The sequence below is a fragment of the Populus euphratica genome, unplaced genomic scaffold (assembly GCF_000495115.2).
Source record: "Populus euphratica unplaced genomic scaffold, PopEup_1.0 scaffold169.1, whole genome shotgun sequence".
Lineage (NCBI taxonomy): Eukaryota > Viridiplantae > Streptophyta > Magnoliopsida > Malpighiales > Salicaceae > Populus > Populus euphratica.
In genome coordinates, this window is record NW_011500053.1 from 244,277 (window position 1) to 311,013 (window position 66,737).

Consider the following 66,737-nt stretch of genomic DNA (forward strand, 5'->3'; position numbering starts at 1 on the left):
TCCCACCACTAACACAAACACACACTAAGCGCAGATCCACTTGCGGGGTCTTTTCTGACCTGCACTGCAGTTTCTTCTAGAAGTTGGAAACCCGTGCGGCCAAGTTTGTACACCTTGAAAAGAAGAAAAATGAAAAATGAAAAATAAATATAATAATAATAATAATATAAATAATAATAATAATAAATATTATTATTATTATGTAACAATTTAAAAAAATATTAATATAAAAACTTTGGCTAAATAAATTTAATATTATTAAAAATATGATAAATATTATTATCTTTATTATAATTAAAAGTATTAATATTTAGAATATTACTGTTGTGATATAAATATTATGATTTTTATTATAATTAATATTATTAATATTAAAAACACCGTTATTTTTATTATAAATATTATAATTTATATTATTCCTATAATAATTAATAAATTTATAGAAAATATTAAAAATATTGAAAAACAAAAATAAATTTGATTTGTAGGTTAAAATTAAGAATTAATATTACTATTATTGTTGTTGTTGTTATTATCATCATTAGTAAAAAATTTTAAAAAAGTTATTATTGCCATCGAAGAAAAAATTTAAAAAAGTTATTATTGCCATCGAAGAAAAACCATATATTTTTTTTAAAGATTGAAAAATATAAGAACATGAATACAAACACCTGACGGTAGGGTTGCCAAGCTGTGGGCATTAGGCCAGACATGCACGCCTGGTCGTGACCTTGGGCTGCAAACACTCGGCGCGAGTCTGCATGTCCGCACCTTAAGGTCTGCAAACCCACGTGTAAGGGCTACATTTCAGGGCGGTGGGAGTAAACCAGCGCAAGTGGGCTGCAGAATCGCATGCCTGGGGTCTGCTGACCCACATGCTAGGTGCAAACCTGCCCGCGCGAGTCTCTTTTCACTCATGCCAAGGTTCATTAGCAAGTCTATGTATCCTCCTGGACTTCATCCCTAGCCAAGTCCAGTGCACCTAGCCTTAGTAGCCTGCCAAGTCCACGTATCCATTGTTCGAACCCATATATGATGGGTCCATCGTCTAGACCTAAATGTAATGGCTCTATCTTCCAGACCTAAATGTAATGAGTTTTGTGTCCGTACCCATTTCTCTTAGGTTGGATGGGTCTATCTACAAGGCCAGACTCAAGAAAGGTAGTTATAAACGCTAGACTTAGATATCTTTGGTGTTGCACCATAACCCAATTCTCTTGGGTTTGGCATCATGACCCAAAGCTAATGGGTCTGCAGTAAAACCCAATTCTTTTGGTTTTGAGGCTTGACCCATAAGCCTGCATGCTTGTGTTTTGTCGATCCAGGAGCTTGTGGTTTGCAGCTCTGTGCGCTTGGATCTCTTCTAACCCACCAAACCCAACAACACTTCAAAAGGGTTTGGGTCTGACTGCCTTGCAAAACCATCGATCTTGAATCTGGTTGAGTAGCTGGACCGAATATTATTGTATTGTAAATATTAAAAATATTATTATTTATATAAAAAATATTGTTATTGTTATTGTTATTGTTATTATTATTATAATTAATATTGTTAATATTAAAAATATTATTATTTGTGTTATTAATATTATTATTTTTACTCTAATTAATAATATTAATATAAAACGTATTATTATTATTATTTTTATTATAACTAATATTATTAATAAAAAAATTTATAAATTTGAAAAAAATTATTATCAATATGGGAAAAAAAACATAGAATTGATTAGAAGGGTAAAATGAATTATTATTATTAATAAATTTGAAAAAAATATTATTGCTTTTGAAGAAAAACTATAAATTTGATTTCAAGGGATTAAAAATTATAAGAACTTGGTAAGGTGAGTTTAATATTATTATTATTATTAGATTTTAAAAAACTATTATTCTTATTAAAAAAAGCATAATTTTTTTAAATATTAAAAAATATAAAAATTTGAATGCACGAGTTAAATATTATCCATGTTCCCTTAGATTTGATTACATGTCAAGTCCACATGTCCTATGGACTTGAGCACCTGCCAAGTCCAGGTATCATGTGGACTTGGCCCTCTACCAAGTCCTGGTCCTGTTAAGGTGGTCGCCAACCAAGTTAATGTGTTTCGTGGTTGCCAAGTCCATGTGTTCCTTGGATTTGTCTGGCTACAAATTTCACGTGTCTTGGATTAAGCTATCTGCTAAGTCCAGTTACGTTGAACTTGATTGTCGTCATGTCCAAGAGTAGTGGTTCTGACATATGTGTTGGATCGTCGCTACCTTGGACTTTGCCCACTAAAAAAAAACATAGATGTAATTTAAAGATTAAAATCAATTATTATTAATATTATTTTTATAATAATTAAAATTATTAATAAATTCGAAAGAAATATTATTGATGATTTCATTTGAAGGGTAATTATTACTACTATTACTATTTTTTTAAAAAAAACTATTATTACTATCAAATAAAAACCATAAATTTTTTTTAAAAAGATTAAAAAATATAAGAACTTGGACAGACAAATTAAATATTATTAATATGATAATAATAATAATTATTATTATATTATAATGTTACTATTTTTTTATATTGTTATTGTAATAATTAATAAATTTGAATGGGTTCTGCTGCAAGACCCATTAGTTTTGGATCTAGAAGTGGGACAAGCTGGACATGGATCCGAATCCATCAGAGTTGGGTTCTACAATGAACACATTTGCCATGGGTCTTGCAACATATCCCTTCGCCATGGATTCTAATGGGTCCAACGTAAGACCTAATTTTCTCGAATTTGGATGCCATACCCAATCTTTCTTTATCAGATCCAAAGCTAATGGGTTCATAACCAGGATCCAATTCTCTTGGGAGCTGCGCTAGGACCCATTCTTTTAAGTTTAGCGTAAGATCATAAGGCTAATGGGTTCTGATGTTTGGACCCAACATTGATTGATCCTGTACCTAGACCTAATTGTCTTGGATCTTAGATTTTGATGATATTTTTTATGAAAATAAAAGGTGAGCACGCGGTATAGCGCAGGCCACCTAACTAGTACAACCTATTTTCCATTAGATAAACTTATATAATATCATGTTGTCTCATCTTATTCATTTTTATATATTGAATATCTTTATACTCCTATTCATCAATTATCTATTAAAAATATTTATACATGATATATTTACAAGAGTAATAACCTATAACAGTCCAACCAATTAGAAGAGAATCAATGGATTTCTTTTTGGGAGCGATTCATCCTTTCCAAACACAGCATACAACCCTTCGGTGTATTGCACTCTTCAAGTGTGCTTGTTCCCCCTTCTTCCTTACCATGGCAAGTCTTTTTGAAATAACTCTGATGAGAAGACAAAAAAGACATTAAGAGACTCTCCATACCCATACAAAACTAACCTATAAAAAATATATATAACAACACAACTTAAATTGTAATTTAAACTAGGACTTCAAAGTCAATTCAGCTGGTAACATATCATTATGAGCCTTTTTTTATTTTCACTTTGATCCTTTGAAAATAATGTATCACCTATTAATGAATATAACTTAATGAATGACAATTTAAATCAATAAATATAAAAATTTTTGGAAGTTTTTGACATTTAGTCCAAATATCTTATTGACATGACGTTTAGATTGTGTAACATGTATGACAATTTAGGCCACAATTTCATATGAAGTAAGCTTTTCTTTTTTCAAATATCATGTGCTATTATAAAAACAAAAAATTTCGCAAACACATCTTTTACTTTAATATAACAAGTCATGATTCAATCTTTCATAAACATACTTTTAGCTATTAATTATAATTTGAAGTTTTTATTTAAACTTTAGTTTAGGATCTATGTATAAATTCTAGAAAATCAGCAAGCATTTAAGGAAAATCTTTATAGATAAAAACATCTAAAACAAAAAAAACTTATGTGTAGTTATTAGTATAATCACCCAGCTTAAACTTTAGCCCTTTTTCCTTTACCTTCTCTCTTTCTTTTTTAACCTCACAATTTATATTTGATTTTCCTTCTAACAATGCTATCAAATTTAAGTTCTAATACTCCATAATTTGTCCTTGGAATATATAGTTGGCTATTGTTAGTTTGTAGAATGGTGTTTAGCTCTCTTAGGTTTGAGAAAATAAAAATGATATGTTTACTATTGAAATAGGAGAGCACATCTCTCCCTTTCTCTTGTCGCATCACAAACATGACAATGCAAAACTTGTCATACTACATCCTCGGTCATTATCTTACTTCCTTTGATTTCAATAATATCCCTAATGCATGTCTTATGTTTTTTTGTTTGGATTTTACACATATTTATAGAATAAGTTGCTATGTAGTGGATCACGAGGTCAAAAGTCCATAAATAAAATGATTTAATTGCATAATTATGGTTTTTTTCCATATATTTATATTTTACTTGATTTGTTTGTTTTTAATAACTAATATATGAGCTAGTTAAATTTGCTTAGTTCATATTTAGATTATAAGTCTTTTTAGTTTTATCTTTATTTGTTTTCTTCTCCAATTTAGTCATCCTTTTAATAGCTAAATAGTTGCTTGATAAAATCTCATTTTCCATTAAAAAAATAAAAATAAAATCCCACTTCACTTACTTGATCATACAAATCTATCATACTTGATCTACTTAAGTTAGTAATTGCATTTTCAACCTTCTTTTCTTTAGTTCTTTGGCTTTTGTCCTTTAATTTTTTCTAATCTTACATTATGTTAAATTATTTTAAAGTAATCATCAATTATAGTAAATGCAAATTTTGAGATATTAAATTAGATCTATAAGATAATTTCTCTCCATCTAGATGAGACACAATCTTTTCACGTACCATAATAATCCCATGCTTCTTTCTCTTGTTTTTTTGTCTGAAAATTCCTCCCTCCATTTGCATTCCAATTTACCAAGAGGATATTGTAAAAAAATTAAAAAATATTCTCAAAGAGGAAAGATAATTAATTGTTTAAATATTTTTCTCATTTATTTAATGAAAATGATTAAAGCAACGAAGACACTTGATAGACAAAGACGAACAAGTACTGAGTTAAAAATTAAAATCTCAAACGGTAATTATGAAATTTACCATCTAGAGAGAAATTAATAGAGGCAGCGGTACTTATTACTCTCCCCATATAAAATTAGTTTGAGAAATAATTGTCAAATCCGGTATAAAACTTGGGTAGGATGTAAATCAAAGAATCAACTTTAAAAAAATGTTATTTTTTATGATTAAAATTAAATTGTTTTAAAAAAATTAAAAATCCAGAAGTTCACTAGTTTGTTTACCTAAGTTGAAGTAGGTTAATCAAATTAATCAAATTTAATCAAGTTATACAAACTTAATTGAATTAATTTTTAAATTAATTTAAAACAAAACCCAACTCAAACTATACTCCAAATCCATGTGTTTAATAATTTAGAGCAATGTGTTTTTTAAAATATTTTTTAATTAAAAATAAATTAAACTAATTTCTTTAACATCAAAACCATTAAAAAATATCAATTTAATATTTTCTAAATAAAAAAACACTTTAATAAAAAAACATTTCCTTAAACTCCATTTACCGTCGTTAAAGAAACCTCCCACGTTAGCTTTCTTTTTGGGTGTCCGTTTAAGACACGTCCCAAGTAATGAGCGCAGCTATGTCATACAGTAAGCGTGGGTCTCCCGGTTTGTCGTCTCCCTCCCCTTTTCTGTTTCCGCCTGTCTCCTTCCATTTCGAAGTTTGAAGAAATAACTTCTGGGTTTTAATTTTCGAGCATTTGTTTTAGCTTTCAAGAGTTTACATCATGAACACCGCTCTTAAGCTTGGGTCTCTACCAGTAATGGGAATCAATGTGACCAAGAACTATGGAAGTTTGAAGGCTAGTAAAGTTAAAGTTTTTGCTGTTGATGGAGCTGGTGATGCTGAGTTTCCTTCATTCCTTCCAAAAGAGGTAGAGAAAATCAAAGACCCATTTGCTAGATCTCTGTCTAAAAGAATGAAGAGGTTACCTGTGCAGGTTAGTCATCTTCATCAAAGTTTTCTTGTTCAATTTGCAGCAATATTTATCTGTGTGGCTATGCATACTGTTTATTTAAGATTTTTATTATGTTATTTAATTATTTTCATTTCTTCGTAATAGTTATTAACATTGTTATAATTAACCATATTCGACCATGGTTGCATTATAATTATAAAAAAAAAGAATCTTAACGGTGTGGCAAAAACATTGTAGCAAAGATCTGATTCAACGTGTATTAGAACACTAAATTCATGTCTTTTCCCTGACAAGAAAAGAAAAGAGGATGAACTGATAGTTGTTAAAGAGCACCTTTTTTTTTCACAGTAAAACTATTTAAATGTTTTTAAAAACAAAAATAAAACATTTATTTATGATTTAGAGGTATTTTTGAATTTTTACTTTCTCGAGCATAATATAATAACTGAATTACTCTTGGAATCAAAATTCTCAAGGCATGATTTCGAAAGCTTTTACATAATCTTATAAAGGTTTTTTTAGTAATTATGTGGTCTTCGAAGCAATATAATAACTTGATAAATAAAATAAATAAATAACAAATAAGCTGCTAACATCTACGTACGGGTTAATTATATTATTTTGCCACCTTCAAGCAATACGTGTGATTGACTCCTGCCGTGAAAAACTTCTTTCCATTATGTCCAGTTCTTTCTCTAGAGGTGGCATGTATTGATTGGTTTGCGACGGATTTCACAAGTTACATTTTTTGTTACTTTCTCATCTCTTGAAATTTATATTGGCCATTTAGAATTTTAGATTTTTCGTATTTAAGTGTTGATTTTTATTTTTTTATTTGTAATTTTTATTTTTGGTTTTTAATAAGTTTTTTTATTTTTTTATTTTATCTTTCAATCAAAATTTATTATTTATTATTTTTTTCACTTTTGGTCATGATATATTCTTTTTGTTTCTTAATTTTTTATTGTCCTTTTTGTAAACTTTTAATTATTTTTAATTTTATACTTTGCTTAAAAAAAATTTGATTTGTTATTATTTTAATTTAGTCCTTATTCTTTTGATGATTTTTTAAATTTTTTTATAAAATTAATTTTTCTTTTCAATTTAACCCTTCAATGCAAAATTACTCATCATCTCATTTATTTATGATTTTTATTTTTAATTTAACCCTTCAATTCAAAATTATCCATCCTCTCATTTATTTATTCAAATTTAATCCTTATTCTTTTAAATTTTATTTTTTGAATTATTTTGCATAATTAATTTTTTTTAATTTCATCATTTGACACTTGATTTTTTAAAAAAATTAGGCTTAATGGTTTTTTCAAGTTTTATGCTTTTGATCAAATAGCTCGAGTCACGAGTTTTATAAGTTAATCATTGTTTTATTTTCAAAAAAATTGAGTTTCATGATTTTCTTTCTTTTCCTTTCTATCAGATTATCTTGATCTCATAACCTGATCCGTGAATTAGACGAGTTGACTTGAGTGGGTTTGACCTTTTATTTTTTGCTTATAATTGTTTTTTTTATCCTTTTGTATAATTGATTTTTTTTTTCAATTTCATCTTTTAACATTTGATTAGTTGAAAATTGGATTTTAAGGTTTTTTTAGATTTGATGATTCTGACCATATGACTCAGGTCAAAGGCATAATAGATTAATATAGATTGTCATCATTTTGTTTGAGTTTATTTTTTCTTTTGATTTCATCATTCGATTTGGAATTTCTCACTTGACATTGATTTTTTTTTCCTTTTTTTTAAATGCATTTATGTTGATTGAACATTATTTTTTTTGTCAAGATTTTTTTTATTTGACCCATGACGAAGCGCACGTCACTCAACTAGTCATAACTAAGAGGCCTTTTGAAAACATTATACATTGTGAGAAGTAATATCATGAATTCCAATTAGTGTTTCCTCTTTTTTATTAGTCCACAAATAATTTTCTAATTTGATCATTTTTTTTCAATTTCATCATTAAATAGTGTGTTTATCAGGATTTGAAGCTAATGATTTTTTGGTTAACTTCTTTTGGGGTCTCAGGGTTTTTTTTAAAATCTAATGTTAGGTTGATGCTCGATTTGATAATATAATTCAATTTTATTGTTAAATAATAATTGAAATTTTGAGGATCAAAATGAACAATGAAACAAAACAACAATCTTATATTATTTTTTTACTACACATGAAGCATGGATTTTTAAAAATTAGTCCCTATAGTTTTTTATTTATTCATTTTGCTCCATTTAGTTTTATAATTTTTTTTATCTAAAACTTAATTTTGTTAATGTTTTAGTACCTGAGTTTGAAACGGTGGAGGAGAGAGAAAATAGCCAGTTAGCTCGATCCGAAAAAAAAAAATTTATTGTGATGAATCCTATTTGATGAAAGAAGTTTCATAAAGATGTTTTTGACCCTTCACCTTGTCATAAAAAGTAGATTGGAACTTGAAATTTGTTTCTAAATCCATGTGATTGTTTTAGTTTTTAATCGATTAAAGGTTGATTTGAGGTTAGATATTTGTTTATTGAGGTTTTTAAGGTGTTTCTTAGGCGTTTATAGGTGAGAAAAACGGTTAAAAACATATTTTTGGGTTAAAGGATCGAAGCTTGACTTTTCAACCATCTCAAGCTACCGATAATTATACTAGTATACGTTGTATCATCTTGTATCATCTGACACTCCAAATAATTTATTATGTAATTTGTGTTTTTTTGTCTCAGGAGGCAAAAAAAATTCATTCGCCATTTTTGGAAAAAGAAAAAGGATAGGTCAGCCATGCCGACTCATTTAGGCCTATTTTTTTAGGCCTTTTATGTCCTTTTTTTCCCTTGTATTTTAAATATATTTCATCAAAATTAAATGATAAAAAATTATATTAAGAATATTGATTTATTATATACCATTTTATTTTTACTTGGTTTTTGAATAAGGTTATGACATTGTTTTTATAAGGTTAGCAAACAATTTTTTTTGTACAATCTTTCATGATTTTTTTCTCTTAAATTTTATTCTACCTTTCTAAGCATGTTTATTTTTATTATTATATTATTCAATAAAAAATAACTTTTAAAAAACAAAGTTATTGAACTTGATCGTGTTTAGGACCCAAATCATAGTTTGACGAGTGATCTTGAATTGACTCAGGTCAATCTATAACATTTTATCTCTATATTAAAAATAAAAAAATCTCAAAATTTTGTTTAAGTCAATATTGAGTTATGACTAAGTCGTATTTAAGTTTGTCAGCTTGAGCAAGTCAAGTTAAGATAACTCCCACTTGATTTGATTTTAAACTTGAGCTCGATAAGGAGCTAAAAGGTCTCTGGGTTGATCCATTAGGCCTAGTTTAATAAGGCAGCTAAGAAAGTTTCTTATGATAATGCGCAAGTGGTGTATTTTTTAATTTATTATGATAAAATTATTAAAATATCATTTTTTTAAACTAAAACTTGGTTTTATAATTATGATAATATGTTGTCTAAAAAACAATATTTTAGAAAAAAAATTTGAAAAATAAAGCGCGTTAACAGGACAAAAAATTTAATTAGAGATATTTTTTATCCTTATTTCATATATATATATATATATTGTTATTACTTTTTATTTTTTTCAATAAAAAATGTAGAAGAAAAAAGTCATGTTTAAATGGGAAAAAATATTAATAAGAAAAGGAGGAATAGTATTTGTAAATTAGTTTACTTCAATGTAATTTAAATTATTATTCTTTTTCATAAAAAAATATTGCCATATGATTAAATAATAAAAATCAGAGAGTTTTCTGTAATATATATTTATTAAATAAAAAAAATTATTATTGTATTATTAAATAATAAATAAATATTTTTTTTATAATGCTATACAGTTCTGCACCAGGTAGTCCACCATTGGGCATCTAGTGTTAGCTATGCAAATTTAATGCTCTTCAGACAAACTAGTGTTTTTACATATTTTAATTATTATTAATTACATGACCCGAATGATGTCGTAGGTCAATTTGTTTTGCATAAAAAATATCAAAAAAATTAAGATTTAAAAGTATTAGATTTTTCTACAAAACTACACCCAAGAGTCTTGGGTTTGGATGCAATGTTTAACCTAAGAGTAACATTTATAATATTAATAATAACATAAACTTGTATGATCAAAGTTTAAGTGAGTTTGGCTGCAATACTAGACCCAATAGCATTAAATGTAGGTTTGGCTGCAAGGTCGTATCATTAAAGTATGATAATTAAATATATTAATTAAAAAAACCAACAAAAAGAAAAAAACTAATGAGAAAAAAGGAAAAAAATCAGAATCAATTAGTTTAGCTCGTCAAATCAGGTTAACCCGTCAAACTTAAGATTCGTGTCATGAAAGTGTGATAAATAAATAGAAAAAATTAATATTAATGAACTAAATTTTTTTTTTAAAAATTAATTAAAAAGGAAAAAGCAAAGAGAAAAATACCTACATGTAGAAAAAAACTAATGAAAAAAAATCTGAATTAACTGGGTTAAACCATCAAATCTGGGATCCGTGTCATGAAAGCCTGATAATTAAACAAAAAAAATTTAATATTAAAAAACTATAGATAAAAAAATAAACTAAAGGTATAAACTTTTTCACTGTGGATTGCACCGTTACTATTCACAGTAAAAAGCTTAAAAAAAAAACCAAAGGCATACGCTATGGGTTATTTTTTTTTCTTGCATAAAAAATATATAAAAAGCTAAGATCTAAGAGTGTTATATTTTTCTGTAAAGATATACCCAAAAGTCTTGGGTCTAGCTGCAATGCTTGATCCAAGAATACTATTTATAATATTAATAATAACATTAAACTTACATGACTTAAGTTTAAGTGAGCCTGACTACAACATCCGACCTTGGAGCATTAGATGTGGGTGTGACTATAAGGTTGTGTCATAAAAGTATGATAATTAAATAGATTAATTAAAAAAAACCAATATGAAGAAAAAAACTAAAGAAAAAAAAGAAAAAAAAATTGAATTAACTAGGTTAACCTTTTAAACCAGGTTAACTCGTCAAACGTGGGATTTGCATCATGAAAGTTTGATAACTAAATAAAATAAAATAACTAACGGGTTTACCCAAATTAATTGGGTTAACCTATCAAACTAAGTTAACCCATCAAGTCCGAGATACATGTCATGAAAGTCTGACAGTTAAATATAAAGAAATTTAACATTAATAAACTAAACTAAATAAAAAAATTAATTAAAAAATCTGGGTTAACTCATCAAATCAGGCTAATCCATCAAACTCGGGATTAAACAAAAAAATTCATTAAAAGAAAAAGTCCGAGATACATGTCATGAAAGTCTGACAGTTAAATATAAAGAAATTTAACATTAATAAACTAAACTAAATAAAAAAATTAATTAAAAAATCTGGGTTAACTCATCAAATCAGGCTAATCCATCAAACTCGGGATTAAACAAAAAAATTCATTAAAAGAAAAAACAAAAAAAATTAAAAAAAAACAATTTAACATTTCATTTAATTTTTAGTATATAATATAATATAATTATATTATATTTATAATATAATAATATAATATATTAAAGATGGGAAAGTGAAAGGCGTGAGTAGTTTTCCAACACATTGTAGAATATTCTATAATTATATTATAAATTTATAGGGTGACATTATAAAAATCACTTTTTTTGTACTAATTCACTACTTTGAAGTAAAGGTTCAAACTATATTGTTATTTTTTTAAATCACTTTTTTTTTTAATTAAGGAGTGCCGTGGATCTTTATTAAAAGTTATTAGCATTATATTTTTGTTTTTCTATATATAATAAAAAGTTAAAACGGAAGGCAAAAACGTTGTGACCATTCATACATTTTATTATTCACTTCACTTTTTTAATCATAATGAAGTTACTTAATTAAGCTTAAAAGCAATTTTTAAAATTTGTGTCTAGGCACGTTTTATTTTTTCATTATAGCTTTTTTTTGTTATATATATATTATCAAGTCAAATAGATAATTTATTCTTTTTATAAATATAAAATATTATTAAAATAAAAAAGTGATTGGCAAGTAGGATGTCCCCGTGGTTTTTTGACAGCATATACAATGCCTTTCAATGATAAAAAATCACATTAAGCTATATTGTTGGAATCATCTTGAGATTTTTTTAGTAGAGCAACACCTGGTAGCAACGGGTCAATTTATCATCAATAAAACTTCTTTCCTCCCCTCTTTTCTATCTCATTCCTTTAAAATTTATGTTGACTGGTAAAAATCTCATAGCTATCTTCTAGTAATTGATATTTCAATTTCAATCTTTATTCTTTTTATTTTTAATGTTGTTCTTGACTTTCTTGTAAAAATCATTCAATTTTAATTTATGATATATTATTTTTTTTCTAATTTGTTCCTTATTCTTTTAGTTTTTCTTTGTTGTTTTGTTAAATTAATTTTTCTTTTTTATTTTACTTTTCGATAAAAAAATTATAGTTGTCATCTAATTTATTTTTATTTCAATTTTGAACCTCATTGTTTGAATTGCTATTTTTATTTTGGATGGTAATTTTTTTTTAATTTCATTCTTTAACATTTGATTGGTTAGAAATTAGGCTTCATGATTTTTTCAGATATGATGTTTCTAATCTAATGACTCATGTCATTGATTTGAAAAGTTAATACGAGTTAATATTTTTTTTTACTTATTTTTCTTTTCTATTTCATCATTTATCATTGGTTTTTTTAATAGGTTTTGTGGTTTTTTTTTGTTTTGTTTTCTATTAGGTTATCTTGATTTCATGACCTTCATTGCAGATTTAACAGGTTAACCCAAGTTGATTTGTTTTTTTTTATCCAAGAAACATATTTATCATGCTAACTTAGTTTGACTTGGTTCGACTCAGTTCAGGTTTTTTTATCCTTTTTATCCAATTCCATCATTTCATATTTAATTGACTAAGAATTGAGCTATATTGTTTTTTTTTTGAAAAAAAGAGTTTTTTTCAAGTTATCGTTATCTTCTTCTTCTTCTTCTTTTAATTTGATCCATTTACTATTGTTGCCTTAAATGTTGATTTTTTTAAGAAAGATAAAATAAAAATTGAATAAAAAAATAACTTGTTATCATTTTTGTTTTGTTTTTTGCTAATTTGGCTATGCCCTCTATCACGATCCTTTGCATGGCCTAAGTTTTAAATCCAACTATGTTTGAGTTCGCTCAACATGACTTATTGACTAAGCAAGCCTAAACACAACTTGGTTACCCAATTCAAAATCTAATCTTGCTTCTTAAAACATTTTAAGTAGCTATCATTTTGACTTTTACCTAATTCGATCAGGCTTAAAAGTAAAATGAGAAACCTTTGAATAATAAAATTAAAAAAAAATTATGTAGCAAAATAAAAAGATAGTGACATATTAGATCAATTCTAGTTAACTCAGGTTAACTTACTACTTCACAACTCAGGTTATGAACACAATCATAATAAGCTAACTTAGTTTAGTCACTTGTCTCTTCTTTTCTCTTTCTTTTTTTTCTTTTTAGTTGGACTTTTAATGGATCGAGTGAGATAAAATTTAAGACTAAATTGAAAAATTATAAAAAAAATCAATGATTAAATTAAAAAATTAAAAAGATATAAAAAAATGAGGACTAAAAAAATATATAGTTGATGTGTGAGAAAATCCACTGTAGAGAGGCACATGCAACTTTCTCTAAGCGCCACTGATGATCTTCTTGGTGATATTAGAATTTTCTTACCAAAGGTTGTCTTCCAAGGCAGCATGTGGCGACACAAGTACCACATGGCTACAGTGACCTATTTTTCTTTCTTTCCTTTTCTCTTTATTTTTCAAGCATCTTTAATTATAGTGTTCCAAAAAAAAGAAAAAAATTAAAGTGGCCTCTCATTCTGACTTGTGAGGCTTGTTGTGTGTCGTAATTGCAGATAGGAAAGTCAGAAAGTTGTATCATGAGCAGTTGTGTTAAACCACTGAGACAAAGTAACAAAACCAGTCCAGTGGTTCTTCTTCATTGCTTTGACAGGTTTGATATTCATGCAAAGTTACCCTACATTAATGCTCACAATAATTACTGTATTTTTTTTCCCTGCTGTTATCTGTGTGTGCTCGTTCGTGCATGCGCGGGAAGCTGTAGTTATATTTATATTTTTTAACAATTAAGTTGGTTTGCTGTTTTGGATTACATAGTTCTTGTTTAGAATGGAGATGCACGTATCCCTTGCTTGAGGAGGCTGGTTTGGAAGCTTGGGCTGTTGATGTTCTTGGGTGGGGCTTTTCTGATTTAGGTTAGGTCTAAACAACCCAGCCCTCATGTAAAAAGTATTAAGTTCGGCACTTTTTGTTTCTTAATTTCTTTCAGCATGTTGTTAAATGTGATTACTGTTGCTATATGTAATAGAAACTCGGTCACCATGTGACGTAGCATCCAAGCGTCATCACCTTTATCAGGTTTGTTCTTGAATTCTCTGGCTCTCAAAACGTGGAAGAGTTGTTTCAATCACTTGGTTACATCGTATTCTGTGCTTTAAATGAATCTCATTTCCACTAATTCTACTTGTCTTGTGAATATGAGCTTAACATTGCAGTCTTTCCATGGCTGGAACAATTTGAGCCAATTTGTGCGATGATTGGATATTCATCTAATCTATATAATAGTTATATTACCTTATTGGCAATGTATCTAAAGTTATATTCTTTATTCATGTTAATTGATCATGCTTGCAACTAAAATCAAAAGCTGATATCAGTTGAAGAGTCTGGAAAAATACGATTTGTGGATCCAAGAAAATTTTGATGGGGAAGAATTCATTAGACATGTTTATATTGATACAAAAGGACTTAACAAGTCTTCCTATCATTTGAGATTGTAAAGAATCATTTCAACTTAATAACTTAAACTATTAGATGAGATCTGAGAATATAATTTATATTATTCTCTTAGAATATGATTTATATTATTCTTTAACATATTCTCACATCAACCTAATAGCTTAAGCTATTAAATGAGGTATCAGAATATAATTTATATTATTTTCTAACACACCCCTACAAATAAAAGCCCTTTAAACTTGAAACTTATATAGATCCACTTTACTTTATGCTTAATTTTTATCAAATAAATAGGAATAGTGAGATTCAAACTCATGACCGCTTGGTTATCAAGGCTCTGATACCATATATAAAAACCATCTTAATTCAATAGTTTAAGCTGTTAGGTGAAGTTTTATAATATAATTTATATTATTCTCCTGACATAGACCAATATGATTGATTCTGATCATTAAATCTAAAAGAAATCATTTCCTTAAGTTGCAGAGAGAAGATTATAGCGTCTGTAACTTGTGACGTGCATGATAGTGGTGTAGGTTAGCAGAAAAAGAAAAGCATTAGCAAGCAGCAGGTTACGAGATGCAAACTAACCTTTCCGAATCCAAGTAAAAAGATTCTCTGAAAATTTCAAGATAACTGATAGAAGGTCAAAATGCTCAGCCTTGTACCTTCTTGTTTATCCACATAAAAAAGAAAAGGTGTTGTCCTCATGCACAGCTGCCATCGCGGCATTCTTCAGCCTAGATATTGCATGGAAGCAATAATCCCTACCCTTACACTCTAGTGTAAGGGTAGATACTGCTTGGAAGCAAAAGCATCTTGCTTTTGCTCATATTCTAGTTTATGGATGGAAGTTACTTCAGGGACTTTCTTTTGGTTTATAATTGAGTGATCTCTATATATTTTACAGGTTGAAAAGCTGGTTTTGATCAACCCAAGTGTGTATGCTGAAGGCACGGGAGATCTTGCGAAGTTACCAGAATTGGTAGCCTATGCTGGGGTATGACTAACGATCTGCCCTTGTGTGTAATACACTGCCGACACTCATCTTACATGATCAGGATTATTGATAGGAGAATATTACATCTGGCTTTTGTGGTTTATACGAGTCTAACCTTCTGGCCTTTTTTTCTTTCTCGGATCAGGTTTCTTTCTTAAAGAGTCTCCCATTACGCTTTTATGCAAATATGGTGGCCTTCAATGGCATTCCATTCTTTACAATCTTGGACTGGACTAATGTAACTTCTTTTGTTTTTTCTCAGACAAAGACTTTCTCTTTCTTAATTTCTTCGTTCTTTCACATTAATTTTATTTTAGCCGAAGTTGTAGATCTTGCTCAAAGTTGTTTAAGATAAAATCTTGCTCTCCCGTAATGATGTAGGTTGGCCGGTTACATTGTTTGCTACCATGGTGGAGAGATGCAACTGTCAGTTTTATGTTGAGTGGGGGCTACAATGTTATTTCCCAGATAAAACTGGTACATATTGATTTAATGCTGAAATGATAACCATGAGAAGGGATAGCATCTATAGTTAATCAATTTTTTGTAGATATTTGAGTGAAGCTCCTTTGATTTGACCATGATTAAGTCAATCAATCCATCAGTAGGTGACGGATTAACTTTCATGAAAAACCATGTTAGTATGTTAGTGCAACTTTAGGCAGTTAAACGATATGGAGGATTAGATTCAGTAGTGATCAAAGTCTTTAAGACATGAAATTATTGGATTATGCATAATGTTAACACACCAGTTGCTGCATGTATTGTTGTTGTTAAACAGTTAAAGCACAAAACCCTTATCATATGTGGCCAGCACGATCAGATTGTGAGCTACCAGCATGTAGTGGTAAGTTCTTAGTCATATCTATTTTTCTACAAGAAATGGTCATCATTGTGTCTATCTACCTCGAAACGTCGTTGTTCTTATTAGTTTCATCATAGTACTTACCTCGGCTCTTAATCTGTCGAACTTACCAATCCTTGAAGCTGTTTAACTACTGTAATTGACCTGTAATGCTATCACCTTGTTAAACTATTATTATTTTTCTTCCTAACGTCTTTATGAACGTAATGCAGAAATTGCACTCTGAACTATCCAATGCAATTATTCGAGAAGTATCTGATTCTGGCCATCTTCCTCACGTGGATAATCCCAAAGGCGTTGCCAAATTGATTGTTGATTTTGCTTAAGGTGACGCTGATGTTAATGCCAAGAGCCAATTCCGTTTGGCTCAGTTAACGGCTTTACCTATACAGTAAGGCTCATGGCAGGGGCAGGTAATGAAATGATTACCCTCAGGTCAGCAGGGGGGTACTTGGTTAATAGAATTATATCCTTCCATGTTAATTTTCTGTACATATTATGAAATAAAAATGTTGTCGAACACTTTTTGATTTATGTACAGTTTATCCTAACGCAATATATTTGCTGAACTTTGCGCTTCCAGATCTTGTTTTATGCATAAAAATTACCTAGGCTGGGGTCTTCTACACGATGCCAGCAGCCTCTGAGTGCAAGTTTTTAATAGTAAATATGTCTCTACAGGCATATCCATTTTTTCCATGACTGCTAAGTTGTCTTCATCGCCTTTTGGAAAGCTACATAGCAGGGTTTAGCATGCCCTTGAAGGAATTCAGTGGATTCTGGGAAAAGGGAGTCGTCAAATTTTGCTATGATCAATATAGGCAGGGGCGGAGCCAAGTGTATTTTACAGGGAACGCCAAAATTAATATAATAATATATATTATTAAAAAACTTATTTATTTAAATTAAAAAATATTAAAAAATAAAAAATTTTAAAATGTTTTGCAGGGGCCGGGCCCCTGCTTGCCCTCCCCTGGTTCCGCCCCTATAGGTGGATGGAGTTACAAGATTCCTCCTCTTTTAGAAGTTGATCAAAAGGATTGGAGCTTGTTTGATTGTTTTCTCCCTAAGGAAATATGTCTAGGATTGCTACGATGCTATTTCAACTCTGGCGATGCTGGTATGGATCAAGTTAAATGGGACTTCATGTCGAACGACTAATTTGCTACGCAATCTGCCTGTGAACATGGCCTGGTAAAAGTAAGATATGGTCTTCGGTGTGGAGTTGGGAAGGTCCACAAAGAGTGAAGACCAGTCGGTTTTCATTGAAACTTGACCGACTCCCTCTGCTACGTGAACTGTCCTCATATGGGGGAAAGTATTTTGCCTGTTTTTCAAGATTGCTGGTAGGCTAATGGATACAATGACCATCTGACTGTCTATGTTGAAACAATCAATACTGGGACTCCATGAAGACTCATAACTTCATTCATATAAATCTTGGTGTTAATTGAATCTGTCATTTTTACCGGTAAAAAAAAAAAAAAAGGGACTGCGTTAATCAATCCACAATGATCTAGATTGCATCATTTCCTCATTTTTTTCTTGATAGTACTGATATAAAGTCCATTGTGATTATTTTTTACTTTTATTCAGGGATTGGTAATAACTGTAACAGCCCTCTTAATTTTCAATTTGCCACTTATACTTCTTGGCATCCACGATAGGATTGTTGGGACTGAATTATAAGAGTTTACAGTCAAAGCTGAGAATCACTTGAAAATGCCAGGAAGCTGTTTCGTCATCGAATAATCGTGGAGAATCAGAAGGGAATTTGCTAACAAGGAGAGATGGAAAGAGAGGTTCCCTTGCAACATAGTAAGAGTTTTAGTGAAATTGCATCAACAATTTCCACCAACTTCTCTACAATAAAGGCTGACTACTCGGCTGTAGGCATCGAAAAATGGTAAACTAGGGGCTCTAGTGACGGATCGGACAAGACAATGAGCTCTCAATTTATCCATTTGGATAAGTAATTATTAAAATCAGCCTAATGAAAAACGTAAAATGGACAATCTTCTATGAATGCCAATCCCCGGTGTCCTAAATAAAATAATTTTACAAAATCACAACCCAACAAGAAATCCAAATAAACTACGTTATAAGTACCATCCCAATTGCTAAAAGATACAGGTACACGAATGGGTAACACAGTCCAACGTGGACTGACATGTCAGAAAAATGTGGTGGCAATGGTTTCAAGTGCGAGAGTGTAATACCCATATTCTTATCCCATGGAATTCAAAGTTGAGTCCAAACTTAAATATTAAAGTATTTTTAGTGTGTTAGGTATTGCGGTAACTGTTGTAGTTGTGATTTGAGTAAAATTTATTCTATAAAAAGTATTTTTAGTTGAAGTTAATTTTAAAAAATAAATGTTTAGTTAAAACTATGGTTAAAATTGAGGTTGAAAAAAAAATAATTTATTGTATTTGGTTAAGAATACTTTTGAAATTGAGGTTATAAAATAATTTTAAAAAATATATATTAATATTGATAGTTTTTAATTTAAATACTGTGAATTTAACTATTGTTATTATATCATGAAATAAATCATGCTTTATATAACAAAAATTATTGCTCCATTAAATTATCTACAATTCCATTAAGTATAAAATTCATTCGATAAGAACTACAAAATTAGATAAAATGTTATCAGGAATAAAATTGAGATTACAGTACGAGTAAATTTAATTTACCTTAAACTAATTCTTTATAAAAACAAAAAAAAAAAATTGTTGTTCACGTACAGTGCGAGTGAAATCAATTAACTGCACTAACTTTTTTTTAAAAAATTGTTCATATGAACAGTGGAGTCATGCTCTACTGTTCATTGAACAGTAGCACGATTCAATATTTTGCCGCGCAGGAAGCAGCTCCTAGCTGCTTCCCTTTTTCTTACGTTTCAAACGTAGTAGACCGTAGGACATGAACAGTAATAAACGTTTGTTTAATTAATCAAACAGCTTGTAAAATGAAACCGTGGGAAACATGGACGCTACAACGTTACCAAACGAGTTCTTAAAGAAAAGGTTGCCAGAAATTTTTTTTCTTGTTCTTTTATCTCTATTGTAACTTTCTCCTATGTATACCGCAAATTTGGGTTTTAGCTTAAGTTTTGATTTAAGAAAAGTTGAAAAAATAAGTAAGTGATTCTCTCTTTTATTTTTTATTTTTATTAAGAGATTGATTATGAAAGAATTTAAGAAGTGTTTATGGTTTTTATATTGTTTTGGTGATTAAAGGATTTAATTAATGTATTAGGATGTTAGTTGGCTTAAAATAAACTAATTTGATGTCTAGAATTATGGGTTGTAGAAAAACAAATTGTTATGTTATGGAATCTGCATATTTAAAGATTGACAGATCATGATTATGGAAATTTTGATCAATCAATTAGTCTGTGTTGTTGGTTGACTGGTTGGTTTCTAATGGTGGTTGATCGGTTGACTCAGTAATAGAAGTTAATTGGATCTATTAGGTTTGATCAACTTGGGTTATCCTTGGGTTATCTTAAGGATCAATCGAGTGAATCAGTTTGACTTTATATTTATATTTTGATTTCTCAGCATAGAGTTTTAGATCTTTTATGTTACGTTGCTTTAATTTTTTTTTTAGTATTTTCCATATCCGTTATAGGTTTTGGTGACATTTCTTCTAACGATCTTTAGTAGTCTTCGGTTTTGCATCCATTTATCTTTTGCTTTTATATTACATGAATATAATATAAATAAATATACATGTTGATTATATGATGAGTACAACTAGTTAATTTTTTGAATATTTATATATGTTACTTTATTTTTTGAGTACTCATCAATTCTTGAATATGCACTTGCATTCTGTTGAACTAAATTATATTTGATATAATATACATTACTTTGATAATTATACGAGTATCTATTATGTCTTGATATCAATATACTTGTCAATAACTCCATGTTAACGGAGAGTAGTTAGTGTATATACACATATTATTCTGTATACCTAGTTAGTGAGAGAGACATCGACTTGTAGTGATTGATCCTCTCACAGTGGTCCTCTTCGGGATCTAATCTTTGACATGTACTTCACTATCTTATATTAACATGCTTAATATTTATATTTATATCAAGATATATCGACTAGCAAACTATTCATATCTAAGATGTATGTTAAATGGTATTTCTTCATCGAGTTGGTTGAACTCAGCCCTTCATTTTAATATTGTTTCAGGTTTTTAGTTTCTGTTAATAGGTGAACTTGTTGAGTGTTCTTGCTTTTTCAGTTTTGATTAGTATGCCTTGTATAGTCAACAAGGCTTTCATTTTAGTTTTGATTTGATATCTTAGATGCTTCATTATTACATTATTTTAATTAAGTTTGGATTTTGACAAATATAATAAGCATTGTGAATTATTTTTATTTATTTATTTAATGATGAGAATTTTTAAAGTGTTATTTAATTTTATTGATTTTGAAGAATAAAATATTTTGAAAGATTATGAAATATAATGAAATTTTTATATAACTTGTTTTATGATGTGTATGTTAAGAGGCTTAGTGAAGGAGCAGTGTTGATAGGGGGTCCCCACAACACCGCTCCTACATTGTCAATCGAACCTAAGATTCGGGTCATGACAGTGAAGAAGGATGAAACGAAAATATGAGAATACTATTTGCTTTAGAACCCTACTAAATGAGTGTTTAAAAGTGCGGTAATGATTGTTTTTCAAAGTGTTTTTTGCTTAAAAATGCAATAACATAATATTTGTGTAAAAAAAATATTTTTGACATCAATATATCAAAATAATATAAAAATATATAAAAAAATTAATTTAAAGAAATAAAATCAAGATTTAGCGAAATAGTGGTTGTTGAAACCTAAATAAGTGACTTGTGTCTTGCCGTGGGCAACATTTAAAGAATTTTTTAACATAAAAAAATCTCTAGATCACGAGGAATTTTTTTTAGTCAATAGTTCAATTTTAAAATCTTCTGACCCATCTCTTTACATATCCTATATTTCAAATCAAATTGTTTGGGACATGCCCAAATGTAAAATGTAAAACGATTGACTTGGATTCAAGAATAAGTTGGACAATCAATACAAATGTGGTCTGTTTTTAAATATAAATTTCAAGATAACATGATTTCAATAAAAAATATTGAGACAACAAATTTTTGCATTGATCTAGGTTTCGAAATTTAAAATGTTAAACTCGCAACCTGAGTCATGAACTTTATCGGGTTTAAAGTATTTTTTATACTATTTTTTTATTTAATCATATGATAATATAAATAGTCACTCATAAAATTAAGCTTTAACTCAATGCTGGGATGTTTGTTTGAAACTTCAATAATTCTATAGAAAATAAATCAAAATAAATTATAAAATCTGATTGCTAATCAGTTGTAGTTCACCAGCCAAATCCATGACTCGGGTCATGGACTCAATTGAGGTCAATAATTTTTATATGATTTTTTATTTAATTATATAATAACAAAAATAATTACTCATAAAATCATGAATCAACCAAATATATTGGTGTTTTTTATATCACAATAAACCTACAAATATCAAATTGAAATAAATTATGTTGTCCAATTAAAAATCAATAAAATATTAAAGGATAAAATTAAAAAAAATAAACTAGAAAAATAAATAAAAATCCAATTGATAATGATAAAATTAGAAAAAAATCAATTAAAAAAAAAAGAGTGGAAAAAGGCTTGTGCACATGAGTCTAGTTGGCCTAGTTTTCCAAATTCTAACCACCACTAGTAGTTGGAAAGGCGGGTAGCCAACTTTTATAGGTAAAAATCCTATTTTGACCCTTTTTTAGCATAAAAAACCTAAAAACAAAAACTACAGGACCTCCAAACACTCATTTCTAGTATTAAAATAGCTTTTAATTTGTCTAAAAATCCAAAATTAACTTGAATTTAAAAATATTTTTTTAAGCTTAAATACACCCTCTCAAATAATGAGAAAGCTAAATAAAATCTAGTGAAACTTGTCTCATCGAATAGAACTTATTGATAACAAAATCAATTATTTTTCATGGTCAAAATCAATATCAACAAGAAAGTTTGTCTTTTTACTATTAAAATTTGGCATCTCTCTCTTATCCCTCAAACTAGGGATTCAAATATAAGGAAAATGAAGTTTTGAACTAAAATTAAAATTTTAAAACTTAAAGAATTGAAAAGTTACCATTTAAAAAGTATGAGGATCGAAGTAAATATTACATGCCAACTTTGAAATTGTCATCAATTTTCTTTGCTTTTATCAGTTTGACATATATATATATATATATATATATATATATATATTTCAATTTGACACTTTTTTTTAACAAATCATGAGCAATTGACTACCAATTTGCTCATAAAAAAATCAATTTGAAGAGAAAAAAAGTTCAATGACCAAAAAAAAAGTTTGCTAAATAGAACGGCAACATGCATATTATTTAAAATTATTTTCATGATTCTTGATATGCATTTATGAGTAAAAACTAGGATAATTTTTTTATTATTACATATATTATTCAAACTACATTAAATTTCATCTATAAATTTTAGATAGTGACTGAAAAAATATGATTCTTATTGTTTCACTTAAAAATTTATTTTTATTTTTTTTTTACCAAAAACATTTAGAAAATGCCCTTGGAATATTGTTAAACCAATATACAAGCTCCAAGAATGCAAAAAACCACCCCAAAAATCATAATTAACCTGAAATAAAAAATCTTTCCAAGCTCATATATGTTTTTTTTGGGTATTTTCAAAGTTAAAAAAAAACACTTATTCGTAACTTCTCTTATCATATGGAATCAATATAAAAATCTAATGTTTTGATGGCCAAAATCGTTTGCAATATAAACATTTTCTTTTTATGTTAGAATTTGACAAAACTCTCTCTCCCCTCCATCAAAATAGACTATAAAAATTAAAAAAATAAAGTTTTGTACTAAAATTAAATTGTTGAAAATTAATGGGACCAGTTATCTAAGAGTTAAAAAATAGGGGACTAAAATAAAATTTTTAAACAAATTTCAAAACCATCACCTATCATTCAATTCAACATTCCTTCCCAAAAAATATACAATCAAGTGCTAATTTGAACTTAAAAGATTCAATTATACAAAATAAAAGTTTGAGAACTATATTAATTATTTTTTAAATCCACTTTTAAAATTCATAATGATGTATGAAAGGATTAAGAATTAAATAGCTACATCAAAACCTCTATCTGTTTTAGTTTATACTATAATTTCGTTTCTTTCTTTTGATATGTATTTTTTTTTAATTTTTAATTTTAGATAGTTATTCTTGAAATTTCAAGAATGTTATTTTATTATATAAACTTCTACCACTATAAATATTAAAATTTCTTAATTAAGGCATTATCTAGATTTGTTTTTCCAAAACTCCATAGATTTTACCAATTTATCATTATACATCCAATAAATATCAAACATTAGGTTATTTACCCTAACATAAGGACATCTCACTAAATTATCCAATATATTTAACCGTTAATATTGAAAAATTATAAAGTGTTCAAGGAATAATTAATAATATTTTATTAGTTATTTTCTAAGTTTCACTTAAAAAACAAACACAAAAAAATATATATATATAAAATTAATAACCACAAAAAATAATAAAAATATTTTCATTTGAGATTTCTATCTTATAGTTATATCTTTATATTTTTTTAAAATAAATCATAAAAAATAACTATTAAAATATCAGTTATTAATCACTCACTAAATACAAAAAAATCAATAACACTCATCTTATTTAGTTAAAACAAAAAACAAAAACAAATTTAAATTTAAATAAAGGAAAACTCCGGTTAAAGAGGGACAAAAGTTAGGTTAAATGAAAACGACAACGTGTTTACGCCCCCGCTAAAACCCATCATCGCTAAAACCCTAGCATTCACTTCACTTGGTTTCTCTCGTCTCTCTGCGTGTAATTGAAGTAGAAGAAGACATGGGCACGGCCATGGACATGGACGGTGATGTAGAAGAGAGGCGAGTTCAAGTACGATTTATAACAAAATTGAAGCCACCCTTTAAAGTCCCAAATACTTCAATCGCTATCCCTGCTAATCTCACCCGTCTTGGTCTCTCCACTATCGTCAATTCCCTCCTCAAAGCCGGTAATTTTAACATAATGTTTAATTAAAACGATTTTTTTTGTTTTTTTGTTAATTTTTCTTTAATTATGGGCAGCGGATGATGAATGGGAATCGCAACCGTTTGATTTTCTGATTGATGGGGAATTGGTTCGCTTGCCACTTGAACAGTTTCTGCTTGCCAAGGGCATTTCTGCGGTAATTTATGCAACTTTCTGCTTATTTGCTCTGAGGAATTTTATATATATATATTTTTTGTTCTGATAGCTTACAAGAAGTTATTGTGTTTAAATAAATTACAGGAGAAGGTATTGGAAATTGAATACACAAGGGCGGTAGTCCTGAAGAAAGAGGATGAGCCTTCTTTACATGATGACTGGGTCAGTGCTGTTGATGGTTCTTGTCCACGGTAAGATTTGTATTCTATTCCATGATAAGTAGGTCGTTTTTTTATTTTTTATTTTCAATATGAAAGGAATATGGTGCTGACTACATTACGAACTTTTCAAGTAACTTTGCTGGTCTTTAGAGTCGAGTTGATCTGCATTCAGCTTGGTTTTGGGCAATTTGCAGGCCAAAAGGCTGAATCTGGACTTATTAATGCAATCATGCAACACATTTGATGTAATTAGAGCTCGCAATGTATCATAATGGTCAACTTCGTATCACATCATGATGGCTTTTTTCCTCATAAATGTTAATGTAACTCTAGATGCATTGTTATAAGCTGCTCTAATTTATGGCTTTTTGCAGGTTCATTTTGACTGGCTGCTACGATAATCTTGGGAGGTGAGCATGAATGTAGTGCATTAATTTATTCTTTCTGCACCTACTAACATCTTTATGTCTTTTTGTTACATCGTTTGATTATCTATTCTTCAATATAATTGATAAGCAGTCTGATAATTGCAAATCTTTACCTGTATTTTTTAGGGTGTGGAAAGCTGCTGGAGAATGTACTCATATATTAGAGGGACATGGTGGTGCAATTACTTCTGTCAGTGTTGTTAACTCAGAAGGTAGAAATGAGGCACTATCTGCTCTTTCTGGTTGAATCTGCAGTTTGAAAATTGGAAGTTCTGGTTGAATCTGCTGTTTGAAATTCAGAAGTTGGAACACTACTTGTCAATGCATCATAGTTGTTTTTCTTTCTATAATTAATGTTTTGAGTGAATGTCTATCTCACATTATTCAATTTTAACTGATCATCTGTGATCTTGCTACTTGCATCATTTATTTCCATGTTTGAACAAATACATTCAGATAATCCATCTTTCTAATAATTAACTCTGTCTATAGGCAGTTATCTTTTATAGACAAAAAAATAAAAAAATAAAAAAAAATAATGTATGATCTTTTTTAAATGCAGTATACTCTCTAAGGCTGCTTCAGCCTAGAAGTATAATTTCAAGAAGTTTTACTGTATTTATGATCAATCTCTCGGGAATCATCCAGATATTCTTTATGTTTGAAGGATTTACACGTCTGTTCATAAAATAAATGTTGTCTTGTTTTCTAGAATGTTATTTGTTTTATATTCTCCTATGTCCTTTTGTGTCTGCTAATACATGCTCCTTTATTTCTTCATGTTTTTGTTGCTAATTCTGCAATCTGCCATTGATTAGCTATTCTGTGATAATATCCAGGTACTGATAGTGTCACTGTAGCCACTGCCTCAAAAGATGAAACTCTGAGGCTGTGGAAGGTAATTTGAACACATTTATGATTAATAAAATAAAATTTTAATTTTCCTGCCTAATTATGTTGCATTTTCCTAAAAGTTTGATACAGAGGAGCATTTAGATCAGCCTTCAAAGATCAGGGCCTTCAAAATTTTGCGTGGGCATAATGCATCTGTTCAAAGTGTTGCAGCAGAGGCTTCTGGAAGCATGGTAAACTATGTCCTTTTTCCTTGTTTTCTAGTATGGTTATGGAGTTCACTTCAAAAGCATAACCTAATGTTTTCCTTTGTTTTGTGATATTCTGTAATTTAGATTTGTTCTGGTTCCTGGGACTGTACAATCAATTTATGGCGGACAAACAAGTCTGATACTGAAGGTGATTTAGTATCAATTAAAAAGAGAAAGGTGAAGAACAAAGCTGAAGAGTCTCAGTTGGAGGTATTCCATGTTTTCTACTCATATTGATTTTGATGTCCACATAACTATGGTTGTCTCACTTTGTTTTAAAAGCGTTTGAGAGCTTGGAAGTTTGCAGAGATCATTAAGAATTTTATTTGAGTAGCTGGAGTCTGAAAGAAGGCAACAGTAGTTTTATTTATTTTTGTTGTCTTTTTGTCTTGTCTTTTTTCTTCCCTGGATGTGCATGTGTTAAAAGTCACAAGGCAGGTTGTTCTGCTTCTTTGATATCCATGGAGATGGGAAGGTTCTTGTTTCTTGCTAGCTCAGTTCTATTTTCCCCTTACTGCTGGCTTGGAGGATGTCTTATTCTTGGTGTTGCTCTTCCACACTTTTTTTTTTACCATCTCTTGTGTAGACTTTCATATTCATTGATTGAATTTGTTTCTTAAAAAAAAAAATGGAAGAAAGAAAATGAAAGCATCAGGCTGAGTGTTACATTCACAACATGAGAGCACCACAAAACTCCCTTGCTTCATTCGCTGCTCATTAAATAAATGGTTTGACAAAGTTAGAAGAACCTATTCACTGGGAAAAGAGTGATCCTTTGTGATTATGTCTTTTTTCTTGTTATGCTGCCTAAGAATTGATGTTTTTTCTGACTACCTTTTCTTATGATCCATTATGTGTTAATCTCTATTGCATTCAGGGGGAGGCTTTGTCTACGCTTGTGGGCCATACTCAATGTGTATCCTCGGTCTATTGGCCAGAACGCAATACAATTTATTCTGCATCCTGGGATCATTCTGTTAGAAGATGGGATGTTGAGATGGGCAAGGATTTGTCGAACATTGTATGTGATAGTCTTACATTACCTCTGTCTCTCCTCTTCTCTCTCACCTGCTTGGTGAATGCATGTTAATGAGATACATTGAAGTTTAGTTGATTAATTGTTCTACTTTTGCAGTTCTGTGGGAAAGCCCTCCACTGCTTGCATGTTGGAGGTGAAGGTTCTGCCCTTATTGCTGCTGGTGGCTCTGACCCTATCCTTAGGGTATGGGATCCACGAAAACCAGGTATGTTAACTGAGATAAGTGCTCTTCCCCACATCCTAAACCCCGTGTCTGTGATATTTACATTTTACTATTCTTGTAGGAACTTCTGCTCCTATTTATCAGTTCTCTTCACATAATTCTTGGATTTCGGCATGCAAGTGGCATTCTGAATCATTGTTTCATCTGCTTTCTGCATCTTATGATGGGAAACTCATGTTGTGGGATCTAAGAACTGTGGTATTGTATTCTGTTCACTTCTAAAATTTATGATCAACCTTTTTCTGAACCTGAAAACTATATAAAAGAATGATTCATGTATACTGATCAGCATCATCTTTTAATCATCATGACTTGAAAACATAAATCTGTCAGCTATATGAAGTGTTGAATAGTGTATTTTTCTGATGCAGTGGCCTCTGGCTATTATTGATTCACATGAGGACAAGGTATGCACCATCGATTCCATCCATTGAAACACATTCAGAAAATTTCATTTATATGTGGTGATGTGCTGCGTTTCAGGTGTTATGTGCTGACTGGTGGAAAGGTGATAGTGTGATCAGTGGTGGGGTGGACTCGAAGCTCCGCATATCCTCTGGAGTTTCTGTGCTATGAGGCAGGAGTTATAATTATTGTTTAATCATTTATCATTTTATTATGAACTCCAGTCTAAATTTCTACTCCCACCCAACCCACCTTTAGAATCTGATGCTGTCTCCCCTCTCTCTGCATTCTCTGCTATCGGTGTGTGACAGTTAGTTCATTTCTTTGTGTTGTCCTCAATTTCTCTGTGACCGTTTGTTTATTTGGGTGACTACATGTTGTTGTGCCACTACAAGCTTGAGAATATTTCTTTTCTTAGAGGATAGAGCTACTGTATTTTCAATTCTTTCATTTTTTCTTTTTTGTTATGCTAGCAAGAAATCAATCTGAATCTTTCACACAAAGGTTACCGAGTCTTTGGCTTAATGGCATGACGCATGTCCCCTTTCCTCATAAGAGGTTTTGAGTTTGAACCTCTCCTTTTTAACCCATCTAATTGCAGGTTTGATCCCGACCAATCAGGTTCTATGTTTTACTTATCCTTCCACCATTCAGTCCATGTTAGTTTATCTGTTATCTGTTGCACATAAATAACCAGTAGTTAGCTTCACTTGTTGAATTCTGGGGGTATGTGTATTTATGTCTTTTGAAACTTCTGTATGCAGCATTGGATGACCAAAAAATCATCATCATTTATAGGAATGGATCATACTCTGTCTGTTTAATCACTAGTCATGTATCTTTTTTCAGTGGAATAGAGTTCAAATTGGTGTCATCACGAAGATGGAAGTCATAAGAGGATGGATTATTCAATGAGAAACATTCTCATCTCAGTGCTCGGTTACCAATTCTTTAGGTGGCAGTGTGATAGGGCATATTCGGATTTGTTCTCAAGTGAGGGAGCAGATTGAAGGTTATCTTTCTGCTTAATGTCAATTTCATTCAATCCCCAGTAAGAGCGTGCATAAGAGAGTCATATGTCCTCTACAATGGGATTATGTTGTAATGGGATTTTTGTAAGATTTTGTTCATTGGATACTTCAGCAGGATTAAATTTTGATTCTTCGAAGAAATTTTGTAGCCCTTGCACAGAAAATTTTTGAGTTCAAGTTCAAAATGGGCATATATTTGATGGTGGTATGGAATTGATGCTGCCTGACTTTCAGGAGTTGCTCCTGCTTTATAATCTTCATGGCCGATGATGGATTTAGAGGAACTACCTTTATTCTAACATCTCTCTGGGATTTTCTTACATCATCATCAAACCAATCATATTGTCTAGATCCATTGCCCGTGCCAATTATTATTAGGTTAGGGGACGGCCATCTGCTAACTCACAGATGACTTAGACTCATATTCTAAAATTTTCATGTGCCAGAAATCTGCAGATTCAACCCTTGGATCTTAAAATCTCCCTTGATTATTTATCTGGGTTATGTTCACCACAGATTCTCAGGGAAAGAGGGTGTGTTGTGAATGAGCTCCACTTAGGGTTTTTCTTTGTAGCCATGAATGAAGAGCCGTAGAGGAAGTATTTTAGTGATCGAATGAGGCCAAGCAAACTTTTATTTTTTTTATTTATTTTAAATTAATATGTTTTTAATATTTTTAAATTATTTTGATATGTTAATATTTAAAATTATTTTTTAAAATAAAAAAATATTATTAATATACATTTTAACATAAAAAATTATTCAACGAATAAACATAATCAGGGAGAAAAAGAAACGACAAAATGCTGCAACGTTTCCCCTCAGCTTTACAAGAGCTGCCAGCTTTCTTTTTGGCAGCGAAGAGTGTGATTTGATTTCTAAAGTTGCTTCGCTTTAACCTGTAGACCAACGTGAGATCCCGTGTCTCCGACCTATAAATTTTTTAACCATAGTTACATATTTACCCTCGATTATTTTCCTCCAAGGCAAGCTCAACCTGGGTTCCAAAGAAGTGGGAGAAAAAAAGGAGAAAGGAAAGGGTTTGTATATATCATTTTAATTAGCTTAACAAAAATCTCATAATTACTCTGATTATCTTTGGCTATTTACAAATTTCAAATATATCCTTTTTATTCTTATCGAGAATTAAAAAAAAAAAGGATGGATCTTCTTACAGCGAGAATGGAACCATTGCATTTTCAAAATATTATTGCAACTTATAATTATAAAATGATTAAGTTACTTGCTTTTTAAAAGTTTTATTTACTTAAAAATATATTAAAATAATTTTTTTTATTTTTAGAAAATAGTATAAAATAAGAATAAGGTAGACTGTTGTGTCGGGGAAAAAAGGAAAAATAGCAGGGACACGTATATCTTGAAAATAATAGAAAAAGGTGGGTCAACGTCTAAAAAACCTTTTCCCATTAGAGTGATGACAGCAAATCCCAAAGCTTTCTTTCTCTCCCTCTCATTGGAAAGCTAAAAAGAGCAAATGCCTCACCTTACTTCTCGTAAAACTTTTCTGTACTTTGCGTCTCTCAGACTCGCTGTACCATTATCATTATGAAGAAAGTCTCAATCTTTTCCACTTAGCTTATGTATGCTTCATTGAGGTCAGCAAGCAACATTTTCCCTCTTATTTCCCAACTTAGCTTCAAATCATCTACTATTTATTATTTCCTGTCTCATCCCATGAATCAAATTTATTTTAGTAGTCCCAGTTTTTATTGATTTTGAATCCATTCTTGTTTCTGTGAATAAACGACAACCAACCATAACCATTATAGTACTCCATCTTGTTTACGTTTTTACAGGAAGGAGGGAAGAAGGAAACAGAGAAGAGGGTATTTATATTTTTTATAAATGGGAACCATTTTGATGCCCGGGGCCACATTGGGGATCCTACAACAGAAAAACGTTAATTTTGTTTCAAGTTTGTGTCTTGTTCACCACCATTCTCTCATCTTTCCTCCTGCGCGAACAAGGAAAAGGTTTTATTTATTTATTCTTGTTTGATGTTCTCTTTGTCTTCTAATTGTTTAAGTTTGAGGTTGTCCATCTCAAGTCTTGATGGTTTTTAATTTGGGTTTCTTGCAGGAGACTGTTGAGTAATGGCAACTGGAATCGGAAGTCGAGAACCGTTGTTTTTTCAACTGCGGTAAGCATGCATGCATCCATCGATTGGTTTTATAAGTTTTTGCTGTTTTGATGTGTGCACAAGATTAGTATTTCTTTTATGTGGAGAGTGTTTTGTAAATACATGATGGGTCTGTGTATTTGGTTTAGAGAATTTAAGTGGGACATTGGAATTGTTATGAAATGCGTTTGGAGTTGATGGGCTCATTTGCTGAAGAAAATTGACAAAATTGGCTTGTGCAAGTATTAAATTGTTTTTTTAGTATGAAGTCGTTGCTATTATTATATTATTGAATGATTTGATGTGAAAGTGGAGAGGGTATGTTCTGAGGGATAGAAAAGAGACTCATAGTGGTTGGTTGCTATATGTCTGTGGCAGGATGATTTCAATGACAGCTCTGCTAATATGGTTAATGATGATGATGGTTTTATGTTACGAGGAACTGAGGACTTGGTGATAGAAGAAAACGAATTAGTTGCAACTAAGAAAGCTCTTTCTGAGGCTCGGGCCAGACAGGAAGCCATTGAAAAAGAAAGGGATCAGTTGCTTGAAGAGTTGGCTCAGTCCCAGGCTAAACAAAAAGAGCATGTTGCGACCATATTGCGTGACAAGGAAGTTGCTATTACAGAACTTGAGGCTGCCAAATCTCTGTTCCACAATAAGCTTCAGGAGTCAGTGGAAGAGAAGTTCACCCTAGAATCTAAACTGGTTTTAGCAAAACAAGATGCTGTTGAACTCGCTGTACAAGTTGAAAAGCTGGCGGAGATTGCTTTCCAGCAGGCAACATCTCATATACTTGAAGATGCCCAACGGAGAGTGTCAGCTGCTGAAACTTCTGCTGCTGAAGCTGCCTTTCATATTGAAGAACAAGTTAGAAATGCAACTGAAGGGACCATATTGTCAATTGTCGAACAGTCAAAAGATGCTATAGATAAGGCCTTGGATGTGGCAGAAAAAGCTGGTGACTATGCTACAAGAGCTGTGGCAGTCTTTACTGATGGCATTAATCCTGTTGATGAGATTGCATCAGTTCAATCTGAAAATATTAAGTTACAAGGAATTGTAAATGATCTGGAATCTCAATTATTGATCACAAGAAATGATATAGTTAAGTTGAAGGTGGAGTTAGAACAGGTCAATGCACAAGCAATAGCATCCAAACTCCGTGCTGAAGATGCTGAGAAAGGTCTGCTTGAATTTCAGGAATCAAACAGGGAAATGACTATCCAGCGGGAAGAGGAAATCAACTCTTTGCTGGAGAAAATGAAGAAAGATGCTGCTGAAAAAAAGGAGGCTGCATCCAAGGCATTTAAGGCTGAGTTGGAAAGCATCAAGGCTGCTATCAAAGCTGCCAAAGAAACAGCACATTCGAGAAATGAGGCATACGTGAGAAGATGTGAAGCATTGCAGAGATCATTGAGGGCCTCTGAAGCTGCTTCAAAGATGTGGAAACACAGAGCAGAAATTGCAGAGTCACTATTAATAAAGGAGGAAGAGGATGAAGATGCCATCTATATAGTCAATGGTGGGCGTATAGACCTCTTGACAGATGATGATTCACAGAAATGGAAACTGTTGAGTGATGGTCCTCGTAGAGAGACACCTCAGTGGATGGCAAGGAGGATAAGAAGCATCCGTCCCAAGTTTCCGCCAAGAAAGATTGATGTATCTGAAGCATTGACATCAAATTTTAGACCACTGGACTTGCCCAAACCTGATGAAGTGTGGTCAATTGCTCAAGAAAAGCTTAAGGAAAGGGATACACTTATTGAACACGTAATTGAGAAAGAAACAATAGAGAAGAAGCGAAAGGCTCTAGAACGTGCTCTTCAACGGAAGACCATACAATGGCAGAAGACCCCTGAGGAAACAAAATTAGGTAAGTTCAATTTTTCCATCAGTGCCTCATTTGATATTATTTAAATAACATAATTCAACAACAAGGTCTGCATCTGACTTATTGAAAGCAATGCCTTAATGCAGAGCCAGGAACTGGAACAGGACGTGAGATTGTGGTTAGTACCGTCTGCAGATTAGATTTGAAAACTGATGAATGCATTAATTCTCTCGTCCTCCCTTCATGAATGCATTAATTCTCTCGTCCTCCCCTCAGCTCGTAGTGTTTTATATATGTAGCGTTTTTCTAAGGGGAAATGGACTCCAAACTTGAACCATTTTAGTTAAGCTAGGCTTGCCATGAGACCACTCACATGAATGGGGTGGGACCGACCAAATTGAGATTGTGGGGACTACATCACTTGGTGAATGTGGACTATTGGTGAGCCAGGCTCGCCTAATAATTCCTTGGTCAGGCATTAGGTGGAGGTGCCTTGTCCACCTCTGTCTACATGGCCACTTCTTGAAAGATTAGAGCTCTACAACCTTCTTGACATTTTGCAATTCGTACTAGTAGTTCAAGCTTCACTGTTCTAAATACACAAGTTTTTTCCATCTTAAAAGACAGTAATGAACTTAAAGCATCCAGTGCCCACTTAATGGCTGAAACTTACGGTTCTTAAATCATTTGAGGACGTTGTCATCCCCACTTAAATCTTGTTGCTGATATTGTCATAAGCCTTGATTTTCCATTTTCAATTACTTTGGCTTCTGGACTGTCAGGATTTCTTCCATCCTCATATTCTGCATCTATATAGATTTTCCTTTTAAATACAATCAATTATACTACATTATGCTTACCACAGAGCATTCACTTTAACTTGATATGTATGAATTGATAATTTGTGAAGAATAGATGAATTTATTGACGAGTGGATGAAAAGAATTGTGTGCTGGAATGTAGAAGTAAAAGTGATGAGGGGAACAATATTCAATCGATCATTTGTTTTCTTCTTTCTTTGTTTCTAGCAAGAGGCTGGTAATGTTCCCCTTTTCAGCATATTTTAGTGTTCATTGGTTATGCCTACACGAGCCATAAATATGGTGGCAAACTGACTTGATCTGCTCCAAGAAGTGTTTTTTTCCAGGAAAATGATCTTGCTTGTCTTGGAGAGGGTCACTCGCTGAAGTGATCAAGTTAGGGATTTTGAGGGCATGTTTGTCTTGGCTCTTAAATAAACCTAGTTCTAGGTTTTTGTCTGGAGTTCATTTGAAATTTTTGAATTTAAGGATTGTTTAGTTTATTTTCCAGCTGCTTCCTCTATGCCTGTTGCATCCAGGTTTTGTAAACACATTTGTCTTGATGATTCTTAATTTACCACTTTTGAAGTTTCAAGGTTTCAATTGGGAAAGCTGGAGAAAGCAGTGGTACCTGGATTTAGCTCCTAAAGCTGCTGATTTATCTCGATGTGGAGTAACAGCAGTTTGGCTCCCTCCACCAACAGAATCTGTTGCTCCTCAAGGTTTAGCTCTTTGTTTTTCTTTCCTTTGTCTGTGTCATTGCCTTCTTATCAATGCACACACACTTTTCCTGAGAAAATGAGGTAGTCATGAACATATCTTTTCATATAAAATTACCATGCGTCATTTTCATCCTGTATATGTAACAATAAATGCTGTGTGCATTTGAGAAATGGGCATTTTTGTGCCTAGGAATAAGGATATAGTCTAGGAAGCAGTGCCAGCTTTGTGTTAAGATTTTTGTTCATTATGCTTTGATTTATGGACTTGCGTTCTGTAATTGCTCACTAATATGCAGGTTATATGCCTTCTGATCTCTACAACTTGAACTCAGCATATGGTTCTGTGGAAGAACTGAAACACTGCATAGAGGAAATGCATTCTCAAGATCTTCTGGTATGTTTTGGTTGTCTTCTGGATAATAACTAGACCTTTCTAAGGAAAATTAGACCTTCACCTCGCATCTCAATTTTTGTTGTATTTTTCATGGTAATGATTTGTGAATTACATGGAATGACTTTTATATTACATTTTCCTGAATCAGAAACTTAATTTATTCTTAGAAAAAAAGTTGTCAGTTAGAAAAGGAACAAGTGCATGGTAATTCATTTGGTGGGACCAGCAGCGTGAAATTTATATGTTTCCTTTGACTTTGGAAAACATAATGCTTTTTGTCAAGGGGGAAAACCACTTAAATGGTTTCTATAAAAGTAAAATATATATATATATATGATTTATAAGTATCATTACTTGCTGCGAGATTTGTTTCTAAAAATGCTTATTAATTATTGTAGAAATCTTTATGTTGGTTTTTTTGCCAAAGATTAAGTGTTATTTGCATACTTTAAATAAGGCCATGTTTATTTGTTGTAAAGTAGTTTCCATGGAAAGTGAATTATTTTCTGATGTTTGATAGTGTCATGAAAAATGTGTTAGAAAATATTTTCTAATATTTGGTTATATCATGGTAAATAAGTTAAAAAATAACTTATTAATATTTTTTTCAAGTTTATTGAAAGAATGGAAACAAAATCTAACAAATAAAAAAGTTGAAGTAGGATAAAATTGAAAAAAAAATCTAATTTCATAAATTATTTCAAATAAAATAATTAACAATCAAAATAATAAAAACAAAATTTGATAGATAAAAAAGTTGAAAGATGATGAAATTAAAAAAATATAATTACATAAATTATTTCAAATAAAATAAATACAATAAAAAAATGGAAAAACAAACAAATCTGATAGATAAAAGATTTCAATTAAGAAAAGAAATAGATAAAATTAATATAAAAATCAAATTATAAGAGACAAAATTGAAAAAAAAAAGATTCAAAACAAAACATATAGCAATTAAAAGATTAAGGACCAAATTTGATATAAATAACAAATAACAATATATTTTTTAATTTTTCACAACTTCTAAAAAATGTTTTCTGCTCAAAATAAAAGGGAAATATTTTTTTGAAAACCAAACCAAATTTTTCATTGACTGAAAAGTATTTTTTGGTGACCAACTTTTATATATGTTGAAAAAATACAAGAAAGTTTGGAAAATATTTTCCAAGAAACAACTTTCCATGAAACAAATCATCTATATTGTCATGACAAGCCTTATGATATTAATTTCCTTGCTATGCTTTTTTCGGGTTGTTATTCATACTTGGCATATGGTGTTGATTGGATTGATATTATAGGCCCTGGGAGATGTTGTACTCAATCATCGATGTGCGCAGAAACAGGTAAACCTCTTTGTTATAGTATTATTGCTATTTTTTTTTTAATGTCCTTACTGTTCTTTTGATTTTCAAGCTTCATCTATATTGTCATGACCGTTCAACAACATTTTAAACATGTTCCCTCTTTTGGCACAACAAACCTCATTCAGATCATGTGTTTGGCCAAATGCTTAATTAGCCATCCAAACTTAAGTGGTTTTGTGTCTCTTTTGCTTTCACTGAGCTAATTAAAAGGCCTGGGGTAGGCAGCTAGAGTTCTTCTGTTTTCCTTAATTTTTGATAAAAGAAGAAAATCAAAGTAATTGAAGTACAAAAGGAATAAGCATCCTCTAATTGATTGCAAAAAAATATCTATGTAAAGGGCTGTTCATTCTCCTTGAATATTGGCTGAAGCAACTGTAATGAAACCTCTTAGAGCTGAACACCTTCAAGAAGCCATACAAGTCACCCTATCCCGAAGTACTTGATTATATAAGCTATGGTTATTGAGCATTAGGGTATTACTTTCCATCCATCCAAATATACCAAGAAATTGCAAGCATGAACATCTAAAAAGCGTTTTACCATCTTTCTTCATCTTGGAACCTGAAAACCATAAAACCTGCAAACTATTTGGCAAACCACAGCTCATCCGTTGTCCTTTTTACTATTGATTTTCTGCGACTTAAATTTTTGCAGGCCTTGTCAGGAAATGGGTTAGGTTTTCCATGTCTGGTTTACACCCATTATGCAAAAACTTAACTGTCTGGAAAAAATAATATCAGTATAATAATGTTTCAAGCATCGCATAATGCTGATACTCTTCCTTGTATATAAGACCCATCTACTCTTTGCAAACCTTGTTAAATACATGGAGTCTAGGGTTGAGAAACTTCTTTGAAGTTGCACTTCCTAATGAGTACATTGTGCCATCTCTTAATAAATTAATCTTCTCTGCGATTTCAGAGTCCAAATGGTGTTTGGAACATTTATGGTGGAAAGCTTGCATGGGGTCCTGAAGCAATTGTGTGTGATGATCCAAATTTCCAGGGTAAAGGAAATCCTTCAAGCGGTACGCAGACTTCAACATTCTTCTTTGATGAATGAAAAGTACATGGTAGAATGATATCCAGCTGACCAATTTAACACCTTAAAATCTACATTCTATGCCCTTTGAAGATCATCAAATTCTACCTGTTTTTGAGCTATACCTGTGCCGCAGTCCTTATCTTGATCAGGAGCAATATAGTCCCAATGCTGTCAATAGAAGCTAATCTTGAATTTTGGTAAATGATAAATATACTGAAGACCACAAACACAAAAAGGGCACAAAAGAAATAGCCATCAAATTGCATATAGTTATGCACCTATGCCATCGTGTGTGTTCATGAAAATTTCATTTTAAAAATTATGGTTGCATTGCTCATGAACTCTTACTGGCACCTGTGTGCATCTTGTTATCATCATCTGCTATTCCATGTAATTTTTGCTCATGAAATATTTTATCCCAAAGGTTAAATTTATAGGTGGTTTGGACCCAAGGTTTTCTATATATATACATGGAACGAAGTACTGGTGCTAGTGCTACCACCAGATGACATGACAATTTTACTATTTGTTGAGCTCGGTATAGGTGATGTCTTCCATGCTGCTCCAAACATTGACCATTCCCAGGACTTTGTGAGAAGAGATATAAAGGATTGGCTAAATTGGCTTCGAAATGATATTGGTTTTGATGGTTGGCGCCTTGACTTTGTAAGGTGAGTGCCTTGTTGACACCTTTTAATCCACCTGTAATTTCAAAAATTTTCTCTAGTAAATTATTGGGACACTGAAATTTGTTTTTGAGTTTGCAGGGGCTTCTCTGGCACATATGTTAAAGAATATATTGAAGCTTCAAAACCTGCGTTTGCTATTGGAGAATACTGGGATAGTTTAGCTTATGAACATGGTAGCTTGTGTTACAATCAAGGTAATCTTTGATAACTATAGATCTAATATGTACTTTAGGGGAAACATATGGATGAGTTCATGTACTTCCAGAAAGACAGAACTAAGAATTTCCATTTAATTATTTCAGTAGACTTCTAAGCTAACTTCTATACCTAAAAGTTTTTACTGCTGCTAATTTCCTTTGCATGTATGTAGTTTCATCTTAGCTTAGAAGTATCTTGTGTAATAATCCCAGCCTGCCTGTCTGCCTAGATGTTCATCGTCAGAGGATAGTCAATTGGATCAATGCCACAGGAGGTACTTCTTCAGCGTTTGATGTCACCACAAAGGTACTTTCTTAACAATGTTTGGAATATCTAGTCTTATGTATTCTATAACCTTCTGCATTGTATATCATGTTAACCAAAAATCATCAGCTTTTCCCATATACATTGAGGTACTATAGTGAAATGGCTTTAATAGAATGTGAAAGCAGAATGAATGTGACTCGAAGGCCTATTAGATAATCTGGCTACATTGGACAAGTTCAGTTGCTGCTTAGGATATGGGTAAATCAAGATGCCCTTTAAGCATTGCATACAATTTAATTATCTTATGATGCAATCATACGAGATAATATTGCTCTCCTTATTCAACAATAAACTCATGTATTTATTTCTTTTTTCTTTTTTTTTGATGTTTTGTAGGGAATACTGCACTCTGCTCTGCACAACCAATATTGGAGACTAATTGATCCCCAAGGAAAACCAACTGGAGTGATGGGATGGTGGCCCTCACGTGCTGTCACTTTTTTGGAGAACCATGACACAGGATCAACTCAGGTTCATCGTCTTTCTGATTCAAATTTTCCAATTGGCACATTGTTCTTGTGGGATAATTTAATGGCACTAATAAAGTCATCACTAGTTTGAGCCTCGCAAATATAATTTCCCTTTATCTTGGCTTAATGGTCTTGTATGTTGCACATTTGCTTCATTTCTATTTTACTTGGTGTTGGTAAATGATAAAATAATTTGGCTAACAAATATTTGATAACTAATGAAATTGTGTTCAAGGGACATGGTTGTCTTGTTGTTCAGGATTTTGAAGTTATTCCTAAAATCATTGGCATTCATGTGTCATGACAACTATTTAAACTGCATGCTTGTGAAAGTGAACAAAGAATCAATTGGTTGGTAGCCCAAGTGCAAGGAGTCTTTAGAGGTCTTGATTTGAATCCTACCGCCTCCCCTCCCTTGGATCTAAAAACAAATACAGAAGTGAAAATAAAAATAAAAATAAAGAGAAAGAAAGATACAGGTGGGCTCTGTAAGTTATGGAAGCGGTCCATCTGCAATTTAATGTAAATGATTGATGATACACGCATGTTGCGTTGTCTTTAAGTTTCATCCCTTTGGTTGATAGAGAGTTCATGTTATTCCAAGTTGGAATATGGTGCCATCTGGTTTATGATTAATCCAAGTGATTTGGATTCGTTAACCAGTGATCTTTTCAACTGAATGAAATGATGTGGTAGTAGTGATCAAACATGCAGCAGCCTGTAGGTCTCATGTCTTTCAGATAACTCTTTTCTCGCTAATGTCTGATTGAAAATTCTTATCTTATTTGAAGTTTGGTAATTTATTAATTTTTGTACTTTATTTTAATGCTTTCTGGTTTGATGTTCAAACTGTGGCATTATTAGCATTTGTCTGCATCGTCAACTTGGTCTACTTCAAGTCCGTTTTGAACTACTAATGAAGTTTCGAGACCAGATAAATGAACTCTGTGCTTCTCTGTTTTGCCAGGGTCACTGGCCATTTCCTCGAGATAAGCTGACACAAGGATATGCATACATTTTAACCCATCCGGGAACGGTGAGTTCTATATCAATTGCCAAGTTGTTATGAAACATGTGTCCATGAAGTTTTTGGCCGTGCACTACAAAAATTTTGTTTTCTATATCATAAGTGAAGCAACAAGAAGTTTGGCTATATTGTTGTTTCAACTATGGGTCGTATTTTTATTTTACTTGCTGAACTCTGCTCCCACCTCCTCCAAACCAACCTCCTCAAAGCCAATAAAGGTGAAAAATGATTAACAGCATGTCTTTTCAGTTTTCTAATATGGACTTTTCCCCTTCATTTTTTCAGCCCACAATATTTTATGATCACTTCTATGATTTTGGCTTCCGCGATGTCATCACTGAGCTTATTGAGGCTCGAAGACGGGCTGGGATCCATTGTCGGAGCTCTGTCAAGATATACCATGCTAACAATGAAGGTTATGTTGCACAAATAGGTGATACACTAGTGATGAAGCTTGGACATTTTGATTGGAACCCCTCAAAGGAAAATAATCTGGATGGAAGTTGGCAAAAATTTGTGGACAAAGGATCAGATTATCAATTGTGGTTGAGACAATAGTTTGATCGACAGATGAAAGTAAGAATTTCCATGTTATACCTTCTAAACATTGCTGAAAACATCAATCAATAATTGTTAGCTTCTTGCAAGAGGGATAATTGTATATGGCTCTAATAGACCTATTGACAATCTAAACTAAAATCTCATTTATACTTAGAATCCAAAAAAATAAGAGGTTCTCCTGAATGCAGAAAAACACAATTCTTTATATTCCTGTAAGGTGTTATGAATCCAAGGTGCTGCTGATTTGAACCTGATGTGTTTGCATTGTTCATCTTCCTTGACTCTTGAGATTTATATCCTTTCATTGTTCTGTATTATTCAACCATGATTTTTCCTGTGGATTGACATTGGTTATGTTCCTTTGTATGTGAATATTCTATCATGGTAGATTTTTGTACCATTGTATCGAATTGGCAATGTCCATGCCATGATTCAGGAGACTTGAAACATTTTGCCAGCAAAGTCTTTAGTGAAAGACTCGAGTCAAACTTTCTACTTCGAATCATTTGCATTTATCTTGTTTTTCTTTTAGTCCTTTTTCACTGCAACTAGATTCAAATGTCACGACCTAAAAGCCCGAGTATATTGTGTCTTTCTCTCGCCCAGTGGATACTTTACCCAAGCCATTTTGTTTTTAAATCAATTTTTCAAAAAAGTAATTTCAATTTTTTTAAAAAAAACAAACACCTCTATCCATAAATCATAACATTATAAAATAAATAACAAATATACTAAGAGGCATGGAGGATTCATTGTAGCCTCTTTGTGATGATTTTTTGGTTCTTCACGTGAAAAATTGCTGGTTGGTATTTTTACCTTTTTATATATGATGTATTAGGTATTATGAATTATTTGAGAGTACTTTGGTCGATTTAATATATTTATAAACAAATAAAAATATTTTTAAATGAAAAAATAAAGGTTCCAAGTAGGGTTGTCATATTTTAACATTGAATTATTTAATAATTAAGTTTTATAATTTTATTTAATTTATTTTTTATCGAGGTTAGTAGCATGACTAGGTCATAATTATTAGAATTGATCTAGGTAGACTTATCGAGGTCACCCTGGTAGCTTGATTAGGTCATAATTATTAGAAATAATTATTAGAATTGATCTAGGTAGACTTTAATAAAGTTTTTTATTCAATTTTGTGTTTTGATCCAGATAGACTTGAATAAAGTTTTTTCATTATTTTTAAATTAGTAAAGTTTATGTTTTAGATTTTTTTTTCAGTTATTATATTTTCATTTGATTTATTAAGTATTGGTCTTCAAACTTTTTCTTCTGCATTTCTTTCTATAAGATTATTTTATTTTTATGTTTAAAGTCACCAAATTTGCAAGTTAACTTGATTTAACTGTTTTTTTTTTTAATTTTACTTTTTAATATTTATTGGTCTTCAAACTTTTTCTTCTGCATTTCTTTCTACAAGATTATTTTATTTTTATGTTTAAAGTCACCAAATTTACAAGTTAACTTGATTTAGCTGATTTTTTTTTTAATTTTACTTTTTAATATTGAGTTATTTGATAATTTAGATAAGTTAATCAATTTTTTTATTATTTTTTTATAGTTTATTTTTTTAATAAAGTTATTTGATAATTTAGATAATTTAATCAAATTTTTTTATTTTTTTATTGTTATTTTTTTATAGTTTATTTTTTTAATAATATTATTTAAATTATCAATTAAACCAATTACTCAGGCTTTCAATTCCATTTCCTTTGTATTTTTTTTTTACATTGAATTTTTTTCCTAGCACTAGCAAATTTAGTGATCTACTAAAAGCTAATAAGAAAATTAACCCATTAGTTATGTTGACTTAACAATTATATGAAGGCATATTATCTTTAACCACTAGATTTGATTATTAAAATAATCTTGTATTATAAATTTTTATGGTAATATATAGCTACTCTACATTATTTTAAAACATGCATCTCCTTTTTTCATTTTATAATTCTTATTAACAACCATTCACTTTTTCATTATATTTTGTCACATAATGATAAAACAAGATTTTATATATATATATATATATCCTTATGCCATATATTCTAATCAATATTTGTGAAATACCTTTTCATTTTATTTTAATTACATATATTAAATCTAGTTCCTTGACGGCCAAGCCAGTTCCTCTATAAATGCAGACCCACCCTCCCCTCCTCTCTTCCATATCTATACTTTCAACCGAATCGTAGTGGCAAAAAATCCCTGAAATCTCAAGAATATTTAGAGGAACAAATTCATGGCCAGAAATGGAGAGATCGATAACTATAGAGATTGTTGTAAGGATTGTAAGGCAAACACTTATATTGTTGTTGATCACTGCACTGGGAACACAACCTGCAGCGACTGTGGATTAGTTCTTGAATCTTGCTACATCGATGAGATTGCTGAATGGTGAACCGTCAACGATGATAACAATGATAAAGATCCGAATCGTGTCGGTTATAACGTAGACCCTCTTTTAAGCCAAGGCAACCTAACAACCTTAATCTCCAACAACAAGGGTGATCATGCAATTCCCAAGTGGCAGAACGGTGTATCAAACTCTGACAGGGTTCTCTTCCAAGGTTTTGACATCATTGAAATTATTGCTAATAGGTTAGGACTTATATAGCCTATCAAAGATAGGGCTAAAGAGATATTCAAGAAGATAGAAGAACATAATGCTTGTATTATGAGGAAGAGGGATTCAATATGTGTGGTCTGTTTGTTCATATCCAGTAGAGAGAATAAGTTGTCGAGGACATTGAATGAAATAAGCAGTGTTGTTTATGGGGTGACCAAGAAGAAAATTAACAAAGTTGTACAGTCTATAAAGAGGCATGTAAAGTTGGAGGATATGTGAACCTTGAATCCTAGTGAACTTGTAAGGAGGTTTTGTTCAAATCTTGGAATGAAAAATCATGCTGTCAAGGCTGTGCATGAAGTTGTTGAGAAAATGCAAGATGTTGATATAAGGAAGAACCCTAAGTCCGTGTTGGCTGCCATTATTTACACAATCACTCAGCTTTCTGACGAGAAGAAACCTCTTCAAGGTCTGACTTCTCTTTAAATATTTATTATTTATTATTATACCTATGATTTAATCCTTGCCTACTTCTTGTTGAGAAAACATAATTATATGATACAAGCAGTTTTTTTTTGTACGCATAACCTTGTTTTAATTTGATCGTGAAACTAATAGATAGCCCTATTTTTTGTTTTTTGCTTTATTTAAGTGAGCTATATATATATATAGATATTTATTTGGTACATCAGACCAATTTCTATTCTTAATATAATATATGAAATTTATTTTTTATTTTCTTTTTATTTTTATTTTTATGGGATCACCATAGTTTAATCAATGATCGATGCCACCCTAATTTAGACCAATAGGTTCAATTATTAATCAAGTTAATCATGTAGGAAAGTCCTGCTTGATCCTTGTTTAATTACTTGTTAATCACACATACAAGGATTTGAAAGTGGTGATATGGATTACAGATATCTCATTGGCAACTGATGTTGCAAAAGCAACCATCAAGAAGTCCTTCAAAGACATATCTCCTCTTGTTTCCAGGCTAGTGCCAAAATGGTATGCTAGAGAGAAGGATATCAGGAAAATCCGCATCTCTTGAAATGGTAGTGCCAAGCAACTCAAGTAATATTGTCCTGTAACTAACCTTGTATGTAACAAATATTTTAAGTTGTTCTTAGCTAGCTTAAGCTTTTCAAGTTGCGGCAAAAGCTCTAGTGAAAGACAATTAACTTGATAGTTTTTCTGGCAAGTATTAAACAAGAGAGCCTTAGAAAAGTAAACCCTCCACCAAATTAAGGGGGGGAACGAGAACATTAGCTCTCCTCCTACATGACAGAGAGAACAAGTTGGCTAATGATAGAGAACTTCAATATTTTCTGTGGCGATTGCAAGAAAAACACTATAGTTGCTTTTGATCATTTATCTAGGGACACAATTTGTACAGACTTTGGACTTGTTGAGTCCCATTACATTGATTAAGTCTCCGAGTGGTTCATCTTCTCTGACAGAAGAAGTAGTAACAAGGATCTGGATCATGTTGGCAAGTTATCCAATATATTTATTATCTGATGGCATGAATCACTTAGCCTTTATCTCTGAAGCTAAAGTGTTATGGAAATCAATTCTAGAAGATGCTGCAGACTACAAATTAATAATAAACTAGTTAGAAAAATCTAGGAAAAGTCAAACAAACACCAAGAATGTTCTACCAAAGAAAGAATGCTTGTCAATTCAAAGAACACGAAGAATTGCCTAGTGTATTGTCTAAATTTGCAACAACTTGTAAGGCTGCTATAGTTGAAAAGTTTTTCCAAATTATTCTATTTATAGTGTGATTGTGATTGCTTTTTAAAGTGTTTTTTTCACTCAGAAATACATTAAAATAATATTTTTTATTTTTAAAAAAATATTATTAATATCAGCGCATCAAAATAATCTAAAAATATAATATATATATATATATATATATATATATTAATTTGAAGCAAAAAAAATAAAAAAAAATTATTTTTTTTCAAAAACACTTTTAAAATACAAAAACAAATAAAACCACATGCAACCATCATTACTACAAACCAATAAACAATATTATGCTTAAAATATCTAAAACTCTCTTATCGTAACATATCTTTCATTCAACTTTTAAAACTATAAATTAAGTTATCTTTTTACTAAAACAATGCAACTAAATATCTTCATTATCAATTCGTTTTCATTTTAACTCTTAGAATTTGAGATTATGTTAACAATTATAGTTTAAAGTGTTTTTGCTTAGAAATATATTAAAATATTTTTTTATTTTTTAAAAAAATATTTTTGAGATCAGCATATCAAAATAATCTAAAAATATTTAAAAAATAATTTTTAGAAAAAATAAAAATTTAAATTTAAAATAATATAATTTAAACCGGCATTCCCAAACAGATTCTTAATTACTAAAACATATAAACTACTCTAGAACTATCATCATAGCACAATTGATCATAAATTGGCATTTGGATATTATAGCCACCATAAACTCATCATAATCAATCTATATGCCACTGCTCTTTTTTTTTTTTATTGGAACATCTATGATATTGTGGAAAATATATGTGGAGGGAATTAACATTTCATAAAATATCTTTACTCTAGAAGAAGCATCACTCAAGGAGTTAGAGGTGAAAAGGCAAAAAAATGCTATATCTCTTTATTTGATTCAAAAGTCATTAGCTAATACAATTTTTTCAAGGATTACTAGAACTTCAACAACAAAGCAAGTGTAGGATATATTGTAGAAGGAGTTTCTTAGCAATTCTAAGGTATATATATCATGAGACCACTAAAAATTATTATGGAAGAATTAAAGTAGTGATTAATAAAATGAGATTTCTAGGAGAAAATATTACTGAACTTGTATAAAAAATTTTAGTTAGTGAAAGAAAATATAATTTTATAGCATTTTATTAATTTTATGGCCTCTGCCTCTGCCTGAGCCATAAAATTTGAGTTCTTTTTGTGATACTGATAGTAAAATTGACCGAAGGCAGAGGCCAAATTGCGAAATCATGGGAAGGCAATAACCGCTGGCCATGGTATAGTCTACACTTCATCAGCTGCAGTAATTGAAGTAAAACCATATTAAAATTTTAATATAATAATTTAATAAGGTTTTATTCTTATTTTTTAAATTATTATTTCTATATCTTTTTTCTCTATAATTTTTTTAAATTTAAGTTCTAAATTATTAATTAGTTAAGCAGGTAAGTAACTTTTTATGTTTTAATTATGTTTAATGTTTTAGGTGAGTTTTATTCATTTTTTTATTTATTTTCTTGTTTAATTTTAGTTTTATTCCTTAATAATATGATAATTTATGGATTTATTAAATTAATATGTGTATGTATAATATTATATACATATAAATACGAATTGAAATGAGTTTTAATGAATTAATATGTATTTTGTTATGAATTTTATATGAAAAATGATGATGATTAATATACTAGTGATTAAAAATAAAGTACTAAACAACTAAAAAAATAGGGATACAATAAAAAAAATTAAAAAAATATATTAATATTTATTTTTAACCGACTTATGTAAAACAACAAATTAATAAATAATTGTTTGTAAATAATTTCACTAGTCCCTAGAAGATTTAGAAATAGATGAATAAAAATTTTATTATATATATTAAGAAAAAATATCTTTAATGAAATTAATAATGAAGTCATTATTAATCAATTTTAAAATATAAAAACTCAAAAAAAAATTCTAATAAAAAAAATTATTTTAAAAATATTTTTAAATTTATTTTACTTAATATAAATTAATACATAAATTTTAAATTAATTTCTTTATATATAATACATGTTTATATAATATATAATATTAAATATTTATAATTTTTCTTCTCATTTAAAATTTCTTAGCTTGCCACCGAGTAAAACGCTATATATTGTAGAAGAGATTTCGTTGTCAATCTTTGCGCGCGCGCGCAGCAAATGCATAATGATAAATCATAGGCAGTATTAAAAATATGAAGCTAACAGCCTGGCTGCTTTGTAACTCAGCTTATGAACTGGAGCCGGGAGCTTTTAACTTGGCTTGTTAAATCATTCCAACAGGACCACTCGGAGAAAGCAACAGACTTGGAGATTCAGTGGGAAGCTTCTGGATCAGCTTACTTTTCGAAGATGAATCCATACCAAGTCACCTTCATCAAAAGCTGCTGGTTTCCCGAAGCTTATCAGCTTACTTTTTATACCTCTCATTCTGCTTAGCAATTCTTCACGTAGCTTCTTGATTTGCTTAACTCTCTCTTATGCTTGCCCACTGAAGAAATGAGGAGTTGGAAGGGAAGCCAAGTCTAGAGGACTGATAGGATTATAGCCATAAACAACTTTAAAAGGACTATATATGCCTTGAAGTGTGACTAATAGATTGATTATAAGCAAATCATGCATGTGCCAAATGAAGATCCCATTGACGAATATTTCCTTTTACCAAATTTCTTGACAGATTATCTGTTGACAATCTCCGTTTGTCCCATCTGTTTATGGGTGGTGAGAGGAACTGAATTGAAGTGTAGTTTTAAGTTTTTGCCAATGAGTATGCTAAAAATGGCTCATGAATCTGGAATCCCTGTCTGAAGTAATGGTCAATTTGGCAGGCCATAAAGCTTCACAACTTCAAGAAAAGAAAGATCGGCTATATGTCAAGCATCTAGCATCTTAGAACATGACACGGAATGTGCCCTACCGATCAATAACCATCATGATCGAATCTTTTCCCCTATTAGTTTTTGGTAACCCCACCATAAATTAAGTCCATGCTCATTCCATGGTGAATTAGGAACATGCAGTGGGGTCTATAACCCAACATTTTGAGCATGACTTTTGGCAATGTGACGAACTCGGCACCGTTTCGCATGCCTATCTACATCGCGTATCATCTTAAGGCCAATAAAACTTCTCTTGAACAAGTGCAAGGGCGTTATCCCTACCAAAGAACTGTCCTCCAAGACCTCCAACGTGTGCTTATTGAATGATGGCTTCTCTAAGAGAAGAATTTGGAATGCATAGACAATTATTTTTAAAAAGGTACCCATCTAATAACATGATTTGCTTCTTAGGACAACAAGATCGGTCCTCTAGAGCTTTCTTCACACACTTTTCCAAACTAAAGATCATCTCTGTACAGTTTTTTTCGTAACTTCATACCTCAATAGCTTCACTTGCATGGAAGTGAGCAAAGACCGCCTTCTACTTGAAGCATCAGCTACTTGATTTAGGATGCCAGACTTATGCTTGATAACAGAGGTGTAGGCTTGAAGAAAGTCAACCCGTCTAGCATGCCTAACACTCAACTCATGCTTCCCATTAATGTACTTTAAGCCTTATGATATGAAAATAAGATGAACTCCTTGAATACGAGATGATGCCTTCAATGAGACAAAGCTCAAACAACGGCATAAAATTCTGTGTCATAAGTAGAGTAGTTCTTGAACCATTTAGCTCCTCACAAAAATATGCAAGTGGCTTTCCTTCTTGGAATACGACAGCTCCTACTCCAACATTAGAAGCATCACAAATTACTTCAGATACTTCAAAATAAAATCTGAAATTTTTTTGCCTTAAAACTAGATATTTTTCCTTTAAAAAAATAGAGTTCTGGTACATCCTTCGATTACTTACTTTGCAAGTCACTGTAGATGTAAATCTACCATTAAAGAGGTGTTCAACGGGATACCTATCTTCTATGTTGTTACCTCCTCCTCCTCTCTTCTTCTTCTTTTTTTTTTATAGTATATATGGCCAGTCTTATCTTGAATGCTTTGAGGTTCTTACTTTAATTTGGAATGAAACGTCGTAAATCACCATGCAATAAAAAAAATCTATTCAAGTTGAATTTAAAACTTTTCAAAAAATTATCAATTGGGATTCACAGTCAAAATTCTTCACAAAATTTTCACATAAACAACAGAACAATGTTGTTTTTTGGTGCACAAGCATACAATTCGAACGGAATCCATTGATGGAAATGAACAATGGGCTTGAAGACTTCAAGAAGAAGAATGAATTATAACCTCCGACCAACAAAATCACCTGCATTCAATATGTTTTTGGCCATAAGAAGTGATAAACATGTTCAATGAGGCTTGGATTTTAAGTCTAAAAGGTGGTGCTGATATTGGCAACTCTAAAACGACAGGCATGGCTTTTGGATTCTGTTGATTGCTTTGGAATCTTTGAATTTCATTGATAAAAGTTAACATTTAGAGATTTTTAATAATGTTAAGGTAATATTGCTATATTAAGACTCAATTGAAATCACCTATATATTTGAGAGACTAATCTGTATTTTCTCTAAAACAAATTTATATGTCGAATCTAATGTTGGCTTACTATTTCTTTCAATAAAAACTCTCCTTTGTTTTTTTGTTCTAACTATAAATTTCTCCACATATATTTGAGATGCTTAAGCGTTTGAGATGCTTAAGCGCACTCATAACCTCAACTATATATATATATATATATATATATATATATATATATATAAGGGATATGTTAGAGGGGAATAATCCCTTTAGTTTTTTGTACACTCACTTTAATCCTTTTCTTTTTTTACTTTTACATATATTTTCAAATAACTACATGTATGTCCTGCCAAGAATAATTATTAAACTCGGCTCGGGGGTTGACCCAGCCAAGAAGCCAAGTCACTGATTTTATGAGTCGACCCGAGTCAACTCGGGTCAACCCGGAAAAATTAAAAAATATATATTTAAAGCTTTAATATTTCATATAAAAAAATTAAGAAAAAATATATGTAAATATAGGCTATACATATTGTCAATAATGAAGTTTAAAAAAAAATTAAAAAAATTTTTTTATTCCACATTAAAAAGATATTATGTTAAGTTTTTAAGTTGAAGTATTTAAACCAACAAAAATTTATCCCACATTGAAAAAATTATTTTTTTATTGGGAATATAGAGTATATAAACTTATGGGTTTCCAATCTCACATTGAAAAACTATAACTTTTTTCATGGAAATATAGAATATATATACGAAATGGTTTTAAATCTCATATTAAAATGTTATTATGTTATTCTTTTAAGTTGAAGTATTTAAAACAAAAAAAAATTATTTCATATTGAAAAAACATAATTTTTTTCTTGAGAGTATAGAGTATAGAGTATATATACTAATAGGTTTTAAATTTCACATTTGATAAAAAAAAAACAATAAACACTAGGTCTTGTCCGGGTTCATCCAAGTCAACCAGACATGGTTGACATATAGGTCGATTAGATTATTGCCTCGATCAATCTTTTATTAAACTTAAAATGGTCTAGCTACTATATTGATTAGGTTCCGAATCAACCTACCAAATTGAACTGGATTTAATATTAATACTGCCAATTACCATAGCAATGAAATCTACATTTCATGGACCAAAAGGGAGGGTATTTTTGCGTTGCTTCTGTTTCTATTTTTAAATAACTTTAAAAAATATTTTTAGCTTAATTTTTAGTCCAAGTGCTGCCAAATACCATCACAATCTATTTTAAAATATTTTTTAAAAGCATGTTTAATTCATGGGTCACATTTCATGAATTGAAAAGGAGGCATTTAACGTTTTTTTTTTTAAAAGTATTTTTAGTTAAAAAAATATTAAATTGATTTATTTTTTTTAGTATTTTATAAACTTTGTTAAAAATTAAAAAAAAATACTTAATATATTTTGAAATAAAAATAATAATTTAAAAAGCACCCTACAATATTTCCAGTCATCCCCGAAAATAACAAGCATGGCCACGTCGTCTGTCTGCGGCAGTTAAATTAGAAGATGAGTGAAGTATAATTACCACAATCAAGTACTGTAACTATGATCTCTTCGATTGCAGCGAGTAATGATTGTTTTTATCATTTTTCAACTTACCCCCACCGCCCGATTAGTTGACTTCCTCATCTAAATCTTTTTTCTTTCTTTTTTTGGTCAACGGAATATAATTAATGTTCTCTCACTGTAAATGAAAACGCAACATTAAAATTCATGACATAGTTGTTGTTCATGTTGTTCCAGCATATACTAATGTCTTCTCTCACAAATATATATTTCTCTTAAAATATAATAACCAACAATTTTTTTTGGATTTGTTGAATTTAAATTTGTTATTTTATGCTTTTAGTGCTTTTTCTTTATAATATTATCATCTTTGTTTTGTAAGATTTTATTATATGATCATATACAATATATTCTTTATTCTTTAGTAATCAACATGTATTCTAAGAATACAATTATTTAAAAAACTATTATTATATTTTTTTTTGGTTTATTGAATTTAAATTTATTGCTTTATGTACACTTTTACGTGCTCTTCATTTACCATATTTTTATTTTTTTAGTATGATTTTATTATATAAATAATTTATATAAAAAAATAGTTCATATACTACACATTCACATAAGCTTATCATATATATTGAGTAAAACAAGACCCATTATAGTTAACAATCCACACGTCACTACAATAATTAAATTAATTGACATACATATACACACATACATTGAATTCAAACCTCTTTTTATAATTAAATGTTTGATTTTAGGGACACATATAATTTTTAAGGCTTAAACATAATTAAATGTTTGATTTTTCTAGGGACACATATAATTTTTAAGGCTTAAATTGCTTAGTTTTGAGTAAAAATTAATTGTTCTTTTGATAATGTCCAAAACTCATAATGGTTAATCACAATATTTAATATTTAAGTAGATAATTTTCTTCTTCTTAGATCATGAAGCACAAAAAAATTATCAAGCTCTAAGTACTTATAAAAAAAAGTTTCAATAAGAGGATTTAGGGACTCTTTAATTTTTTTTATATATTTTAGGATGATTAATATTTTAAAATATATGTAAGCTATTAAAAATAAAAAGGTTTTAAATTTTTTATCATGGTTCAGTGAATATTTATACCTCCTAAAATTTATCATTTTTAGAGAAGAAAATAACTGAAAAATATCTTATTTTTAATAGCATTAATGATCTTGTATATTATTGATGAGATAATAAGTGTAGTATGTTCTTTAAATGATTTTTTGTATATTTAGAAGTGTAGAAAGATCATTACCTCATATATAAATAATTCATATAATTATTTTAGAAATAGAATCCTTTAGTCATGGATGCTGAAGACCTAAGATGCAACCTAATCTAAGTTAAAGGTTATGATAGTTTATCCAACCAATAACACTTTTAGTTTAAATGTTTATCCATAACCTGTTATATATTGCCTTGGGTTCATCTGACGGTTAAATTTAAATAGGTTGATTTTAGTATCTTGTTAAACTTATGTTTTTTTAGATTCAGTTATCAGCTAAATCTAAGTATATTGTATTTAATATCTTGTCAAGCTCATGTTTTTATGGGTTTAGTTGACAACGGAACCCAAATTTATTTGATTTGATATATCATTAACCCAAAAATATATTAGTTTTGACAATTAACTGAATCCAAGTGTTTTAAGTTTGGCATAACACCAGGTTTATATTCTTTAGAGCTTAATAAATTGTTTAACCCATATATATTAAATGTGATAATTCATCAAAGTTGATATTATCTTTGATTTGATATATTATTAAATTTAATTTATATTAAGTTCTGCTAATTACCGAATCCAATTAATTTAAGATTTGACATATCACCTAACGTTTTCAAATATTAAAAACATGCGTACAAAAATAATTATCATAATTTTTTTTTTGTTATCAGTTCCCTCATTTCTAAGATTTTTTTTTTTTGCAAGAAAACTGTTTTGTCGTGCTAACTTTGTTAAAACCATGTGAACAGTTTTGGACCCAACAAGAAACATAAAGCAACACAAAACTCAACCATGAAAAATAAGAAGAAAGAAAACAACAAAAGTACCGAACCACAGGCATATCATTTCAGACAAAACAAGAGGGCCATGCTTGAGCACCCACCCAGAAAAGGTTAGTGACCCATGTTGATTATGTTGGCCTTATCGACCCCATGAAAACAAAAGGAATAAAGCAAATATACACCAGCACATGAGCATGACCAACGCGGCATAATTCTCTAGGCTCTCATTTCTTTTTCTTCTCAAAAAGAAAAAAAACAGCAGCAGCAGACAGCAGCAGATGTTTCATCACATCGATCTCTCATTTAAGCTGTAATAATGTCCTTTTCCCCATCATCTAGTCCTAAATGAAATATGCTGTTAAGGATTGCGAGTGATCTGATGATATTACAAAAAAAATAACTAAAAAATCAAAAAGAGCGATATCAAATACATATATATAGACTTTCCTTTAGCAAAATACTATATGGACAAAACGAAACCCTAAAAGTCTTGTTTTTTTCCCTTCTAAATTCTCCAATTATATATAATAACCACAACATAAAGGCACGTGCAGCAGTAGATAGCTTGAGAACTAAGGGAAAACATTAATTTGTATCCAATCTGAAATATTATTTTATCATAATAATTAATAATAATACGAAAGAGATTGAAGTTCTCGGAAGGAGAGTTGAGGCAAAAAAGGAGAAGGGGCTGGAAATGATCGGCTGCATGCAGGGAATGTGCAGGACATGCTGTACACTTGAGGCTGCTTCACTGTCTCTCCCTTTGTCACATGGCAGCCCTTCCCTTCTTCCTTCCACATTCCACAAAGGCAAAGCTACTTGAATTTCTTCCCTCTCTTCTCTCTCTGCATGTGCAGACCCATGTGCTCTTTTCAGCCTCTGATCTCCATTGCCATTGAGGCTTTGCTGGTCCATATCGCTTTCACATGCACCCTTCAAGCGAAGCCAACTTGTTCTTTTTCCTTTCACTAATTTGCCCCTATATGTAAAGGGTGCTTCGTCTCTGCCATAACTTTGGGATCATCCTGGGATATTGTTTTTTCAGGCACCTTTTTCTTCCTTGGATCATTTGTGCCAATTAATTTACTAATCTTGCTTGTCGGTTCAGTTCATGCTTTGATAGTATTATTTATTGACTAACTCATTAAATTAAGGCAAGCCTATTTCCACGTTGGGAGTCGAGTCCTCTCAGCTTTGCGGCCATGTGAAATGAAGGCCTGTTCAATTTCCACAAATCTTCATAAATAATTCATTACATTGCCTGATCTACATTCTTAGCTAATCTCTACATCTCCGATTAATTGTCAAGAGGCCATTCGGGGGCCGGCCTTTTTTCAAACATTTTAATGTTTTTTAAAAACTTCTAATTAATATATTTTTTAGTATTTTTTTATTGTTTTGATATATTAAAGTAAAAAAAAAATATTATACTCCCACAAAAACTGGCATTAAAACACTATTTAGTATTGCAATTCAATCAAAAACAATCTAGATCATGCTTCCAATCATGCTGTAAAGCATGTGATATATTTGCCTTAATTAATTATATATGCAATCTTAATTATAAGATAATCATTTATTTCTGACAGCCTACCACAAACTTTTTCATTGTTTTTTGAGAATTAAGCACCTAATATATAAAAATATACATTTTTTGTGTTAAATAAAAATCCTAATTAAAAATATTAATCTTCATTTACCTTTCTGTATAGTTAGAAGTACTTGAGAGGTAACAAGAGGTACTTGAAAATGTCTAGGATTTCCCTTGTAAGTAGTAACAATACATTATTTTACCCCTGAACTATTTCAAGTGTAGCAAAATAATGCCTCAACTATCAATTTGTAGCAAAATAAGACATCATTTATTAATTTAATCTCTATTGTATCCTCAAACTATTATTTATTAGATAAATTAAGGCACACCATCAAATTTAATAGCTAATACTAGCGTTTTACTTGTCAACCTAAACCTAAATACCATGGAAGATGTTATTTTACATATTATTTAGAAGGTATTTAAAACTATAATAATAGTTATTTTTTAAAGTGTTTTTCACTTTAAAATGGGTCAAAACTTATCTTAATTTTCCTATAAATAATAGTAAAAGAAAATAATTAATGAAATCAGTAATTCAGGCTTTTATTTGGCCATAACCTCACTGGTTTAGGGATAAAATAACAACATAAAAAACCCTTCAATTGTAAACCATAGATTTCCTAATTAATTTCTAGCTAGAGGCTGTATTATATTTTATCGGAGTGCTGGCAAATCAAGAATTTGAAATCTGAGCATGTGCCAATACAGATAGGCAGGCTTTTCTCCTTCTCTTTAACTTTTCAAGCGACAATGCGAGCTTGGTGTCGTTTTCTACTTGAAATTGCAATAAAAACCGCAAAATGCATAGAAATATATCCCCCTAAATCAGGACTCCCAATGTTCATATCATGTGTGGCCCATCAGCAACAAATTACTATTAAATGATCTGGACCACTGAATCTCTCCATGATTCAGATTTCTTGGTCCCCATGGCTCACCTTCTCCGTCCCTTCTCTCTTTTGCAATGCATGGGGTGTTGGATAGATTAGGGTTCCATGCTTAAAATGATTAGGAAAAAAGATGGTTGGATGAAGATTTTAGCATTGGATAAATTAAATTATAAATGGAGTTTTTAAAAAATATTTTTTTATTAATTGGATTTTAAACCTTTTTTTTTTGTTAAGCATAGATGATTTTTATTTTATAAAATATAATTAAAAAATATATCTTATTTACTTTCTAGTTTTTTATTAAGTGAGCATCTTAGGCCATTACTGAAGTAGATCTTGACTTAAGCTGGCTATGATAAAGATAACATCAATTGTTCTAAAGTCATTTAGTTATTTTCTACAAGTAAAATGTAAATAAGTTGTGTTTTCTATTGGCATCTTTTGTGAACATGACAAGTAAAATGTAAATAAGTTGTGTTTTTTATCGGCATCTTTTATGAACATGATTCAACTGTATTTAAAAAAAAAAGTTGAATTTTTTACTTAAACTTAATTTTTTTAATTTATGTTTTTTAATTATTTTATGTATTAATATCAAAAATAATTTTTAAAAAATAACTATTAAAATTCATAAAAATCCTATTGGATTTTAATAATTAGATAGAATATGGGTTATAGCATGAGCCAAAATCGACGGGAAATGCATTTGACTTTCCAATATATATTTAAATAATACAATTCTCCAATAAACAATTCAAAGCACAATCTTATAAAACAAAGAAAAGGGAGAGGAAAGCTAGAGAACAAGAAGACAAACAACTGGGCAAAGAGTGGCTTCTTTGTAGTTAAACTGAAAAACCAGTGCCAATATCCAATCCCTCCATTACTTAAACCGCCACCAGGCTCGAGTCCCTCAAATTCTCCCCAGCTATCAAGAAATACTTTCTCCCTTCTCCCATATCCAAGCAAATACACGACCCCATAGCTCCGACCATGAGCTCAATGCCAGCCAAGTCCAAGATCTCACTAAAAAAGACTGCAAGAAGAAGAAGAAGACGGCCACATGCAGGTGCTTGCAAAGCTCAAAGAGGCATTTGCAATGGTGGCCTCACAAGCTCCTGCGGCAAGGTCTCGGACAAGTTAGAGGCTCTCAAGAACCTCATTCCAGCTACCGGCCACAATGGAGAGATTGTAAAACCTGACCAGTTGTTTAAAGAAACCGCTGATTATATTCTCCTCTTGAGGACCCAAGTTGTTTTATTGCAGGGTTTGGTTGAATTTTACGGATCCAGTACTCCTGAAAGAGAAAATAACTCTGTGTTATAGTAGTATCTTTGTCTCAATGTCAATGATAAAAGAAAGGATCTCTTGGAGTCTTAGATTCTTAAATAGTTTTGTTTGGTTGAAGGAAATTGTGAGAAAGAGAGTTTGGAAATTCTAGCTAGAGTGTAGTACTACAACCATTTGAAGCCATGTAGTAGTTAGTGGCTCTGTGTTGTTAGTTTCCAAATTCTCTTCACTTCATGTTATTGGCATAAGATTTTTTTGAAATCTCATCGTTATTTATTTATTTATTTATTCGTGGACCATCTTGTTTTGAGGTAGGTGCTTATGTTATTTGTGAAACTGAGAGAAGAACCCTGATTATTTTGCTTTTGGATTTGATATTTTGTCAGAAATACTCTTGTTTTTGGGTTGTAGAGCAAGATTTTCCCTGTTGTTTCGGAATATACTTCCAAAAATATTGGCCTTCTTTCACGTTTCAGCAAGTTTGGATGTGATGATGCAAGGTGATTTGAAAGTGTTCAAAGTTTTGCATCGGACCCTATTAGTATCTCTCTCCCTCTCACGCAAAAAGAGGCACGCTTGTAATTCTCCTTGAAGGAATTGGTGTAGACTGAGGGGCTGGCATTTTGACAGCAAAATTCAGTATGTATAAAGTATGGAGGTGGGATGCATGGCCACAGTCATTCACCTTTGCACTGCAAAAAATGGGTGCATTCTGATATTTGACATCATATCTCAGTGAGATGGCCAGCTTTGCCTTTGTACCATGGTGTTGCGCGCGCGCGTACTGGCATACTGTGATTGCGACTAGTTACTCAGCTTGCCATGGGAAACCCATGTGCAAAAGCCAAATTCTATGGAGCCTTTTGCCTCCTTTAATTTTTTTTTTTTTTTTTTGTATTTGTGGTTAGAAATCTAATTAAAAAGAGAAGAAAACTACAAAGAGCTTGATCATTCATGTTCTAAGTTTTCCTAGGCCACCCAATTCAATCTGTTAATTACCAGGACTCCTAAAATTCAATCCCCTGAATCATCTTATGACTTCAGACATGTTTGTTTCTTATTCGTGTTCTCTTTCAAGCCTTGTAAGGATAGCAGAAGTGGAAAATCATTTCCATGGTTTAGCAATTTGTAGAAATGGCTCTCATCTATTTTTTGCAAATGATCGCCGGAGCAGCTTCGCGGGAAGCAAGCAAGATCCTCCAAATACTCCATTAACATGAGGAGGCAACGGTCCAAAAACATTAACTTCGGAAAAACAGACCTCTCTGTCAGCCAGTGTACGGCCAGAGATCCAATCAGATATCCAGAGGAGGATGCAAGAAAAGCGTTGAGCACCACGAGCTTACCAACAATTATTGGTAGATCGAGGAAGCAAATTTTCTCAAAGATTGAAAATGATACTACAAGAATAGAATGAAGAATTTCTATCCATTGCGGGGAAGAAGGTGTTGATTAAACCCGTTGCGCAATCTACTCCAACGTGTGTGATGAGTTGTTTTCTGTTCTTGGTAATCTAGATGAACTTTAATCTTGTTGTTAATTTTGGGAGGGTTAGAAAAAAGAACGGAAGATTTAAAGCCTGTTTATTTTTGCGGTATTACCTTATAAAAAAAAATATTTTAAAATATTTTTTTGGATTGTTTTAGTGTACTTATATTAAAAATAAATTTTAAAAAATAAAAAAAAATTATATTATTTTAATATATTTTTAAATAAAAAATACTTTAAAAAATAACTACTAGAACAGTAAAAAATACTTTAAAAAATAACTAATAGAATAAATATCAAACACTATCTCACTAGATAAAATGGACCAAGCTATATCACTAAAAGAAAATTAGAGAACACTTATAGAATATTATGTCAATATCAAACACCATTTTGTTACCAATTTACATCTTCAATGCATTTACTTATAAAAACCATTTTGTTAGCAATTTAAATCTTCAATGCATTTACTTATAGAAACATGTCATCGAAAAAAGTTTTGTTAGGAATTCATTATTTATCCACATTTTTATAAAATATAGGTGTCAAGAAAATAAAATGCATTGACTAGTTTTTGTCAGTCATTCCATCAATAATTAAATTACTATTAAAATTACTCAATTTTGGCAACAAAATTTCTATCGCTAATTCTATCATAAAGCTCTAAAACTTTCGGACCATTATACAACTTTTCAATAAAATGACGTCTATATTGTCAAAAGAATCACCAATAGAATTTTTTGATTTTGTTATTCATTTGGAACTTTAGTAAGTATTTTTAAGTTATTTAGTTGTTAATTAAAAAATAAAAAATCAAAATAAAACCAAACATTATGAATTTTATTCACCATCAAAATTTTATTAATTTCAATATTCATTTAAAAATAATTTTACATCAATAAATACATCACCACATAAATAAAGGTGGAGGTGAAGAGGGAATCAGACTTGGAATGTGGAGCAGGATAATGTAAAGTTATGTATTTCATCATCTTCTTCCACTTCTTTCAATTTTCTTATTCTAATTTGGCTGCTCACTTCTCTATCTGTTCTAGAACCCTCACTTCAAATTTTGGTATTGACTAGGTTGAGCTAAATTGTTATGTGTCTAGAGTTAAAGTAGTATGATCCGACTTCATTTCTTTGACCAATTCCATAAGCATCCTATAAACTCGATTTATATATGGTCCATCAATTGCCCTATCCTTCAAACACAACTAAGGATCGTGAGGATGATGGGTGGAAGCATCTTCTTCATGTTTTTCAACCATTATGGTGTTGTATATTTTCTAAAAAAAAGTCAATTATAATTAAAGAAATTATAAGAATTAAAAAAAAAAGTTACAATAGGCACTTTCACTTTATTATCTACAAACTTCTTCACCCCTTTTCCTATATCTCACATTGTCATATGAGTTTCCTCATGTAACTTATACTTGAGCTCAAGTTGCTTTTCCGGGAAAAGAAATAATTTGTAAAAAAATCTAACATATAGATAATAAATTAAAATTTAAAAAAATTATTATTAGGTGCTTTGCATGGTAAATTAAAAAGTAATCTATGCTAGTATAAAGCGATTAATCTCTTTTAGTATATTTTATATTTTTTTTATAATAAATCTTTTTTTTTATTTTTTTCATTCCATATCCTTAAGTTATTAATACACAAGAAATAGTGTATCATTGTCCAAAACAAAGGTGACTTTGTTTTTTTAATATGTAACATATCATTAAACAACCCTATATTTTGACAATCATAATACAAAGCTAGATTCATTCTAGCTTTTATATTGTTTTTTATTTTTTCTTCAGTATCCATGACTATGTTAAAAATGTTATCAATCATATTTTTCTTGATACATATAACGTTTAAATTATAGCAAATGACATTAGATCTCAAAATATACTTTGTTTTATTCAATTGTAAGACACACCAAAACTATGAATTTTTGTTTATCAAAATGAAAACCAAATATAATGTTTTTATATTGCGAAACTATATCATATAATTCTTCAGCTAACAATATTGAAGGTGTAATAATCTTTTTATTTTTACCTTTCAAGAAGTCATTTATGTTGTTTTTGTATTGATGATGACTAAGAAGAATTTTTTGTGGCAATAAAAGAAAAAAAGAAGAAGCTTTATTACCATTCATTAAGTTAAAAACCTTATTATTTTTCATATAATATAAACAAGCTAATTTTTCACATCTATTTCATACACAGGAAAATTATTTATAGTCCGCATCAATTTTATCTTTATTTAAAAATTTTATTTTCTTAATATATCATATATCAAGGCCCTAACTAACCACAACTGATTTAACTTATCAATCAACAGTTAAAAACAAATATATATATTCTTACCTGAACTATAAAGACTAAGTATAACTATAAACAATTTATCTATTTGTTGAGAAAAGAAAATGAACTAAATAATTGTTTTAACTCGATTGTTAAAAGATTTAATGTAGTTCATATACATTCAATATTACATATAAAAAACTAAAACAACATTGTACTTGCATTACATGATTGTAACACAAGAAATATTACACTTTGAAGTGCATTTTTTTATGTTCATCATCGAACTTTATTTATTCTTGATTTCATCCTCATAAATTTTATTAACATCATTTTAGGTGCTAGGATTACTCTTTACATGCTCTGGCCAAAACGTATTAAAAATTCTTAAATTAAATCAATTTTATAAAATATAATTCAAGATTATATTTAAAAAAATAAATGAACAAGGACAAAATGAAAACAAACAAACAAAGCCTTTATCATTTTCACACATAAAACTTCATTTTGGCCCTAAAAGTTATCATTTACTCATTATTAGGCACCTATTATTTTAGAATTTTATATTTTGGTACATAACTTGATTTTTATTACATTTTAGTTTTTTAATGTTGAAAATTGAGAAAAAAAAAGTTATTACAGATAAAAGAAGAAAAGAAAAATCTTCGAAAGGCCAAAATCCTAGTAATTGAAAACAACTATCTAGGTATTTATGGATTTTATTTAAGAGAGGAACTTAGTGAGTGGATTCCTACCTTTAATAATGTTGAAGAAAGTATATCGAAGCTCAAAAACATTTTTTTTTATTTTTTTGAGCTTTTAGCAAATTATAACAGGTTTCAAGATTATTAATAAGTCTTTAGAGTTATATATGATGTTTCTTTCATGTTTTTGGATTAAAAAAAGAGTTGAAATTTAAGTTTTATGTTCGCTAGAGTCACCTCTGATGAGAAAAAATTATATTATTTGAAAAAAAGGATGGCATATTGTCTGTTCAATTCAAAAAAATAAAAGCAACAACATATCATTTGTTCTTTTAAAAGAAAAACTAAATATGCAGGTCCAGCCTTTCAAGTTTCGAGAAGCCGTTTGTTTACGCGGTGGAGATTGCGTTTAAAGCAAAATGTAGAGCCAAACGTTTGGTAAAGAAAAAACCACTAATTACTGTTCATGGACCCCATTATTTTTTGCGTTTGCAACGCAGGATTGAAAGAAGCAGCAAAGGCTGCTTTCACATGCGTCCCGCTTGTTTCCGTAAATAATTAAGTTTTCATTGTCTGTGGGCTCTACATGGTAAGAAATTAAAACTAACAGAAAATGCATGGGGTGCCAGACCGGATAAAATAATTTATGCCAATGCCAAGCCATCACTAGCTTTCTTCTTATAAATGATGATTATGGCCATGTTTGGATTGTGGTTAAATTATAATTATTTTGCTATTTTAAAAAATAAAATAAAATAAAATTATTATATATTAATATCAAAAATAATTTTTATAAAATAAAAAAAATATTATTTTAATATATTTTAATACATAACTACCAACCTATCCGACCCAGTAAAATAAAATAAAATATTTTGTTAATTATGTTTTATTAAAAAATTAGTGTTTAACATTAGTTAATGATTGTAATACTTGTCGAATGTATTTCATATATAAAAGAATTGTAAATAATTTAATTGAATAATAAAAAATATTTTATAAAAAATATTATTTATTTCATAATGTAATATCAATAGTTAAATTTATAATATTTAAATTAAAAATAATCAATATTAATATATATTTTTTAAAATTATTTTATAATCTCAATTTCAAAAGCATTCTTAATCAAACACATTAAATTATTTTTTGTTTAACTTCAATTGCAACTGCAGTTTTAACTAAATAACTATTTTTTTAAATCAACTTTTACTAAAAATATCTTTTATAAAATAATTTTTTTAAAAATATAACCACAACAGTTACCGCAATATCAAATTCTCAATCAACACAGGTGCACCTGAGTTTTGAATTATATGTTACAGGTGAGCCCATTCTTCCGAGCCCTTCTTTTTATAACAGCCTTCATTTTTTTTATTTGATTTTTTGGCATTTTATAATAAAAAATAAATAAATTTATTAAAATAATTATTCAATAATGCCATTGTTTTCAAATAATATTAACATTTTTTATAATAATATTAACTATTAATTTCTAGTCATTATATATCAACTTAGTATACATAGTTTTCTAAAATTTTACTCAAGAATATTTAATGCAAATAAAATATTTTTATTTTTATTTTGAGTATTTTATATATTTTTTTAAAAAGATTCGCATTCTTGTCAAAATTATCAATTCATTGTTTTTTATTAAATAAAACTTATATTTCAAATTATATAATTTTTCATTTAAAAAAATAATTTTGATAAAAACATACTTTTTGTAAAAAAAAAAAAATGAATAAGAGAAACGTATTGAAGAGATACATATATCCTTTATTTAACAAGACTTTGAGGACATTATATCCTTGATTTAATTATATTTTTATCTCATCCTGGATTTAATTAATTAATTACGTACCCCCTCGTCAAAGTGACATCACTCCACAGATTTATCATCATTCCTCTCCGTGTTTGGGACCCAAAGCGAAGGTCTCTCATTTGAAAACTCCACGAGCTCAAATCAAGCGTCTTTTTATCAATTGACAAAATTACTAAGTGCCCTTTGTCTTTTTTTATCTCTCTCTCTCTCTCTCCCCCCTCTCTCATCTTCGATCTCAAATTTGCAATCTTCACAATCCAGGTTTGTCTCTCTTTATTTATGTTCTTTGAATGTAATAAATTTGATGGGATATGCTACCGATTCATTAATGGGTTTGTGATTTTTCGGTTTTTGGAATCCATGTCTTGATCTTTTGAATTGGATTTTTGTGATTTTGGTTGCTGTTTAATAGCATTTTTTGAGGGATTCGTTTCATTTTGTTGTTTTTAGGTGCAGAAAATAGTGGGGTTATGCATAGCCATGAGGGTAAATTACACATTTTTGGGGTCAATTTATAGAGTATTTTTTTTATATCTGGATTGGGTTTTGTTTTTGAGTTTTAGACCAGCAAAGGGTCAATGATTGGATAGAAATTCTTTGTATGATGTATTATGAGAAACTTTGCTCAGTTCCGATGTTGGTTATGAGTATTATGACTGTATCAAATGGACTACTTGTTATTTCTAGTGATTGAGGAGTTGAGAGTGTGGAGAACCTAAATTAGTGGTGTAAAGTGTTTGTTTTTGGATGTGGAATTTGAGTTTGATATAAGTTTGCTTTTTGGTGCATTATTGTGCTGCATTTTTGGTGTTCTATGGTATATGCAACAATGTGATTGTTTCTGTGTGATTTTTTCTCAGGTTAAATCTGCCAGGCATTGAAATGCTCTAATTGAGTGCTGAGGCATATCTTCTTTGAATTGTGCCTTCCCTGCTGAAAATGTCATATGTAGAAATTCTGAAGGCAGTTTTCCCTTTACTGGAGGGTGCAGATCTGGCTTCATGCGTGGCAGTGTGTAAACAGTGGAGAGATATAGCGCAAGATGATTACTTTTGGAAATGTCTTTGTGCCAAGAGATGGCCTTCCATTTGCAAGAGGCCAAACCCTCCAACTGTCACATACTACAAGCTATACCTGACCTTTTATAAGCACCAGCGTCAACAAACCCTCCTTCCTCCAAGACTTTCCTTTGACAATTTGGAATTCTTCATCGACATCTGGACCGGAGATAAATTGATCTTCTCTGAGGTGGTCTCAGGCCCTGTTTTGCAAACTGGAATCAAAAGCCCACCTCCTGGAATTTGTGACAGGCTTAGATTTCATCTCGAAGGCCCCGATTATAAGATGATTGTACCTGTTGAACCGAGGTTCAAAGCCCCCTTAGGCGAGACTGTAAGCATTTCAGTGCTGGTGGGGCGGAAGGATAGCAATAAGGTTGCTTGCATTGTCAATAAATCTGTCTTTGATTATATCGACCGGACAGCCTATAGGGCCATGGCGTTTGATTATCTTGTTTTCTCACCAGCACATCCTTTTGTGCCAGGAATCCGGGCGTGGATTTCTTTGCTCTTCGTGGATGATAAAAATGACAGTGTTATTGATGTCTTTGGGATTGAAATAGATTTTTGTGATGCTGCAAAATCCAGGGATGAGGTTTTGTGGCTGCTTGACATACTTGACTGGAAGTGAAATCCATCAGCTGAGCAAAGAGAATAACTGATGAGCTCATCGAGAATGTTTGAACAAGTTCCTACAGTAGGAGTACGGTCGGATTTATAGCATTTCATTTAATGTTTAAATCTGTACATACTTTACATTGGTTGTCTGGCTTGTTTCAGTAAATATGAAATCTTTGTGATGAATTTCCAAATTTCTGTGGCTATATCTATTCACCCGCTTGGAATGGGATCGCCAGCACCGTTTCTTTAATGTATCTCAACTCGGTTTAAAACATTAAATAATCTATGAATAATATGGTGTTGTCATCCTTGACCTTGAGTTTTATTAATAGCTTTCCCCCTTTTATGGTTGAGTTGCTCTATCTTTTGTTTTACCAATTCTAGAAGCCATTGATACCACTTTTTTCAGCATAAGTTGAAAGAGAACGGTACAGCAGCTTATGCATTTTCAGTTGGCGAATTCTTCAGTCCTTCACATTATGTCCCATTGGCAAATCTATCTTGTTTATGGTGGTGAGTACCCAGGACCATAAATTCACTTGCATGATAAATTTCCTAACCTCAGCAAACTGCAGGCGGTAAAGTTGCAGAAAACTTGTCTGCAGAGCCTTGAATCTGGTATAATCGGATTACTGGTTTTAGTTGTAGCTTTTGCATTACGATCACATGAGCCAATCATTAAGTCAAGTAATGATTTTTTTTTATTTTAAGAAAGTGTTTTTCCAATGAAGTATTCTAGTTAATTACAAATTCTCTACCTTCACTTTTGGAATTTTCGATGAAGTCACAATAAATAATGGTGAGAAAAACATTTCCATGTTAGAGACTACAAACCTTCTCGAATGTGAAAGAAAATCATGCAATGTGATTGTTGTTTTAAGTATGTTCCTATGTGAAATAGGCTCCAATACAAAACTTGTATTTTTAATTTCATCTTCTTTGTTATTTTCCACAAGATTTTCAATAATTTGCACGTCATTCGCGCCTTCAAAGTTGCCTCAATTTATGCTAGGAAGCTTAAGGTCATGTTTGTTTTTTATAAAATAATTTTTAGAAAATTATTTTTTAAATTTTTTTGTATTTATTTATTTTTAAGAAAGTTGGTCAACGAAAAATACTTTTCAGTCAACAAAAAACACTTTCTGGTTAACGAAAAATACTTTTCAGTCAAAGAAAAATTTAGCTTGGTTTTCAAAAAAGTGTTTTTCTTTTTTGTTGTGTTTGTTTTTCACAAAGTGGTTTCCGAAAAATCATTTTCTAAATTTTCTTGTATTTGTTTGTCGTTAAGAAAGTTGGTTAATGGAAAACACTTTTCAATCAAAGAAAAAATTAGCTTCGTTTTCAGGAAAGTGTTTTCCTGAAAAATTTGGGAGGAAAACACTTTTTGGAAGTTGTGAAAAAATTAGAAATGTCATTAGTTGCTGATTATATCAAATTTGATCCTTAAACTTTTAATTGATATATATATTTTTTATTTTGAATAATTATTTTTTAATTTCATCTCTTAAAATTTAATTTTTATATTAACTTTGGTCCT

At 30.5% G+C, this 66,737-nt stretch overlaps 4 protein-coding genes across 5 annotated transcripts; all 4 read left to right on the forward strand.

The window, feature by feature from the left end:
• Window positions 1-5,657: 5,657 nt before the first annotated feature.
• LOC105107762 (uncharacterized) lies at window positions 5,658-17,268 on the forward strand. The gene is made up of 9 exons (XM_011001802.1): window positions 5,658-6,011; window positions 13,924-14,021; window positions 14,186-14,283; window positions 14,397-14,455; window positions 15,732-15,827; window positions 15,973-16,065; window positions 16,209-16,304; window positions 16,609-16,674; window positions 16,905-17,268. Exons 1-9 carry the CDS (start codon window positions 5,799-5,801, stop codon window positions 17,016-17,018), a joined length of 933 nt encoding a protein of 310 aa, XP_011000104.1. The 5' UTR covers window positions 5,658-5,798; the 3' UTR covers window positions 17,019-17,268.
• A 7,306-nt stretch (window positions 17,269-24,574) lies between these two features.
• On the forward strand, window positions 24,575-29,664 carry LOC105107750 (Transducin/WD40 repeat-like superfamily protein). Of its 2 annotated transcripts, none has more exons than XM_011001789.1 (14): window positions 24,575-24,847; window positions 24,921-25,021; window positions 25,126-25,232; window positions 25,577-25,612; window positions 25,757-25,842; window positions 26,470-26,528; window positions 26,605-26,715; window positions 26,818-26,943; window positions 27,611-27,754; window positions 27,869-27,977; window positions 28,057-28,193; window positions 28,367-28,402; window positions 28,479-28,572; window positions 29,250-29,664. In XM_011001789.1, exons 1-13 carry the CDS (start codon window positions 24,679-24,681, stop codon window positions 28,569-28,571), a joined length of 1,314 nt encoding a protein of 437 aa, XP_011000091.1. In that variant the 5' UTR covers window positions 24,575-24,678; the 3' UTR covers window position 28,572; window positions 29,250-29,664. The 2 variants fall into 2 exon arrangements, with proteins under 2 accessions (XP_011000091.1, XP_011000092.1); XM_011001790.1 differs by having other exon boundaries at window positions 29,253-29,664.
• Window positions 29,665-30,849: 1,185 nt separating this feature from the next.
• On the forward strand, window positions 30,850-41,259 carry LOC105107752 (uncharacterized). The gene is made up of 15 exons (XM_011001791.1): window positions 30,850-31,047; window positions 31,249-31,425; window positions 31,532-31,592; window positions 31,950-33,450; window positions 33,555-33,586; window positions 34,798-34,930; window positions 35,227-35,324; window positions 36,626-36,670; window positions 37,613-37,718; window positions 38,280-38,406; window positions 38,503-38,618; window positions 38,852-38,928; window positions 39,286-39,420; window positions 40,387-40,455; window positions 40,732-41,259. The coding sequence occupies exons 2-15, from the start codon at window positions 31,298-31,300 to the stop codon at window positions 41,002-41,004; spliced, it is 2,901 nt and encodes a 966-aa protein (XP_011000093.1). The 5' UTR covers window positions 30,850-31,047; window positions 31,249-31,297; the 3' UTR covers window positions 41,005-41,259.
• Window positions 41,260-63,548: 22,289 nt separating this feature from the next.
• LOC105107753 (F-box protein At5g39250-like) lies at window positions 63,549-65,511 on the forward strand. Its single transcript, XM_011001792.1, has 2 exons — window positions 63,549-63,782; window positions 64,382-65,511. The coding sequence occupies exon 2, from the start codon at window positions 64,461-64,463 to the stop codon at window positions 65,208-65,210; it is 750 nt and encodes a 249-aa protein (XP_011000094.1). The 5' UTR covers window positions 63,549-63,782; window positions 64,382-64,460; the 3' UTR covers window positions 65,211-65,511.
• Window positions 65,512-66,737: the final 1,226 nt, after the last annotated feature.

What these genes read in the sequence shown, in the direction of transcription:
- LOC105107750 (XM_011001789.1), top strand. Translation starts at nt 24,679, where the DNA reads ATGGGCACGGCCATGGACATGGACGGTGATGTAGAAGAGAGGCGAGTT. An exon ending in TGTGGGATCTAAGAACTGTG is followed by an intron (nt 28,194 to 28,366) that starts GTATTGTATTCT and finishes TTTCTGATGCAG; the next exon opens with TGGCCTCTGGCTATTATTGA. An exon ending in TTGATTCACATGAGGACAAG is followed by an intron (nt 28,403 to 28,478) that starts GTATGCACCATC and finishes GCTGCGTTTCAG; the next exon opens with GTGTTATGTGCTGACTGGTG.
- LOC105107762 (XM_011001802.1), top strand. Translation starts at nt 5,799, where the DNA reads ATGAACACCGCTCTTAAGCTTGGGTCTCTACCAGTAATGGGAATCAAT. An exon ending in CTTCTTCATTGCTTTGACAG is followed by an intron (nt 14,022 to 14,185) that starts GTTTGATATTCA and finishes TGGATTACATAG; the next exon opens with TTCTTGTTTAGAATGGAGAT. An exon ending in CAATCTTGGACTGGACTAAT is followed by an intron (nt 16,066 to 16,208) that starts GTAACTTCTTTT and finishes GTAATGATGTAG; the next exon opens with GTTGGCCGGTTACATTGTTT.
- LOC105107753 (XM_011001792.1), top strand. Translation starts at nt 64,461, where the DNA reads ATGTCATATGTAGAAATTCTGAAGGCAGTTTTCCCTTTACTGGAGGGT.
- LOC105107752 (XM_011001791.1), top strand. Translation starts at nt 31,298, where the DNA reads ATGGGAACCATTTTGATGCCCGGGGCCACATTGGGGATCCTACAACAG. An exon ending in TAAAGGAAATCCTTCAAGCG is followed by an intron (nt 37,719 to 38,279) that starts GTACGCAGACTT and finishes AGCTCGGTATAG; the next exon opens with GTGATGTCTTCCATGCTGCT. An exon ending in CGTTTGATGTCACCACAAAG is followed by an intron (nt 38,929 to 39,285) that starts GTACTTTCTTAA and finishes GATGTTTTGTAG; the next exon opens with GGAATACTGCACTCTGCTCT.